The sequence below is a fragment of the Brassica rapa genome, chromosome A10 (genome assembly GCF_000309985.2).
Source record: "Brassica rapa cultivar Chiifu-401-42 chromosome A10, CAAS_Brap_v3.01, whole genome shotgun sequence".
Lineage (NCBI taxonomy): Eukaryota > Viridiplantae > Streptophyta > Magnoliopsida > Brassicales > Brassicaceae > Brassica > Brassica rapa.
The window spans coordinates 4,064,030-4,136,118 of record NC_024804.2 but is presented as its reverse complement, the minus strand read 5'-3'; the positions used below and the strand labels follow the sequence as shown (position 1 = coordinate 4,136,118).

General features: G+C 38.3%; 4 protein-coding genes and 1 long non-coding RNA gene across 9 annotated transcripts in view; 1 reads left to right on the top strand and 4 right to left on the bottom strand.

Moving 5' to 3' along the window:
- Window positions 1-17,730: 17,730 nt before the first annotated feature.
- LOC103848375 (protein FAR-RED ELONGATED HYPOCOTYL 3-like) lies at window positions 17,731-18,831 on the bottom strand. Its single transcript, XM_009125297.1, has one exon. It carries the CDS (start codon window positions 18,829-18,831, stop codon window positions 17,731-17,733), a length of 1,101 nt encoding a protein of 366 aa, XP_009123545.1.
- Window positions 18,832-36,386: 17,555 nt separating this feature from the next.
- On the bottom strand, window positions 36,387-39,447 carry LOC103848369 (trimethylguanosine synthase). 2 transcript variants are annotated; one of them, XM_009125287.3, is made up of 11 exons: window positions 39,189-39,447; window positions 39,040-39,089; window positions 38,900-38,979; window positions 38,368-38,814; window positions 38,138-38,268; window positions 37,799-37,962; window positions 37,504-37,720; window positions 37,296-37,431; window positions 37,116-37,210; window positions 36,912-37,035; window positions 36,387-36,722 (listed from the first exon to the last, which is right to left on the bottom strand). In XM_009125287.3, the coding sequence occupies exons 1-11, from the start codon at window positions 39,272-39,274 to the stop codon at window positions 36,651-36,653; spliced, it is 1,602 nt and encodes a 533-aa protein (XP_009123535.1). In that variant the 5' UTR covers window positions 39,275-39,447; the 3' UTR covers window positions 36,387-36,650. The 2 variants fall into 2 exon arrangements, with proteins under 2 accessions (XP_009123535.1, XP_009123536.1); XM_009125288.3 differs by having other exon boundaries at window positions 38,900-38,976.
- A 4,140-nt stretch (window positions 39,448-43,587) lies between these two features.
- On the top strand, window positions 43,588-45,392 carry LOC103848368 (THO complex subunit 5A). The gene is made up of 5 exons (XM_009125286.3): window positions 43,588-43,848; window positions 43,913-44,203; window positions 44,270-44,606; window positions 44,676-44,947; window positions 45,027-45,392. The coding sequence occupies exons 1-5, from the start codon at window positions 43,630-43,632 to the stop codon at window positions 45,246-45,248; spliced, it is 1,341 nt and encodes a 446-aa protein (XP_009123534.2). The 5' UTR covers window positions 43,588-43,629; the 3' UTR covers window positions 45,249-45,392.
- Window positions 45,393-46,097: 705 nt separating this feature from the next.
- Window positions 46,098-48,688, bottom strand: LOC103848367 (ABSCISIC ACID-INSENSITIVE 5-like protein 5). 4 transcript variants are annotated; one of them, XM_009125281.2, is made up of 5 exons: window positions 48,473-48,688; window positions 47,245-48,205; window positions 46,687-46,758; window positions 46,561-46,590; window positions 46,098-46,435 (listed from the first exon to the last, which is right to left on the bottom strand). In XM_009125281.2, exons 2-5 carry the CDS (start codon window positions 48,187-48,189, stop codon window positions 46,364-46,366), a joined length of 1,119 nt encoding a protein of 372 aa, XP_009123529.1. In that variant the 5' UTR covers window positions 48,190-48,205; window positions 48,473-48,688; the 3' UTR covers window positions 46,098-46,363. The 4 variants fall into 4 exon arrangements, with proteins under 4 accessions (XP_009123529.1, XP_009123531.1, XP_009123530.1 ...); XM_009125283.2 differs by having other exon boundaries at window positions 48,481-48,685; XM_009125282.2 differs by having other exon boundaries at window positions 47,245-48,208; window positions 48,473-48,661.
- A 19,597-nt stretch (window positions 48,689-68,285) lies between these two features.
- Window positions 68,286-72,089, bottom strand: part of LOC117128919 — a 3,938-nt gene continuing 134 nt past the window's right edge. Inside the window, exons 1-3 of the long non-coding RNA XR_004452355.1 lie at window positions 71,098-72,089; window positions 68,922-70,553; window positions 68,286-68,558 (exon numbers count right to left, since the gene is read on the bottom strand). The exon at window positions 71,098-72,089 is cut by the window's right edge and continues 134 nt beyond it. This is a non-coding gene — a long non-coding RNA (uncharacterized LOC117128919). The remainder of the gene's footprint in view (window positions 68,559-68,921; window positions 70,554-71,097) is intronic.

The following is a 72,089-nucleotide window of genomic DNA, read 5'->3' as shown; positions in this document are numbered from 1 at the left end:
TCTGTTTTAAGAGATTTTTACAAGATCTTCATTTTCGAAATTATATTTAAATATTTTCACTAATTTCAAAATTAGTTTGAAATATTATTATACATTAATAAATTCATTAATCATCTATAAAATAAAAAATAAAAAATATGTAATATTTTATATATTATATAGTTATAGTCAATCATATTAAAAGAAAATTATTATATTGAACTAATTATACATGTATTTCTTTAAAGCTTATAATATAGAATCTTTGTAACTACTATAATCATAATATATTTTCATTTTCAATATAATATATATTTATATATTATATTTTTAAAATTCTAATAAATCAGTGTAAAAATATTTTAACAATAATTTAATGTATTTTAAGTTATCGTTTATAAAATGAAAATTAAATAAATTATATCTTATTTTATCTACTTTATAGTCATGATCATGTTACAATACAATTATTATACTTAAATAAATATGATAAAAGTATATTCAATTGATAAATTTATAAAAAAAATTTTCATAAATATAAATTATTTATTTTAAAAATATAATATGATGATAGAACGGCTTAAACTTAGCAAACCATATAATACATGTCTAAAATTAACATATCTTAGACTTTTGTATATACAATAATGTATTATCTAAAACGAATAAGCATAAAAAATATTAGTAAAAAAAAAATACAACTTTGAAACACGGGTCAGAATTTAGCATAAATTAAAAATAATTTTCAAATATGTTTTCTCATGAATATATTAATTTGCTTAATAACTAAATGCAAATACAATAAGATAAATATATAATAAGAAGTGAAAATACATACGATTTTAAACAATTGATTAATTATAACATGTAAATTATAAAATTATTGTATTGATATCTGCTAATACCACACGGCAAGCAATCATAACACGAGATAACAACGATAAAGTATAAGGAATCGTAAAAGAGAGAAAAGAGAAGTATTATTCCGAATTTGCGTATGAACGTTTACAACAAGGTATTAGCCTGGGCTCGAGAGCTGTCGGCGAGATTTCTAGTTCTAAAAACCCTAAGTAGGCTAAACCTAATTGAGTCACAACTCGAAATAACAAAAACGAAAAGTTGCCTAATTGCTCTAAGTGCTAAGTTTATTCTGAGAAAATCCTCCCTCTGCCTCTCGCCTAGAAAATCCTCCCATCATAGCTCAAAAATACTGATATTCCATTTTTCTCGATCTTCTTGATTATCTTTGAAAACTTCTTAATTATCCACGAAAACTTGACATTTATCTTTCCTTGTGAACCAAACATAAACCGTCATACGGCTCATGGGCTTTTGGTTAAGAAATCGTAAGTGGGCTTCTTGTCACGTCTTAGGTCTCTTTGGACCGTCTTTTGACTCGAAATGTTTATTACGGTTTCTTCGATAAAAATAAACTTTCCGCGATTTTTATCGTAAAGTTTAATTGATGACTTCGAATAACGAGAAACATGAAATGGTTCAGCTACGGTCTTCAGGAGATAGCATTAAAGAGTACACGATAATGCATGGATTCGCGTCGTATCGACGTTTTGGGAAAGCTCGATCGCTTCGTAACGATCGAAATGTGCATGTGCTCGGTCACTACGTAGTGACCAAGCTTGGTTCCAAACTCGGTCGCTACGTAGCGACCGAGCTTGGCTCGAGCTTGGATTCTACGTAGTGACCGAGAAGTACGCGTGCTCGGTCGCTACGTAGCGACCAAGACGGGTGCATGCTTGGTCTCCGCGTATTGATCGAGGTTGGCTTGTCCGCGGTCCGATTATCATGCTCGAGCTCGTCGATGGCCAGTCGGATACGTGTCCGTTGTCTTGGGACAATCTGTATTTGGTTCGACCGAGATTCGAATAATATTTTACCGCAAGGTTCTTCGTAAAGATTTATTTACGAAGATTACTTTTCTTAAAAACGTTCATGTTGATTTTTACGGACTTTCAGACATCGATTTCGTCGTGACCGATTTTGACCCCAACAAGCAACATCTAACTATAAAATAGGAATAATAATATAAGGGATTAGCATGCAATATAGGTTGATATGTTTGACGACTCCAGAGATATTTTGAGATAAAGTTTGAATTTTTGCGTTGTTATGAAAATAAAACAAAGTTAGTTTTTTGTTAATAAGGAAACCCTACGTTTGTTTTTCTATTTTTATAAAAATAAAAATAACATACACTTAATGGGCTTTTGTTCTTAAATCATACTCCCTCTATTTCATAATACTTAATGTTTTGTAGTAGTGCACAAAGATTAAGAAAATTACATTTCTCTAAAAAAGTATTTTAAAAACATAATTTTAAAATCAGTTAACCAATTATAAAAGAGACAATAAAATCAAATTGGTTGAACTGTTTCCAATAAAGTTAAAAGTAACCTTAAAATCTCAAAACTTCATGTAAATTGAAATAAATTAGTCTTTCTAAAACATCATCTATATTAAAACGGAGGGAGTATACTCTATTATGGTCAAACATAATTATCCTGTAATATTTGTTATTGGTGGTTTTTATTAATTTTAACAAAAAAAATTATGAATCTATATTACATGCTTAAAAGCTATTTCTATATAATTTTAGTAACTTCATAAAATTCACTTACATTATATATACTTCATAAAAAAAATTTTATAAAATATTTGTGTATAAGAACTTATTTTCTATATAATTTCAGCAGCTTTATAAAATTCACTTACATTATATAGTTCGTGATAACAATATTTAAACAATTTTGTGTATAATAGTATTTATGAAATAAATATTATACTGTAATAATAATTAAGTATGTATTGCTAATATTTTATTTTTTAATTATAGACTAGATTTTGATTCGAGTTTGGAAAGCGCAGATTTGTTTTCAAAATTAAATAAATTATTTTTAAATTAAGTTCTATCTAAGATATTGTATAGATTTGGGTACAAATGCGAACCGAACCATACCAAACTAAAAACCAAAACTAAAATTAAACTGAATTTCATATATAATCAGGAAAATCATATATCTCTAAAGACGAAAAATTGAACCCATAACCAAATTGATTAAAATTTTCCATATACTTTATAATAATACAAAAGCGGAACAAACTATTTGATTTTTCATATAAAGTAAATGCATTAATGTTGTGCATTTTAATTTATAGGTTAATACTATTAAACTTTATTGTAGATAATTTATTTCCTTTATTTAGAAGAATACAATGGGTTTAGATGTATTAATAAATTTAAATTTATAGTTGATAGAATGAGCTTTTGAATCATAAATAAAAATAATTAAATTAGTGGGTATGTAGAGTTTTAAGCCCAAAAAAATTTCTTTTAATGAGATTAAAAATTCCTTTGTAAATTTAGGGGTTATTTTTTTAAGAAATTGAGATTTTTATTAGAACGGAAAAAGAAACGCAAATACTTTTGTTTTAATAATATTGATGTTAGTACCAAAACCTATTTAGCTAGGATAGCATTATTTATTGGTTAACATGGAATACAATTATTATATTATAAAAAAAATAACATCCACAAACTCTAGTACTCTTTTAAATTTATGGTAAAATGGCAGTTTTAATAAAACACCGCGATACGATAAATTCGCGTTTAGAAACGTGCATTTTTGGAATTGCGTTTATTCTTCTTCTTCACTTGTCCTCCGGTGACTGACGCATCTGCTCGGGTCTTCTTCACTGCACCAGCTCGTCCGTCGCGTCTCTCTCTCTCTGCTCACTGCGCTGCAGTGTCTCTCCATTCGCCAGAGCCATCCCGCCGTGCCTCCTCTCTGCTTACGTCGTGAAGGCTCGAGAATTATTAGGGAAAATCTCATCCATTGGTCGCTTTGCTTCCGTCGAGTGATGGTCTGAGCCGAGAGTGATGAGTTGAGCACCTCCCTCTTTGGTTCATCGGTCGTTGCAAGCTTTGCGGACTGAGAGCTTCAAGCTTGGGCCGAGGAAGATGAAGCGAGCGAGCTACAGCTTCACACATCGCTCGATTGGTGCTCTCGATTGTTCAATTTTATGCTTGGGTCGAGCCAGAAGGATCGAGCAAAACGGATCGAGGATTCTTCGTCTCCACATTGAACGCTTCAAAACGAATCAATTGCTCCAGTACTGGTATGAAAAAAAATTCTCGCGTACCCAATACCGACCCAACAAAATCGGATACCCACTTCGAGAAATTGAATTCTTGAATACCTTTCCACTTTCTTCCCCTTATTGGTTAAAAATTGAGGTTGAAAAGTAAAGTAATGAATGAACTTGTAAAAATAAAAATAAGGGAAAGGTTTCACTGTCTCTAACTCATTTCTCCCTGTGTTGATTGTTCGCCTTTTTCTTAAAATTCTGAAAACTCTACTCCATCGCGAATCCTCAATCGAGAATCAAAACCCAAATCATGTTGAATCGAGACGATCCGAAGGAGAAAGAAGAAAGCTCGAGTAATGTAGGAGGAGAAGAAACGACTATGGTTCCAGAATCCAGAGAAGCAAGTAGGGATGAAGAAAACCCAAGCACCATCGACAAATCTGTCGCCCCGGGAACCGAGCAAAGTCCCGAGATGCAGATGAAAGCGAAGAAAATGCAAGTGAGAAAGAGGAAGAGAAGGAATCAAGTGAGAAAGTGGAAGATGAGGAATAAAGAGAAGTAGAAGAAGACAATGAAGGAGAAGAAGAGAAGGAAGCCGGACACGAAGAAAAGGAAGTCAGAGGAGAAGAGAAGGAACCCGAAGAAGAAGAGAAGGAACCCAAAGAAGGAGATGAAATGGAGCCTCGAAGAAATGACAAAGAAGCTGAAAAAAGGACGACCCAATCAGAACGAGAACATGAAACTGAGTCGCATGGAGAAGATGTAAGTATTCAAATACGAGAACATGAAACTGAGTCGAGTTAGTGTAATATTGAGAAACAAAGTAATAGCTGTAATTTGTTGATGACTTTGTAAATCTAAGTTGAACTTCAACAATATAGATGTACAAACTTTGTGAAACCAAGAAAACTTCAACTTTATGCTTGCTTAACTAAGTCCAAGTTTGTGAAACTTTAAGTTGATGGTTGTAAGATGTCGTTCATGATCCGGTTTTCACTTGAGTGCAGCTTGTAGATGACGGAGAAGAAGGCATGCAACCACTGAAGTTGCACTTTCCTTCAGCCAGTATCAAAAGTCTTTAAAGCTTTCAGGAAAATGTTACATAGACACAGTGATAAGAAATATACAAACAATCCTGAGAAAGGAGGAGGTGGAATGATTCATAGAGCACCCACGGTTCCAACATTTCTTCCATATTAAAAACCGAAAGCAGAAGTGGATGGGAATGTGGCTTCTCATTTTACGATCAGCTTGTGTAGCGAAGAAGTACGAGTTATGGTTTATCGTTAATGGCGTCCCAATCTGATACTCTCTCAGAGAATTCAGACTCATTTCTGGACTATACTGCCATGAGTATCCTCCCAACCATGAGAGGTTGGGTGGTACAACATTCATGAACAAGTATTTTGAAGGGAAAATGGTTACATACGCTGACCTGGAGAAGCGGATGTTGTCAATGAAATCAAAGCCATCTCGGGATCGTCTAAAGATGGCCGCTATGTACTTCTTAGCCAGCATCCTCGTCGGAAGCCGAAAGAGTGGAGAGGGAGCATCACCTGTGGACAGTTTCATCCAGACTATTGTTGATGACCTAGATCCGTGTATAAAGTTCCCTTGGGGGCGGTATGCATTCAAACATAACTTGAAGGATGTCTCTAGCTTCGTGGAGAAATGCGACGGGTTGTGCCGACGAGTTAGGTTTTTAATTACAAGCTTTCCTATTCCTTTGGAGGTATTCTTAAGCTCTCTTGTACTTAGTTTTCTTATTGTTAAGTTGATGTTAATGTCTTTTTGTTGTGTGTTCGTAGTTGTTGGCCTTTGAGGCAATTCCAAGCTTGAGGAACCATTTCCGAGAAAGTGTGAATGGTGCACGTCCTGGTTGCCCGCGGATGTGCAAGATGCAGTACAAACGCAAAGGTGGAACCAAGGAATTCAATCTGAATGCAGTAAACGTGAATCTTGGTGATAGTAAGGTGATGTTTTATGTGTAGTCGAATTAAGGAGAAGGGACTTATGAAATCTTGGTGAAACTAAGGTAATTAATGCTTTATGTGTAATTGGCACATGATATTGTGAGTATCTTTGTAGCAACAGCGGTTGAGAAGGAATTTCTGGAAAGCATAGAGATGGGCAAGGTAAGTTGTTGGGCCGATGACAACGATGATGCAGCAGTTGATCATTGGACCAAGATAATACTGAAAGGGAAGAAACAAGTTTTCTTTGAAGAATAGTTCGGCATCGATTTTGCGGCTCGTAAAGCTCAGGTTGAAGGTCCCATCATTCCTGCTATTGAAGATTCGGTGGAGGCTCATGCAGATTCGGTGGAGGCTCCTGGAGTTGAGGCTTTAAAAGCGATGGAAGGTCGGCTTATGAATGCAATCTCGGATGGTATGAAGGAAGTGAACAAAAAAGTCAAGTCATTGTCTAACCGGCTAACTCTTGTAGAAAACGAAGTGAAAAGTCTTAGGGTGAGTGTTCCCGGAATGAGTGAACTGCCATCAGAAGGGCAAAGTGATAATCCGTCCGACCAAGATGGTAGTGATAATCCGTCTGAGGAAGATGGTAGTGATAATCCGTCAGAGGAAGATGGTGGTGATAATCCGTCGGAGGAAGAGGGTGGTGATACTCCGTCTGAGGAAGAGGATGGTGGTTCTAAGGATGATAGTGTTTTCGCTATTGCAAACCAAGTGCAGAGTGAACATGGTAATGGTGATGATGACATGGATGATACTGCAAATATGGCTGCAGAGGCTGAGCAGCTCGAGATTCAGATGTCTGAGAAGACAAACACTGAGAAGAAGAAAAAGAAGAGGGCGAGAAAAGATAATGGAAATGAATTACTTCCTTCGAAAAAGCCAAAGGGTTGCGATAAGGCGAGGAGTCCCATTTGGACAAGAGGCCAGAAGATGGAGGAGGCAGCTCAGAAGGAGGCAGCCTAGAAGAAGGCAATTAAAGAGAAGACAGGTGAAAAGAAGCAGAAGAAGGAGGCAGCCCAGAAGAAGGTATCGAAGAAGAAGAAGACAGATGGAAAGAAGCAGAAGACAAAGAAGGGAGGTAAGAAGACGGTGTGAAATCCGTGTGTGGTTGTTTTAATAATGTCACAAGTAATCAATTGAACTATACTCGGTTTGTATGACTTCCTTGGATTCCCGTATGACTTTCTTGTTTGTTGTCTAAGACTTATGTTGTTTGAGACTTTCTGGTTTGTTGTTGAAGACGCGTGTTATTTCTAGAATTGTTTAGAGTAGGTGAAACTTTTCAAAGTAGGGGAATGAGCAAGTAAGGGATGTTGGGGTCAAAATCGGTCACGACGGAATCAATGCCTGAAAGTCCGTAAAAATCAGCATAAACGTTTTTACGAAAAGTAATCTTCGTAAAGATATCTTTACGAAGAGCCTTGCAGTAAAATCTCGTCCAAATCTCAATCGAACCACTAAATACAGATTGTCCGAAGGCAACGGACATGTATCCAAATCGGCCGCGGACAAGCTCGAGTATGGAAATCAGAACGCGGACAAGCCAAGCTCGATCGGTATGCGGCGACCAAGCATGCACATAGCTCGGTCGCTACGTAGCGACCGAACATCCGTCTCGCTCGGTCGCTACGTAGCGACCGAGCCCGAGCCAAGCTCGGTCGCTACGTAGCGACCGAGCGTCCGTCTCGCTCGGTCGCTGCGTAGCGACCGAGCCCGAGCCAAGCTCGGTCGCTACGTAGCGACCGAGCGTCCGTCTCGCTTGGTCGCTACGTAGCGACCGAGCCCAAGCCAAGCTCGGTCGCTACGTAGCGACCGAGCGTCAGTCTCGCTCGGTCGCTACGTAGCGACCGGGCTCGAGCCAAAGTTCGGTCGCTGCGTAGCGACCGAGCTCTTCCGAACATCGGTATGACACCAGTCCATGCATTCTCGTCAAACCTTCAAATGCTATCTCCCGAAGACCGTAGCGAGCTCAGTCTACGTTTTCCGCTATTCTAAATCATCAACCAAACTTCGCAGATTAGAAACCGCGGAAAGTTCTTTCTTTGTCGAAAGAAATCGTAGTAAACTCTTCGAGTCGGAAGACGGCCCAAAGGGACCTAAAACACGACTCGAGGCCCATCCTGCGATTTCTTAACCAAAAGCCCGTAAACCACAGCCCGGTTTACGTTTGGTCCACAAGGAAGGATAAATGTCAAGTTTCCGCGGATAAATACGGAAGTTTCGAAGATAATTGTGAAAATCGGGAAAAATGGAATATCTCCATTTTTATGCTATGAAGGCTTAAGGGCAGAAGAGTAAAAGCGTAAACCGACCTTGGAGCTAGTATATAAGGAGTCCTAGGCGAGGAGCATGAGGGAAAACTTTTTAGATTCGGAATTCTCTGCAGTTAGAAACTTTCGACTTATTCTCGACAAGTTCGGTTTCTATGACTGGTACTCAATTACTAGACGAACTCGCCCAGGCAGTTCGATCTCTTGTCCAGCTCTATCAATTGAACTACGTTCGGCTAGATCCTCGAAAGGGGTACGTAGGCAGCCTTTAACAAGGTTCAGTCCGAAATCAATCAAAGACCTTTTCTTTATCTATTTCGTCTTTCGTTATCGAGCTGCGACTCAACTAGGTTTGAGCTATTAGGCCGCTAGAACTAAGTAACTCGCTGACAGCCTTTGCGGCCAAAGCTTTCATGATCTCTTGTAATGATCGCAACGCTCTTACGCGGAATCGAAATAAGATCAATTGTTTTCTCTAAACTCGTTTGTTATCTTTTCATAATTTCCGCATATGTTTGGTCACTTGTCGTTGGCTCTCGCAGAGATCCGGGACCTCTGGGAAATTAGGGTTTTCCTAGTTTCTTTATTTAAACGGAAACCGACAGTGCGAATTTCGGTTCCCACAGTTTGGCGCTAGAAGGAGGGGGGGTTACGGATTACTCTTACTCATGGCCACAAAACGCTTGATCGGAACAATGTCTGGATATATGAAAGACAAACTCGCAGCACAGACTGCTCCTATGGTTAACGCTTACGCAAACGCCGCATTGTTCAATAAAATCGAAAACTTAGTCGCGACCTTCCGCCACAGGAAGAGAACTAAAACATGCCCGCGATTTCTCTTTCTAAACATAAAGGGAAACGATAAATCTTATCAAACCCCGTAAGTTTGGCTCATTACCGAACAAAAGAAATCTCGATGCGTAAGGGTTTTACCAAAACGCGTTTTCCGAAAACATTTCGGAAGGATAAAACTTGTTCTCCCAAAAAAACCGCTGAAAAACACCTACGTTAATCGCGGAACAGGGAAACACAACAAAACGATTACACGGCTCGGTCGCTACGTAGCGACCGAGCACGCACACTGCTCGGTTGCTACGTAGCGACCGAGCACGCACACTGCTCGGTCGCTACGTAGCGACCGAGCACACACGCTGCTCGGTCGCTACGTAGCGACCGAGCACACACGCTGCTCGGTCGCTACGTAGCGACCGAGCCCGCACACGCTGCTCGGTCGCTACGTAGCGACCGAGCAGCGAGCGACCGAGCCCGCACACGCTGCTCGGTCGCTACGTAGCGACCGAGCAGCGAGCGACCGAGCCCGCACACGCTGCTCGGTCGCTACGTAGCGACCGAGCACACACGCTGCTCGGTTGTTACGTAGCGACCGAGCCCGCACACGCTGTAGCGACCGAGCACGCACACTACTCGGTCGCTACGTAGCGACCGAGCACCCACGGCTCGGTCGCTACGTAGCGACCAAGCCCGCACACGCTGCTCCGTCGCTACGTAGCGACCGAACACGCACACTGCTCGGTCGCTACGTAGCGACCGAGCACGCACACCGCTCGGTTGCTACGTAGCGACCGAGCACGCACACCGCTCGGTCGCTACGTAGCGACCGAGCTCAAGCCAACTCCTCCCTCGCTACGTAGCGACCGGTAAGGCCTCATAAAGGTCCTCCTTTGGGTTCTATTGAGAATCCTCATCACCACGTTTTTCGTTTCGTTTCAATCGGAGTTTCCGTTGAGATTTTACGACGAAAACAAGTAGGACTCTTCTTGGCTTGCTTCCACTCGCTACGTAGCGACCTGTCAGACCGTCAGTCGCTACGTAACGACCTGTCAGGCCTCAAATGTGTCCTCCTTTGCGTTCTCCTTTGAATCCTCATCGTAACGCTTTTCGTTTCGTCTCAATTGGAGTTTCCGTTGAGATTTTACGACGAAAACAAGTAGGACTCTTCTTGGCTTGCTTCCACTCGCTACGTAGCGACCTGTCAGACCGTCAGTCGCTACGTAGCGACCTGTCAGGCCTCAAAGGGGTCCTCCTTTGCGTTCTCCTTTGAATCCTCATCGAAACGCTTTTCGTTTCATCTCAATCGGAGTTTCCGTTGAGATTTTACGGTGAAAACAAGTAGGACTCTTCTTGGCTTGCTTCCACTCGCTACGTAGCGACCTGTCAGACCGTCAGTCGCTACGTAGCGACCTGTCAGGCCTCAAAGGGGTCCTCCTTTGCGTTCTACTTTGAATCCTCATCGAAACGCTTTTCGTTTCGTCTCAATCGGGGTTTCCGTTGAGATTTTACGACGAAAACAAGTAGGACTCTTCTTGGTTTGCTTCCACTCGCTACGTAGCGACCTGTCAGACCGTCAGTCGCTACGTAGCGACCTGTCAGGCCTCAAAGGGGTCCTCCTTTGCGTTCTCCTTTGAATCCTCATCGAAACGCTTTTCGTTTCGTCTCAATCGGAGTTTCCGTTAAGATTTTATGACGAAAACAAGTAGGACTCTTCTTGGCTTGTTTCCACTCGCTACGTAGCGACCTGTCAGACCGTCAGTCGCTACGTAGCGACCTGTCAGGCCTCAAAGGGGTCCTCCTTTGCGTTCTCCTTTGAATTCTCATCGAAACGCTTTTCGTTTCGTCTCAATCGGAGTTTCCGTTGAGATTTTACGACAAAAACAAGTAAAACACATCTTAAACTTCTTGGCTTGTTTCTGCTCACCCTACCTCCATCTTTGCGTTCACTTTCGAATCTCGATCGAAACGTCTCTTATTTCGCCTCGATTGAAGATGACGTCCTCACTCGCTATAGCGACCGAGATGACGTCCTCACTCGCTATAGCGACTTGTCAGGCCTTTGAAGTTACCATTGAGACTTTATGATATAAAAAAAAACCGTAAAGACCTATTTTTTCGCATGGATTCAGATTAATCGTATAAAACGGCAACGGTTAACTTAACACCTTTGCCGCCTTAACTATACGATTACGTTGAACCTTTTTACAAAAATCGACGTCTTATCTAAGGAGAAGATAACAGTCAAGTTCGGGAGATAAATGTCAAGTTTCAAAGGATAAACACCAATATCGGAAATGGCGAACATAACGAGAATAGGAAACGGAAATGAGCACGCAAAACTAAGAAGGGACAAAACTGCATCTTCGAGAGAACTAAGGTATTTCCGACTTGAAATTTTTGAAATCAGACTTGGAATTTTCGTAGGAAATTACTTTAAGGCTGCCACAGAACTTTAGGGAACGTAAAACCTAGGCGGATAGTCTAGCGAACTAAGTTTTAAGCGATTTTTCCTTTCTCGATATATTGTTCCATAATTGTTCATCCAGATCTTGCAAACCGATCTAAACTCTCCGAAAGTCGAGAAACGATCGCCACGCATATCAAGCTCGCTTCCTAAAAAGAGAAAAAGTTAGAGACATGAACGTCGTCTTAAAACTGATTCGTTTCTGGCAATTTTCTCGGAACCGACATATCCCAAGTCGTCAACGTGGAAACAACCAAATCACAGTCCAAGCGTCGTCTATAAATCGTCCCAAATTATCGATCATTCCAAACATCAGAAGAGGAAACGTACACAACCCTTCAAAGTATCGGTTCAACCGTTTTCTTTCGTAAAAAAAAAAGGGGGGGAGTAGGTACGTATACTATACTCGTATACTCCCAAACTTCAAAAAACTTCTGCAAATCGTCAAGAATAGGCAAACGACAATCTTAATATTCGTCTAAACGCTAGCAACATATCCAGACGATCATGAACATAATCTCAAAAACTATACATCATTTCTTGTCGCAATCATGCGTACAGAAAACTTGTACCAATATCAAACTGAAACTCGACGATTACCCAAAGTATTGAAGCCTTTTCCGGCTTCAGAAAGCCAGTTTCGTTTTAAATATTTCTACGAGAAATCTTCAATCACCAAAGCATTTCTTTCAGTTTCCGTTGTACCAAATAAGTCACGGAAAAGCATCGAAAACATTTGCGACGAAGAAAACTCGAGAATATATGTAGCATCGTGCACATTAAAAGGAGCATTTTTCTCCTGATGGTTAGCTAGATCCACCTCTGGTTGACCAATTCGTTCAAGAAACGAATGTGTCATGAGAATCCTCTCGAAAAACCTATGAAAAACGTTCTGCGACTAGATCATATTGAAATAAACTTCGGTAACACTCCATGAGTAACTCCAAGCAACTTTTACCTAAGATCTAAATCACGGCGGGAACGTTTCTCGTAAAAAATCGCAGAAACAATGCTACTTTGACATATGTATACATATCACTGATTTACGACCCTCGTAAAATCGGTTATATGATATGATAAATTATCGTATAGCCCATAGTCGGAAATCATATGATAAATTCTTCATAACGAAACTAAGTCCTTACAACCAAACGGTTAACGGAAAATCTAATCTTTTCGAAAATTGACCAAGTTCAATACGCTCCACAATTCACTTTAAGCCCGCAACGTTTTAACCATAATACGCGGCATGTAAGGAAAAATTCGTAACAAAGCTTCTAGAGCTATATGAAACATCCTAAAAAATGCACGAAATACATCTCGGAAGGCCAACTCTTCACAAAGCACCATGAAGGAAAACGCTTGTTCCCATGGACAAATTTACACGACACCTCAGTCATAATTCCTTGATCGCAAATAAAACTATTAGCATCCGAGCAGGAACAAAAAATTTTGGCTGCAAACATTCATAGTCAAACCAGAATGTTTCTCAAACACAGGGCTAATACTAAACCCTCGCAACATCGCGAAATATCTTCAAAGCCCGCGAACATTTCAAGCACGAAACGTGGCATACGAAAGAATAACAAATCTTCAGCATCGCAAGACGTCGCGGACGCCTGAAGATTAGTTCTTCGATGAAATTTCCTTCCTCGATAAAAACAACTTCATGGAAGACCAGACAGTCATACGCACTAACATCTTCTCAAAACATATTCTTCGCGAAGACTCAAAATAGTAATTTTTACCATTAAGTTTGTTGCTGATCACAACAAACTCTTAACATCCTAAACAGACTTAGCCATCTCGTAGAAGATGACTCTCTTACATCCGACACAAGGATAATAGCGCTATAAAAGAAATCCGAAATTTTGGTCCAGCACTTCCGGTCTCCGGAGAGATGCTCAATTCCAACCATACAAGTCGTATAAGCTGAGAACCTATCGCGGACTTTAAATCGGTATGGAATCAGGATGAAACTGAAACGGGATACGTAAGTCGAATTAGTCATCGCACCCTCTAAAACCAGGAGTAAACCTAGGTCTTGCCCTAAACCCAGTGCACTGGTCTCTAACATCTCTAGGCATAGTATCAAACACCCTGATACGAGATCCCAAAATTTGTCTCTTTGCCAATATTCGAACGTCTTCAGAAAATCCCGCAAGATTACACACTGCGGAAAACTCTCGAAACAGATCACGGATATGGCAATTCACACAGAGTTAGATTACGAAACGACAACTCGTAGTCTTCCCTCTACACCTTTACAAAATGCCATCGGCAGCAACACGCCTTATAACCGCTACATAAAAACTAGACCATAAAGGTCCTACTGGAAAACTAGTCATAAGAACCTTAACTCCAAGACGAACTACGAAAGGCTTGATCCCTTCAACAAGGGTACGTAGGCAGCCGTCATAAGGCGCAGCCCCAATCTTATCGCGTTTTCTACTTTTAGGAGAGCGAGAAGATCACTTACCACAGACTTTTTCAACCATTAATTCCGCCTAACTCACCTAACTTGCCTAACTTGCCAAGCCACTCGCTAGAACCTCACGCTAGAAGCTCATGGTTCTAACGAGCTGGGGGGCTAACTGTTGGGGTCAAAATCGGTCACGACGGAATCAATGCCTGAAAGTCCGTAAAAATCAGCATAAACGTTTTTACGAAAAGTAATCTTCGTAAAGATATCTTTACGAAGAGCCTTGCAGTAAAATCTCGTCCAAATCTCAATCGAACCACTAAATACCGATTGTCCGAAGGCAACGGACATGTATCCAAATCGGCCGCGGACAAGCTCGAGTATGGAAATCAGACCGCGGACAAGCCAAGCTCGATCGGTACGCGGCGACCAAGCATGCACACAGCTCGGTCGCTACGTAGCGACCGAGCTCGAGCCAAGCTCGGTCGCTACGTAGCGACCGAACATCCGTCTCGCTCGATCGCTACGTAGCGACCGAGCCCGAGCCAAGCTCGGTCGCTACGTAGCGACCGAGCGTCCGTCTCGCTCGGTCGCTACGTAGCGACCGAGCCCAAGCCAAGCTCGGTCGCTACGTAGCGACCGAGCTTCCGTCTCGCTCGGTCGCTACGTAGCGACCGGGCTCGAGCCAAAGTTCGGTCGCTGCATAGCGACCAAGCTCTTCCGAACATCGGTATGACACCAGTCCATGCATTCTCGTCAAACCTTCAAATGCTATCTCCCGAAGACCGTAGCGAGCTCAGTCTATGTTTTCCGCTATTCTAAATCATCGACCAAACTTCGCAGATTAGAAACCGCGGAAAGTTCTTTCTTTGTCGAAAGAAATCGTAGTAAACTCTTCGAGTCGGAAGACGGCCCAAAGGGACCTAAAACACGACTCGAGGCCCATCCTGCGATTTCTTAACCAAAAGCCCGTAAACCACAGCCCGGTTTACGCTTGGTCCACAAGGAAGGATAAATGTCAAGTTTCCGCAGATAAATACGGAAGTTTTGAAGATAATTGTGAAAATCGGGAAAAATGGAATATCTCCATTTTTATGCTATGACGGCTTAAGGGCAGAAGAGTAAAAGCGTAAACCGACCTTGGAGCTAGTATATAAGGAGTCCTAGGCGAGGAGCATGAGGGAGAACTTTTCAGATTCAGAATTCTCTGCACTTAGAAACTTTAGGCTTATTCTCGACAAGTTCGGTTTCTATGACTGGCACTCAATTACTAGACGAACTCGCCCAGGCAGTTCGATCTCTTGTCTAGCTCTATCAGATGAACTACGTTCGGCTTGATCCTCGAAAGGGGTATGTAGGCAGCCTTTAACAAGGTTCAGTCCGAAATCAATCAAAGACCTTTTCTTTATCTATTTCGTCTTTTGTTATCGAGCTGCGACTCAACTAGGTTTGAGCTATTAGGCCGCTAGAACTAAGTAACTCGCTGACAGCCTTTGCGGCCAAAGCTTTCATGATCTCTTGTAATGATCGCAACGCTCTTACGCGGAATCAAAATAAGATCAATTGTTTTCTCTAAACTCGTTTGTTATCTTTTGATAATTTCCGCATATGTTTGGTCACTTGTCGTTGGCTCTCGCAGAGATCCGGGACCTCTGGGAAATTAGGGTTTTCATAGTTTCCTTATTTAAACGGAAATCGACAGTGCGAATTTCGGTTCCCACAAGGGAAACTGTGTAAAGTTAAACTTTCATCTTATCTAACTTCGTGAAACTAAAGTAAATCGTAAAGTAGGTGAAACTTTTCAAAGTAGGGGAACGAGCAAGTAGCGGAATGAGCAAGTAAGGAAAACTGTGTAAAGTTAAACTTTCATCTTAGTCTAACTTCGTGAAACTAAAGTAATTCGTGAAAGAGAAAGTAAGGGAAACTGTGTAAAGTTAAACTTTCATCTTAGTCTAACTTCGTGACACTAAAGTAATTCGTGAAAGAACAAGTAAGGGAAACTGTGTAAAGTTAAACTTTCATCTTAGTCTAACTTCGTGAAAGAGCAAGTAAGGGAAACTGTGTAAAGTTAAACTTTCATCTTAGTCTAACTTCGTGAATGAGCAAGTAGGTGAAACTTTGAAATAGATAGTATTCGATAACATTCCATAACATAGTTATTCCACAACTACAACAACAAAATAAAGACTTGCTAAGGGCCGATGCATGTCGTGGACTTTACGCATGTCATGGACTGGTAGGATTCAGACGGGTGAGCTTATACTTGAGTTCAGCAATCTCTGCAGCCATCACATCCACACGCTTCCTTAACATTTGAACCTCTTCCTGGACACCGAAGACCCATGGTTGACGGAAATGGAAGCCATCATTCTACGCATAAAACCATAAAGTATCAAAATTTGTACAGAAAACCCGAAAGTATCCATAAATTACCTCGAAATTTTTAGCAAGTGAAGTATTTTCTCCCTGGTAAAGTGTCAAAATCGGTTGGATACTTCGGATCCCGAGACACCTCGTTGATGATTCTCCCCCCCCCACAAGGGCATTTGGTCGGAATCTCACATTCAGCATCCGCAACGAAGCCAAGCATGTCGATGTCATCCTTCAAAGCCTTCATCTCCCTGTCCTCCTCGTATGGATGAGTCATGCTTCTGTGTATTCGATTTAGGAAGAAAGAAGAAAGATCGCGAAGAGAGGGTTCGAAGAGAAATCTGAAATCTCTCTCGAGAGAGATCTCGAGATAGAAATCTAGAGAGAGACTGAATAGTACATAAATGGGGGAAACATAAAAAAAATGGGTTTAATACACGTCTACGTCGATTCCGAATCGATTTTGGGGAGAGTCAAAATTTAAAAAATGGGTGGATAAATTCTAAAAGCTGGGCGGGAAAAAGTAAATGTGCTTCTAGTTTCACATAGTTTGTAGTTATACAAAAACCTTTAAAGTTTTACTTTTTTGTTTTTTGCGATTGTTTTAGTTTTGCTGTACTTAGATGATTAGTGTTATGGGTATACCAACTATATTATGTTTTCAATATGCATTTCTGATGTGGACATGTAGAAATAAATTTGATTTCATGATATATATAACTTTTCTAATCCCACAATGTAATGTCTACGAAAAAAATATATCATAACAATGTATTTCCTCGCTAATTATTAGAAAATGTGATCCAGATATTAAAAATTTCAAGTTAACGTGATCCGGATCTCCGAACTATGAATAAGTAACGTGATCGAATAAGTAATGTGATCTAAAGTGCAAGTAACGTGATTGAAAATGAAATATAAATCATCAATAATATGACGGAAGTTTCACCAAGTTGTACAATCATACAACGCAATCACATAACGCAGGTTTCACAAAGTTTTGCAATCATATAGCGCAGGTTTCACCAAGTTTTACAATCATATAACACATGTTTTCACCAAGTTTTTAAAGATTTCCCTTACAACCAACTCCTCTTCCCTATCAGTTTTCCTTGAGTTCCCTGTGTTCCTTAAGATCCATGTGTTCCTTGAGTCTTTTGTGTTCCTTGCGATCCTTGAGTTCCTTGTGATTCATGTGTTCCTTGAGTCCCTGGAGTCCCTTGAGTCCCTTGTGATCCATTTGTTCCTTCTGTTACTTGTGATCTATGTGTTTCTTGTGTTCCTTGTGATCCTTCTGTTCCCTGCGAGCAGTTGAACCAGCGACCCAAATTCCTATTTGGCACATACTTATTAGGACGGGGCCGACTTTCTCCTGCGGAAGGAAACCTTTTTCCTGAGTTCTTCCTTTTTTCCGTACTCTGGAGGTAAGGGACACTTTTCCTTGACTTCTTTTGGAATGATCCAATCAGACATATGAGAGTCTGGATATATAGTCCTTCGGTACGCCAAAGCCCTCACACTAATCAAGTAATAAGGCGAGATTACATCATACATGTCACTCAACTTTATTGGTCTATCATGCTTTAAACACTTAATGGCAGTGCCTATTGCATGGACACATGGGTATTTATCTATATCAAACTTCCTGCAACTGCACGTTTTATTCTGCAAATCCACCAAATAAGTTTTCCCGTCTTTTCCAATAACATTGTATTCAAGCTTAAAATTATTCAGCAGAGTCACTTGTAGTTTTTCACCTTTCGGTACTCTCTTATGCAATTTGTTCTCCACTAAAGGAACCAATTTTCGAGATGACGGTCCGGCTACTGCATCCGTCCTATGTCTGTTGAACCACTCAGCCATTTTGTCAAAAACTGTATCAAGCATAGGCAGTAAAGACATCTTTCGTGCCTTTTCAAATAGCGCATTCCAAGACTCCGCACAATTAGAAGTGTCTATGTTGCACCTTGCACCGGGGAAATGACACTTCGCCCAATTTTTGACATCGACACTTTTATCAAGATACGTAGCACACCATAGATACCTCTCCCTAAACTCTTGATACTGCTGTTCAAACTCAGCCTCTGAATAAACTTGTGGAACTTTCCTGAATTGTTCTGCAACCTCGTCTCTGTCGTATTTGACATGACCTTTCACATTGTGCGAAAGATGCCAGATACAATACCCATGTTTAGACATCGGATACACTTCAGCAACGGCTTTAATGAGACTTGTATTTCTGTCTGAAACGAACACCAATTCCGTCGAATCCGGTATAACAGTTTTCAGCGTTGTGAAAAACCAATTCCAGCTTGCATTTTTCTCCCCATCAACGACACTAAAAGCTATAGGATAATGGTGACGGTTTGGATCCTGAGCCGTGGCAATAATTAAAACACCACCTTTAACAATTTCCAGAAAAGTTGCATCCACAGTGATGACTTTCCTCATGTATTCAAACCCTTCAATAGAAGCTCCAAACGCAACAAATGGGTATTTGAACCCCTTTTTTTTCATCCAATAACAAACTTGTTTTTGTATTTGGGTTCACCTTCTCTAACATTTACAAATAAGAAGGCAATCTTTTGTATCCTTCCTCGGGACTACCACGCAAATCCGCAACAGCTTTTTGTTTCCCTCTCCAACATGTCGCATACGACACTTCCACACCTAATGTCCTTTGCACAAGACCGACAAGGGTTTTCGCAGTTGGTGTCTCATATAGTCTCAGATAATCCTTATGTACTATAGCTGCAACACATCTTGGTGTAGATTTCCTTTTCGTTCCAGTACTTGATGTTGCGCGAGAGCGTGAATGCATCCTTATGTATGTTCTAATCGAGAACGCTTCAGAATTCTTTATCTTTGTAGCTCTCACAACCCATTTACAACCCTCAGCTGCTCGCCGACATTTCACCAAATATCGACGCTTATCCGAGTTGGCGATACTGATTCCGAAAGAGTTATGCTCTGATGCTCTATCAATAATATCTTTGACAACTTCTTTACTCGGAAATTCTTGAAACAACTCAATACCCAAACCATCTTCCCACTCAGTAACCACTGGAATTTCTTTTGCAGCACGTGGCAGCTCAATATAGTCGCAAATTGGACGAACACCCATAGAGTTATCCACGTCGCCCTCATTATCCACAATGTCCATGTTATCCAAACCAATGCCCCCTTCGTCGCCTTCTCCATTAATAATATTCTTCACCCGTGCAGCACCCGCTAGATATCATTCTGCTTCTTCAATGGGAGTAAATAGAGTGACTGCACCCGGATTAACTTCAACTTCGGGTAATCCACTCGCAAGGTCACTATAGTTCCCACCATATGAATTTTTTTTCTCAAATCTTGATTGTTGCTCCGTTACTGGAACTATTTCCATTTCTTTGATGACCTCTACATGCAAAATACTTCTTCTTCCCTCTTTATCCACTGATATCATATATGATTGCCTCTTAGGTTCTACTACCAGTGGAATGTAACTCAGATTCAGCCTCTCTGTACACGGATCTATGGTCTTCTTCTTGCATATCCTCTCCTTCAAAAACGAATAAGTGATCTCATCCAATGATGATGTCTTAAAGGATATAGCATACAAACGACCATCACTTCGAATCCATTCAAAATCATCTCCAGATTTCTCATAATGTCCATCATAGTCAAAGTGTATGTTTGTAGAAGAATAACCAATTATCTGTTGTACAAAAAAAAATTACACTCTTAAAGTTAATCCTAGTTATACAGTTTTGCTATTGAAGTTATACTAAGTTATATCTTGTTATACATTTTTGTCAGGGAGTAAAGTTTCACCTACTTACACTTTTCTAGCGTACCAGTTTCACAATATTCATTCGGGAAATTCAGCTTTGATCCCCGACTTTTTTTGTTGATTATCCAATTCGACACACCACCCAACTCCCACACTTTTCCATTTGCCCCTAATTGACAACCCAAATATGAAATCTACTGCCTAATAAACCGAACGAGCATTTCATTCCACTTTGATGGGGCTATAAGATACAGACCAAGATAATGCTTTACCTGAAGTTGATTTCACCTGGGTTGGGGATCCATTGCTCAATGATTCAGCATCCAAGCGAGCAGCCGCAATCCCGTTTAGAATCAAAGAATCGCTGATTTTGGTTTTAGGGCAGGAGAGCTCCTCTCGCGAAGCGCCAAACCCGTAGTCGTATTGGAGGAGAGAGAAAAAATAAATCTGAATAATAAATCCACCTGGACAGGAGAGAGAGAGAGAAAGAAAGCGCGCTTGCTTCTGATTGATCATATAGAGAGGGGCACTTTCGACTTTGCCCATCGATATGAAGAGTATCAGAATAGACAAGAGTACACCAGAATTCGTAATAGTATGTCAGAATACTTTTTGTCTCATTAAGAGCATCCGAGATTATAACTACTTCAAAACTCACGACACAGACATGGCCAACTTCTAATATATTGCACAGTTGGTCCTTGAACTTTAGGCAATTTACAGTTTGACCCCAAAACTTCTGTTTGGTGAATATTAACCCTTAAATTTGTTCCAAAACTATAGATTGTGCATTTGCAATATGAACGAATCCAACACCTAATGACACCTAAATGCAACTCCTAAACATTAAAATGACCAAATTCAATAGCTAAAAACATGCAAAACACTATAAATCAGATTTCTTGCCAACTTCTACACCAAGGTTGAAAGCACTTGTCCACAGGTTCTTAGTGTTTGGCCGTCGCTCATGTTTCTTTGATGAGGAGAGAGTGAGTGTTTCTCTTGTTGTGATAGGAGAGATGCCAAGATACGACTTTTATAGCTCCTCCACCCAGGGTAACCCTAAAAACATTTATAAGACCCAAAACTCTTCCACACGAGCGAAAAAGAAAAAAAACTAGGTTAGTAATCCAATTAGCCCAATGCAGCCAAATTGTGATTTATTGCCTTACACATAAAGGAGAAAGAACTTCAACAAAACGAACCAAATATATTTTATCAGTACTCGGGGAGAGAATTTTATGTGAGACAAAAACATGCTCAGAGAAAGACAATTCCTAATGAAATCTTTCGAATATTTACATACTTGTGCTGTGTTGGCCAGAAGAGAGTGTAACACCCATGTAACATATCAAGAGATAGAGATCCATTTGAGACGATTTGAAGGTTAAAAAAGATCAATCCATTGACTCGCCGCAATGGCTGTTGAAACAGCTTTCATCACTTTGATTAAAATGCACTAGTCTTCACATTATCATACACACGAAGATATTACTTCTAACTGTGATAAAGTGAGTAGATTTATTGAGCAGCTCCCAGTCCAGACAGTGATCTTCCTTAGGCTTAAGTGACTTAATATCCAAGACCAAGGAGAGTGTCCATCCCACTAGGTGACTTCCCAGCAAGTTCTTTTGTTTATTTCACTCATTTCTCCTCTCTTTTTTTTCTGGGAAACTGACCTTCTGCTCATAACTCTGTTTCTACTTCACAAATCCAGACATTGATCAGACTCAGATGTAAACGCTGTAGCGTCCAGATCCGAGCTGAGTGTCTTTCATTTTTGAACAGTTGTAGACATTAGGCTTAGATATAAATGTTGTTGCACCCATATCCAAGCTGAGTATCAACTCTGTCTCACAGTTTAAACTCTCAAAATAATCTATACTTTCTAGTGCATGATGAGTAGCCCTCTTTACACATGATTTGCCCACATGAGGTTTTATAGAAAAAGTCTTTGCTCATACGAATATTTCTCCTCAATATGTACACATGTGTCACCTCTCATGGCCAGAGCCGATCAGGCTTCACAGATTCTAATTGCCTTTTTAAAGTTCAAGAATGTATTCAGGCCAAGAGTCTTGGTGAATATATCAGCTAATTATCTTAATGTTGGAACATATTCTATGACCACTATCTTCGCCTCAACCAAGTCCCTAACCAAATTATATCTAATGGCAATATATTTTGTTTTCGAATATATTACTGAATTTTTCAATATATTTATTGCACTCTGGTTATCACAATGGACCAAAAGAGGATTAGAGTCCATACAATAATCGGCTAGCATGTGTTTCATCCACAACATTTGTGTGCAACAACTTCCAAGAGCGATGTACTCGACGTCTGCCATTGATAACAACACACAGTTTTGCTTCTTGCTATGCCAAGATACCATGTTGTTCCCAAGGAAGAAACATCCCCTGATGTGCTTCTCCTGTCATCTAAGCTTCCTGCCCAATCTACATCACAAAAACCAGCCAGACTTGTGTTAGTATCTTTGGTGTAGAAAAATCCTAGATTTACCGTTCCTTTAACATATTTGATGATTCGCTTGAGGGCATTCATATGTGACACACGAGGACTGGCTTGACACCGAGCACATACACCAACACTGTAACATATATCTGGTAGACTAGCAGTCAAGTACAGTAAGCTTCCTATCATTGCACGATAGAGCTTCTGATCTACTTTCACACCATTTTCATCCTTGAACAATTAACACATAGTGCTCATAGGAGTCTTTGATTCCTTGGACAGGTACATGTCAAACCTTGTCACCAGATTTTTTGCATATGTGCTTTGCGAAACAAAAATATCTTCATCCATTTGTTTGATCTGAAGATCCAAAAAGTAGGTTAGTTCCCCAACCATACTCATCTCAAATTCGCGAGTCATGGTTTGAACAAAATATTTTACCCATTTCTCCTTGATTCCTTCAAAGAATATGTCATCAACATAGATTTGCATCACAAGAATTTCCTTCTCTTTCTGAAGGATGAACAAGGTTCGGTCCACACTTCTATGCTTAAACCTAGACTCAAGTAGAAAGTGTGTCAGACACTCATATCAAGCTCTAGGGGCTTGTTTCAACCATACAAGGTTCTCTTCAGCTTGTAAACGTGATTTGGATACTTTGGGTCTTCAAAACCTTTTGGTTGAGAAATGTACACCTCTTCATGGAGTAAACCATTCAGAAAAGCACTTTTGACATCCATCTGTTACAGTCTGATGTTAAGTTTGCAAGCAATTCCAAAAAGAAGGCGTATGGATTCAAAGCGTGCCACTAGTGCAAAAGTTTCATCAAAGTCAACTCCTTCTATCTGATAGTAACCCTTGTGCAACCAATCTGGATTTGTTCCTCACAACATTTCCATCTTCATCTATTTTATTCTTGAAGATCCACTTAGTACCAATTACATTTACTTCAGGTGGACTTGGCACTAACTCCCATACATCATGTCTGGCAAACTGATCAAGCTCTTCGTGACATGAATATGTCCAGAATTCATCCTCCAATGCTTCAAACACATCTTTAGGCTCAGTGAATGAAATGAAGCATGCGAGCTTGACCATCTCTTTGAAATTGATTGGTAGCTTTCTTGTGACTCTGTCAGCATCCAAATCGCCTATCACATCCTCTGTCGAATGATTGTTAGGAACTTGTAATTTTTATGGTTCAACACTACTTGTCTGAGGTTCATCATCTGTGTTGAGCACTTTCTCATTCTGATCATGAGTCAAGTTCTCATCTTGATTAACCTCTTGCAGACTACAACTTCTTTCATCAAAGACAACATTAACTGCATCAGAAACCATCTTGGTAGTTTTTTTGTAGACTCTAAAAGTCATGCTATAAGTAGAGTATCCCATGAATATTCCTTCGTCACTCCTCGAGTCAAACTTGTACAGGTTTTCTCTGTCGTTGAGTATGTAACAGATGAAACCGAAAATGTGCAGATGGCTTAGGTTCGGTGTCTTCCCTCTCCAGATTTCATAGGGAGTAGTTTTTGTCAGGTTTAACATAGATTATGTTGATTATATTGCAGGTTGTACTGATAGCTTCTGTCCAAAATCTGGTAGGAACTTGATTGTAATGCATCATTGCTCTAGCCATTTCTTACAGGGTTTGATTCTTCCTCTCAGCAATACCATTTTGTTGAGGAGATCTAGGAGCTGAGAACTGGCGCATGATTCCTTGTTCCTGGCAGAACCTTTCAAAAGCATCATTTTTAAATTCTCCTTCATGATCGCTTCGAATCTGTGCAATTCTGCCTTTTTCATTGGAAAATTGCAGTGCTAACATCTTGAAGCTTTGCAGCGTTTCTTATTTTTTCCTCAGAAACCTGACCCATGTGAAGCGATAGAAATCATCCACTAACACAAAGATGTATCTTCTATCAGCAATGTTCTCAGTCTGAATCGTACTTATAAGATCCATGTGTATCAATTCTAACACACATTTGCATGTAATTTCCTTGACTTGTTTATGTATTGCTTTGACAACATGCTTTGCAGACTGTCCCTGTGGATTCTTGTAATTTAGGCAGTTTCTTACTACATTGGCTTTAATAATTCTCTGAAAATCATTCACATTCATATGCCCCATGTGCTTATGCCACAGATCCAGTTGAGATTCTGAGGCAGACATACACACATTTGATGGTTTCCACATGTAACAATTGTTCCCAAATCGAACACCTTCAAGCACAACATTTCTCTTGGTGTCTATCGCTTGGCATTCAGTCTTGGTGAAGATAACTTTAAACCCTTCGTCACTTAGCTGACTGATACTTATAAGGTTAGCTTTTAAACCTTCAACATAGTAGACATTTACCAATGATGGCTGTTCTAGAATGTCTATGTTTCCAACCCCCCCCCCCTCGGATTTTACCTTTTCCACCATCTCCAAAACTCACATTACCTCCACTTCTCTTACTGTAAGATGTTAAGACTTGTTGAACACCCACTTTGAAAATACCAGGAAACTTGTTTGGACACTTCAGATGACATGTAGGCTACCAAACTATTTGCATAGTTAGTAGAGTTGTCCTCCGGTTCTATCTTTGACAGATTACACACCATTTGAAGTACGTCATCAATGCATGTTTCAGCTTTCTCTTTATGCATGTTTATTTATATACCTTCCATTTGAGCTATGTTGCAAATGACATCAAACTCATCATCAAACTCATCTTCCATTTGTCTTGAATACAAAATCGACTTAGGAATCCAAACATTGCCATATGATCTTGGTTCAGGATTCACCACACCGTTTTTCCAAGCATTTTTAATATTGTTGATCGGATCATAGCAATATCTAGCAATATGGCCTTGGTGTCCACACGAGTTGCAACTTCTTTTAAATGTCAAGAAGTTTTTCACTGGAGACATTCTCTTTACTATCTGAATGTTTGAACTGCTTTATGGTTGCTCTTTCACACGAACTTCAGCTGATTTTGATTTTGGACGAACAAAGATTGTAGTCCCGGATGTTGTTGAAGTGGACACCTGAGTCTTCCTCATCTACTCACCACAATAACCAAGTCCCGTGCTCACATTAGGTGGTTGTCTTATGATAGACCATGGATTTTACCAACTTTAAGTCATGGTTTATAAGTGTTTCAATATATATTTACTATTATATAGAGTCTGTCTAGAGTATTTACAGGTTCATGGACAATTTAGAGGAAAATGGTGATTTTGGTGTCTTTTGGAACCTTTTTGAGTGTAGAGCTGCACAGACAAATCAGATATTTAGCTATGGATGGAGAACTTCCCACCGTTAAATTGAGTCTATCTTTTGACACAAGATATAACTTTGAGTTAGCTTTCCAATGCCAACTGTTTGAGGTTAATCAGCATGCTATAGCATAAGCTATGCTCGTTTTACTGAAGAGTGGTCAGTCTGCCTTGCGAGAGGAAGTTGTCGAGGAGATGAAGGACTGTCGATCGACGGTGCACCCTTGCCATCGATCGACGGTGATGCCAGAACGTGGGCCAAGCATTATTTCAAGACCGAATGAATCCCAGAAGCCACACAAAGTTACCAAAATACCCATGGACGACCAGAAATCCTATTTATGTTATTTATAAGCCATTGTTGACGGCTACGCTATCTAAGCTTTCTTTAATTCATAGTTCTAGGCTAGGAGAGAAATGATAAACTCCTTCAGAGTCCTCCTCGAATTCCTTTGGTTTTTATATTTTATTCTATTGCAATTTCATCTATTCATCTATGATTCGTGCGACAAACTTCATGATTGAATAGATCTACATGTTAGGTTTAGGGTTCAAATAGGTTATGAGGGATTAGCCTCAACTATAGATTTCTAAGTTGTGATATTCATCTTTAGGATTGTCATTAATGCCTATTTCTAGATTAGCTACCTAGAACTTGCCCTAGGAGTTGTAGACATAAGCGTAGCTTGCATCTCACCCTGAATCCATCCTAACTGAGCTAAGATTGCTAGAGTAAGGCGAGAGTTGATCTAGGAATCTTAGTGAGGACATTCAACCTGTGCATTAACGCTTGACCAAAAGCGTCGATCGATATCCTAATCGAATAATCGGTTGACGTTTCAACAAGTGTATCGATCGATATTCCTATATAATCATCGATCGACACTGGTCAATAGACAAACCTAGAAAGCAAGAGCCTAATGGTTTGTTTATAAGTGTTGAGCTCTATAATATCATGCATACAACAGGTTAGGCATCTGTAGCATTATAATCCAGATTTCCTGAATAAAAACCCTAGATCTAGCAACCATCCTTCCATCAAACCTCAATCAATCAGCCGAGCAACTGCCTTGCTCAACTACTTGCTATATTTACTGCTTTATAAACTATTAGCCTAGCTTTATCATATAACTATTAGATCTAGTGTGTGCCCTAGCTCTCTGTGCATTCGATACATAAGTACTACAACTCAACCTCTTATTTGAGAGAGTATAAAACACTCTTTAGGGTAATTTGAGTGATATCATCCCATGTTAAGGATTTTATCGAGCTCTTTCGTTCCAGTATTCAGCATTCTTATCCTCTTGCCATTGTCACTCAAAGTGACTTCCAGACTGATGTTCTTCTCTTCTTCCTAATTCAATAAATCAGCCAGTCTAGTCACCTTTAACTCAAGTTCATTGATCCTCTTTTGTTCTGCAGTGTCCTCGATCAGTATAGCTTTACTAGTTGAACATGTTTTAGTAGGGATTGCAGCAGGTTTCTCCATCTCAAGTATATTAATCTGGCCTTCTAACAATGCTTTGTCTTTTAGCAGCTTTAGATTATCGTTGCTTGAAGACACCCAGTTGTCATACAGCTTTTGATACTTAACTGTTGGATCAATTTCTCCGTCATCATCTGATACAGAGTCCACAGCTGACTTACTATCTTCTTGCTCACTCACCAGTGCAACTAGGTTCATCAAATGTTCATCACCTTCTTCATCCTCAGATTCAGTATCACGGAAACTTAGAGAGGATTTTTCTCCTCTTTTGAGCAAATTTGGACAGTCAGCTTTGGTGTGACTAAATCCTTTACACTCCCCGCACTTGAGTTCTTTCCACTTGGTAAGAGGACATTTTGATTTGTGATACCACTAAAATTACCCTAAGGAGAGATTTATACTCTCTCAAATAAGAGGTCGAGTTGTAGTATTTAGGCATCGAATTCATAGGGAGCTAGGAAACCTAAGAAATCCAATATGATTTGTTAAGCTAGATGGTTTCAGAGATTTTAAATGTAAATTACAGTTTTATATTAAACAAGTATTTGTTCAATAGGTTGATTGATGTTTTGGTGCTCAAAAAGGAAATAGTTAGACTTAGGGTTTTTATTCAGGAAACTTGGGATTATAATCCTATAGATGCCTAATGAGTTGCATGCATGATAATGTAAAGCTCAACTACTTAGTCAACAAGTCCATCAGCGTTCGCAATGTTTGGACTTGTCTATTAACTAGATCTAATTATCTCAACTATCGTATGTCGACCAATAGAAAGTGTTGATCAATTATCCTATAGGGATATCTATCGATACACCTTTCGCTCCGTCGATCGATTATTCAACAATGATATCGATCGACGCGCTTCTAGTTAAGCTTTATGTGCGGATTGAATGAATCCTTACTAAGCTCACTAGATCAGCTCTTGCCTTACTCATAGCAAAAAAACTTAGTTCAGTTAAAATATTTTCAGGATGAGAATGAAGTTCTCACTTTTATCTATCAATCCTAGGGCAGGTTCTAGGTAGCTAAATCAAGAGACATGCATTAATGAACAATCCTAATGACAATTACCACAACTCAGCAATCTATAGTTGGGGCTAATCCTTCCTAACCTATTAAAACCTTAAAATCTAACAATGGAACTATTCAAACATGGCTAAGCAATTCATAACAACAATTAGGTAAGAAAACTTCATTAGAATAGTAAATAGATATCAATGGAGTTTCAATCACAAATTATAACTTTGGATCTTCTCTCCAATCTATCAAAATCCTAGAAACCTTGCTGTGAAAATAATAAAACTAGAAAAGCATACTTTACCTCTAACATGGTGGCAAAGCTTATAATTAGGTTAAAACTCGTCAGGGACAATCTTGTAAATTGGTGAAGACCAAACGGGCTTTCTGCGCGCTTCGTTGTCGATCGATGTCATGATATGAACATCGATCGATTATTTCTCTCCAATATCGACTGATGGCCGAGCTCGATGGTCATCTCGGGTGCTTGCTCCAAATATCTCTAAAATGCTCCAAAATCATCATTTATCTCCAAATCACTCCATCTTATAAATATAGTAAATAGACTCTATAATATAATAATTATTAGTAAAAACACCTATAAACCATGGATGAAAATGAGTCAAATTCATGGTCTATCAACTCCCTCAGACTTACATTTTTGCTTGTCCTCAAGCAAAACAAACAGGCAGTCTCTCTGGAAGAGGTTTTAAAATAGCAGGGACTCACATGATTTAAAACTTAAAATCATAACCTCTACAATATTGCAATCCACATCTAAAAAGTCCTAATCACAAAAGCACATTATACCATATCCTAGCTTAGCAACCAAATTCATCTAGCCAACAACTTAGCAAATCTTGTCTGACATTCCCCTCAACCAACATCATTTCTTAGCATAAATAAAAGTGTAGGCTTTACCTTGGGGGTATCGATCACATGATGCAAGGACTTTCAAATAAGTATCTGGACCTTCAGGTAAACATTAGTTTATATCCTCTCTCTCTACTAACTTTCTCTCCAAGTCAAAGTCTGCTTATATTAGCAAGATCATTGACCAAGATTGGACATGCTTCCATGAATCAAGCCTTAATGGTGGTTGCCACTAACTCCTGTTCACTTCTTTTTGACCTATATCCTATGATTATTTGTGAAGTAAGCCTTAATGGTTGTAGCCACCAAGTCATGTTCTAATCCTTTACCTATAGAATTCTTATGAAGCAAGCCTTAATGGTTGTAACCACCAAGTTATGTTCGAATTCCTTCCTAATAAATCTATAATAGATATATATAATAGTAAATAAAAATATTTTTTGATCTATCTATAATTTCGAAAATAGAGAGAGAAATGGTGATTAGCCTATCTATACAAGGCTTTACCTTCCAGACTTGTTTGAAGAATTCGATCCCATGCATGCCAAGCCCCAAGACAAGCAGTTGTGTCAAGTTTAGTGTTGGAGATCAGCTTTGGTTCCTTCAAACAATCTCAGCAAGTGTGAATAGTTGACAAGTTGATCCACTTTAATATCTTTAGTACTATCTGCAATCAGTAAATCTAGAATGATGCTAAAGAGTGGTTAGATAACAAGCGAAATCTATAAGTTCATTATCCCCTTCTTGACTCAATAAAACTTTTTGAAAAAACTTTTTAATAAAATTCATAAATAAATTACTATCAGTAAACCTCCCCCAGACTTAAACTACACTGTCCCCAGTGTAAATTCAGTTGGAGTTATAGTGATAACTAAATCATAAGGACTCAATGTAACAAGTAAGAAAGATATACCAGACCGGAATGGATGTCGACCGATGTAGGGATGTTGATATCGGTCGCGGCAGGTTAGGCAAAGTCGATCGATGTTGACAGCTTCTCGTCGGTCGATACTCACGGCAATAGTCTATTTGGATCTTTTTTTTTTCTTTTTATGACCTGCAATAATTAAAAACCAATTTAAATAGTATATCAATAAAAACTAAATAAATATTACCTAATAGTAGGTTGCCTCCCACTCAATGCTTTGTTATAGTCACTTAGCTTGACTTTGGAGGTGATTGGGCTAGTAATGTTGAAAGCTGGAACTTGTTGGAAGACAAGTATCCATATCTTCTTTGCGCTTGTTGAACCATGTACCAGTGAAGTCTCTCATAGCTTCATCCCCTCTACGCCATTTTTCTTTCATTGTTGCATTTGTGTTTTCCATCCTCTGTAATCTTTCTTCAAGACTCTCCAGGTTGAACTGATGACTCCTAAGTGTGGCATAAGTGTCAGCTGAGATCTCCTCTCCATGGTAATGTGTCAGACATGTCTGATATCATCTTTGGTACTAGCTGGCCTTGGTTTGTAGCGTCGTCGACCGATGTTCGATGATGAAAGTCGGTTGATTTGTTGTGTCTGTCGATCGATGATGATGCTTCTGGTCGACGGGAAATGTAACTTTGAATCTCCACCAATTCCCCTTGCATAGCTTCAATCTTAGAAGTCAAAGCACTGATGCTAAGATCCATTGGGAAATAGATGTCATCACATCTCCCATCAAGCCTCTCTTCTGTAGTTTCCAGAGCTCTATAGATCTCTTCTACCAACTGATCTATCTCTTTCCTGGTGTGAAAGTTTTGTTGAGACTTCATCTTATGTGGGCGTGGTGGATCATTGTCGACCGATGTTGGCATCTGATTGTCGATCGATGTTCGTTGACGAATGTTGATCGATGTATGTTGATCTCTGTCGATCGATGACGATCGAGCAACTTCAGTAGCATTCTGAATTCTGGCTATGTCTTGCTTCATCTCCTCCACGAAAGTAGTTAGCCAACTGATACTATCATTCAATGGATAGTAGACACCATCAAAATTTATCTGGAAAGCGTCTTTGTTATTCTCTTGTTCTCCACAGACTCCATAGAACATCTCATTGATCTCGTCCTTGTGTAGATCTCTGGTACCAGCTTTGTATGTGTGAATAGGTTAGCATGTTCAGGAAGACATATGTAGTTTGGCTCATCTCTTGAAGCTCTTTCTAGAACTCTTCTGATATCCATGTTGTGAAGACGAATGGTGTTTCCATCTAGATCTCTGGCGTATCCATGTTCATCTTTGTAGACGCCATATTGATCCTTTTCTTCCCAGTAGAATCTCCTGGTACCGTGGGAATCAAAAGCTCTTCTGCAGAATTCTGGCTGTCTGTCGATCGATGTTGGGATGGCAATGTCGATTGATGGTCGAGTAGGATTTCGAGACCTTATTTTGAAGCTTTTTTCTATGTCACCAGCTGTGCCATAAAACTCCTTTGTATCCTTCTGTTGGTATTTTGGACTGTTGCGTTGATGAATGAACAAATTTTCTGCTCCATTGGCTGTCTGAAGGATGTCTACAATATCTTTTCGAGATACATTAAGTATATGTCCGTCTATTGCTCTTGCGTGTCCATCTGGGTCCTTGAAAATACCAAATTTGTCTGGAGTAAGATACTCATTATTAAATTTATCTCTTTCGCTTACAGTGGTTATTGGTTTAGAGCGGATGTCGATCGATGTTGAAGGATTTATGTCGATCGATGGAAGGTATGCTATGTCGATCGGATGCGTGTATCGTGTTCTTCCCCAAGCAGTTTATGATTGATGTTGAGCTATTTTATCTCGTCTTTGTATGTTGACAAGTTTCTCATAAGTGAAACCTTCATGTAGTTCCTCTGCTCTTGGCTCATAAATTGATGTTTCTACTGTATAGCTTTCATGATGGTGATCATCTGCCCGTCAATCGAGTAGTCTCCCTCTCTTACTCGGTTAACTTCCGTGTCGATCGATGAGTAGTTGGCGATGTTGGTTGATGCGCGTTTTCGGTTTCTCTGAGGAGGTTGAGTATCGATCGATGGTGAGCCAGGTATGTCGATCGATGGTGCATTCCTTTTCCAAGAAGAATGATGTAGAAGTGTATCCTCCTCATCAAAGATAGCTTTGTACTCGGTAGCTCGTTCATCCTCATAGTCTTCATCATACTATTCTGTATGCATGTGTTGTCTGGTGTATGCGGCAATAGTGGGATTGTAATAGTCGTTCTCCCGATCATATGGACGACTATCGACCGATTCTTCATGTGGTATGTCGGTCGACTTCTGATGGATACTATTGATCGATGTTGCTGTGTGAGTATCGATCGATGCTGAGTATTCCGTCTCGTACTCGGCTCCACAATGGCAAGCTGCAATGATTCCTGGATCATTGATTCTTTTGGAGGACATCTGTGGCTTCTTGACTGGAATGAGGTCATAGTGGGCATTAGGATCTATCAGTATTAGACACAACTGGTTGGTTTGCAAGTTGCACATTGCTCTCACTGTTGACAAGAAGGGTCTCCCAAGTAGTAGAGAGGAGTTCCAGTTTAGCTTGATGTCCAAGACAAGGAAATCAACTAGAACAATCCTGCATTACCAATCTGCACCTCTAGGTCTCTTACAATTCCTCATGAGTTCCTCTAGGAACAATCCACAAAAGTGAACAGTTCCTGCGAAGGCTCCACCTGCAGACCCAGATGGTCTGCCATAACCCTAGGTAGGATGATGACTGATGCTTCTGTGTCGCACAAGGTATGTGGAAATTCAATACCCTTCACCGTGCATGGTATTACAAATTGTCTAAGATCACTCTTCTTCTTCAATGTAATCCTCATCCTCATCTTTTCTCTAGCTTCACAGAACATTCTCTTGATGTCTTCTTCTTTCTCTCTAGTTTCTCTGAAGAACATCCATAATCTGTGAGTATAATAAGCATCCTCGAATAGCTTATCTATAGGAATCCTAAAGACCCTCTTTCGGAAATTTTCTTTTTCCTTTTCATTAGCCCCCATCTTCATATGTTTCGCCACTTTTTCCTTTCTCTCCTTAGGGTTCTTCCAGTAGGAACTCTATCCTCTTCCATAGGATCTTCTCCATCATCTGAAGGTGTCATGATGTTGAAGTTTCCATTGCTGGAAACATCAACAGCCATCTGGTACTGCACTATGATGCCTCTGTAGAAAGTATTGAGTAGTTGTACTTCATTGAATCCATGGTGTGGACAGTCTCTCTAATAAGACTTGAATCTGATCCAAGAGCCTCTGAATGATTATGCAGGCCCCTGAGAGAAAGTAGCGATCTTGCTCCTCAAGTCTTCAGCGCATGCTTCATCAAAGAAATTGCATAAGAATGCATTCTTGATGTCGCTCCAGGATGTGAGAGATCCTGGTGGTAGCTGCTTAAGCCAATGCGAAGCTTCTCCGTCAAGAGAGAACTTGAAGAGCTTGCATAGGAGATAATCCTCTGGGACTCCTTTGACTTTAATAGCATATATCAGATCCTCGAACCTCTCCAAATGGTCCATAGGATGCTCGTGAGACAATCCATGGTAGGGTATCTGGCCCACGAGTGTGTAGTACTGCGCCTTTAACTCAAAATCCCTCTGAATAGTGGGAGGACGAATGGCTGATCTGTTGGTTTAGAAATGATATGGACGGTTGTAGTCAGCCAACGTCTTTGGTCGCGCAGCCTCATCTACAGGTAAAGTAGCACATGTAGCATTAGCATCAGACTCAGGGATTGCAGCCCCCTGAGCATCTATCCTCTGTCCTGCTGCATTACGCAGATGACCCTCCTGGTCATGCATGTCACCATTATCATCTTGTACCAGTATCAAAGTCGCAAACATGTCTCGCGGTTCAGTATCGATCGATGTCTGTGATGGAGTATCGATCGGTCCGAGGAACGGAGTGGTCTCTCCGAATGTTGAGCAAGTGCAAAAGAAGACTCTTAGGTCGTTGATTCAAATTGTCCACGGAGCTGCATCCTTACTCACCTGGTCCATGTACATTGTTCTTTCCAGGCTACTCTCCCCATACATAGGAAGAGGGGGAAGTCCCCAGCGAGCAGGTCAAGGTACTCTATGTTGCTGCTTGAGATGGAGGATGTCGGTCGATGGAAGATGAGTGTCTTTGGTCGACGGTGGTGAGCGAGTATCGGTCGACGGGACTAGTGTCTGGGTCGACGGTGGTTGAACAAAATCGAGCGACGAACGGGTGTTGTTGTCAGTCGATGAGGAGCGCGCTTCTTTGCGGATTGAACGCTCCAAATTTGCAGTATCTGGTGAGAATAGTAGTTGGGTTTCCATGTTGCTTCTAGTACTGCTGGTGCATGTACCTGAAAATCCAAGAAAATAAATTTTGTGTCAGAAACTTAACAAAAATTAGATCGATCAGGCGATCAAATCTCCCCGGCAACGGTGCCAAATTTGATACCACTCAAATTACCCTAAGGAGTGATTTATACTCTCTCAAATAAGAGGTAGAGTTGTAGTACTTAGGAATCGAATTCACAGGGAGCTAGGGATCGTAAGAAATCTAATATGATTTGTTAAACTAGATGGTTTCAGAGATTTTATATGTAAATTGTTGTTTTATATTGAACAAGTATTTGTTAAATAGGTTGATTGAAGTTTTGGTGCTTAAAAAGAAAATAGTTAAGACTTAGGGTTTTTATTCAGGAAACTTGAGATTATAATCTTATAAATGCCTAACTAGATGCATGCATAGTGGTAAAATTGAATAGTGATACTAAAAAAAATGTAAAAGTAAAATTTCCCCATGTATTAATTAGCAAAAAAAGTCTGATAATAAGCAACATTTCTGAAAGAAAATCATGAGAAAGATGAAGCTAGAATGGTTGACATAAGAGATGCCAAAAATATAAAACACGAGTTTCAGTTTCTGATTATCTTTAATCTTATTCCAACCATTTCTCGACGACCATTAAGATTCACTCACAATAAACATATGTCACAGTAACATCTAAGCACATCTTAGTGAACTCACCAACTCAGCACTGAGATATCCATGGATATACAAAGTACAGTATAATCTTCTTCTCCCTAATCGTCGTCCACCCCCACAAAGTCTCTGGGTCTGTAAACACGTTCGAGACAACTTACACTCAATGGTATCGTTAAACTTTGAGAGCATAGCTTATTGCTTTAATAACTTCTGTTTATTGGAAGATAGTGTGACCGTACCCTGAATTTTGGTCTGGTTGATAGTTTGGTTGTTTATTTGTTCCAGCAGTGTTATATAAGCCGCTCCTTTCAGAAACCTGCTAAAACAAACATCGTATGCAATAACTCTCAGATGCGTAACATTCGTGTAGTGTCAGCTAATTGAGCACAAACTTGACTATATGTAAATTTTATGACCATGACATGGAAATGTGACTGGGTTTTTACCTTCTTCACCAAAAGAAAATACCACAATGTGCAACAAAAGAAAATACCACAATGTGTAAGGTCATCAAATTGATGACAGTCACAAGAAACAAAGGAATAGAAGCTAGATGAATTTCAAAATATTTTAGATGGGACTTACTTCTCTCTCGGGCTTGGGAAGACAATATTTGAATAAGCATCATTTGTCTACGTTCACCAGCTTCCCTAGACATATTTTCCAATCAGAGAATAGGTTAGCTCAGCGTAGACTTTCTTTTCAGCTAATAAACAACAAACGATACACACCTTTACTCTCTCTTGATCTGGATTCTCCTGATTGCCATGCTTCCCCTGCAATTAAGTTTGGTTCACAATAATGTACAAAGTGTATTTTTCTCAATTGAAAAAAAAAACAGGCATAAGTGAAGATTATTCGAAATTACAGTGCCATGTTGAACCATTAGCTCTTGATTTCTCCCCTGCTTGATAGCTTATAGTTCAGTATCTGCTTGCAGAGAAGGAAGTTAAACAGCCAGACACATAAACACAAATTTGCAAAAATTTCAAGAAGGTTTAAGCGCGGATCATCCCAATTCCCAAGTGGATTTGAGAATTCGCCATGACTGAAAGCTTATGTTTCGAGAGTGAAAGGTCTCGAAGGAGATGTAAGTGTTGAAAATCTACGTGATATCAAACAAATCCAATTACATCACTGTGAGATAACGAAGGTCGACTCGAGATACAATAACGCAAACAAGCCGAGTTATGGACAGTAACAATAAATGTTTCTGCACAAGTTCATTCACGAGTTTACACTTTGAAGAAATGTGTGACAAGAGGCTGAGTAATCTTAATAACACAAAGTTTACAAAAAAAAAAAAAAACACACATTTTATATATACAAACGCATAAAACTATGATTCCAAATCCATTGTCATTTTTACTTGAATTCCACAAGCTGACACAAATGCAGATACATGTGGCATTCGTTCATTGATGGGTGAGAAGAATCTCTGTCTTATTCTTAGTTTTAACAACCATCTTGTCTGAAGTAGTATGCTGTTATTGCCTTCAGCTTCCCATTTAAGTAGTTCTTTTCTACCTGAAAACATTGGAGCTTCCCTGTTAGACATATGTTATTAAGAGCTGAAATATTCTGCCCATATATATACCAAATAACATATATTATTCTTCAATGTAACAAGAATCATGGTCAGAATCAATATTGGAATGCCTTTCTTAAAAAAAACAAAAAAATATGCTGAAAAAGCTAAAAGAAAAAAAGACTTGCCTCAAGTGACCATGGAGGAGATGTTGATAAGGCTAGTTCTGCCAATTGGTTAATATCAACATTTCTAGGAAGAAACATTATAACAGTCGATGCGATGTTCATGGCCGCAGTAAATAGAGCGTCTCTGCATCATTGAAGGTACAGTGAGGAAATATTACTTATCATGGAAAGAGATTAAGATCTCAAAAACAACATAGTATATACCCATCACGAGGTCTCAACATTGTCTTCATGTCATACGTACTCGCTTTAAGATAATCAGGACCTCCCCATGGAGGCGATAGGAACACAGTGCCTGCCTGCACAATGTAACTAGTTATGAGCCAAGTCAAAGAAAAACCTTTTAAAACCAAAAGAAAAATGAGACGAGTTGAAGAAACAAACCTTCAAGTTATGAGCCAAGTCAAAGAAGTCTCCCTTCACAAAGTCGATTTTATCAGCAACGCCATATACGGCAGCATTATGCTTCGCTAAATCAAGTTTCTTTGGATCCAAATCAATTGCAATCACATAATGACTCCTAAAATGGCACAACACATCAGAGAGAAATCTTTGTGAAAAAAAAAAAAAAAAAGAGTGTATATCATGTTACCTTGAAGCGAACTGAATAGCATTTCCACCAACTCCTGTAAAACAGTCAATGACTACACCTCCGCTACACCGAGAGGCATGATGGTTAGCTATAGCTTCAGGAGTGACAGAAAACCATCCTTCCTCGTCCATTTTGATGCCTTCATCAAATCTGGAGAAGAGGAGATATCGTTGGCACCAGTACTTGCCAAGGACATCAGAATATTCATCAGGAACACCTGCTCATAGAAGATTCTAAGATTTTCACAACCGACACAGATGGAGCTATAAAGATTCAGAGCTGTATGAATACAGACCTGTGTTCGAACAAGAGAATATCTTCTTGGCTCGAGTTCTTCTTGTCTTCTTTTTAGCCTTCTTAATTGATTTTACAACAGATGTACCGTTTCCCTCTTCTTCCAGAGTAGTAATATCCAGAAGTTGATTCCCAATGGAAGTTTCTTGGTATGTATCAATCAAACTGGAAACAAGTCAAATGTCAGAAGGATGCTGTTAAAGAGACACAAAAACACTCTCTTAAACTAAAGTTGTACCAAACATTTCTTCTTGTAGTCATGCTTCTGTAAGAGTGAGACATACCAATTGGTGATCAATGTCTAAGACTAAATAAACCACATTATGTTGAATTGTAATACCTGCTAACTTCCTCTAGGGATTTTGTTTCACATTGACTTTGACAAACCCCACCAAGATCATCAGATTGCTCGGCGGGAACATCAACCACCGGTGACTCTCCGAGCAAGTCATCAGGCTGCTTCTCTGTTGCCTTTTATCCAAAAAAAAAAAAATAAGAAAACAGTAAATAAACAAAATCTCCTGAAATTTCACAAGAAGGATAAAACAGGTAGGCCTCCATCTCATTCACCTCTATAGGCAATTCATTCAAGTTATGGGTTTCATGGCTATAAGCAAGATGCTCCATCTCAAGAGGTGGCTGCCATGTAGACTCTTGTGTTATAACGTTGTAAAAATAATTGCGTCCATAGAAAGAATCCCAGTAAACTTTCCATTCACTAGAGCCATGCTCATCACCGAGTTCGTAGCTCTGAGAATCTGTTGCATCTGATGTCAACAAAGAATCTCTATCTCCATCTCCCAAGCAAGCAACTTCATCATATTGTTCTACTGCACTTATTTGAACACAGTCGTTTTCCACACAGGGTGCACCAACCTCTTCATCTCCACCAATAGCATGATGTGGAGAGCAATCAGATACAAACAAACTCAGAGGGGATGCAACATCAACATTAACCTCGTCTGATCGATCCTTGATTCTTTTCTTTTGGTGGATAGACTTGGTTCTGTTCTTCCACTGAATGACATTGTTGAAATCTTCAGCATCTAAAACGAACTTTAAAAAAAAGCAAGAACTTTTGATAAATAGAGACAAAAGCTACCTCCTTATTTGTCTGAAAAGCAACAGGAAGACCCAGAGCCTTCATCTCTTGTATCAATCCCATATCTTCAAACCTGTCTTCTTTACCCGAAAAAAACATCAATCACTTAGACTAAAAGTGAGGTTAGAGTGAAGACTTACTGTGCTCATGGAAGAGAGGAACCAAACGAGTATCTGTCGACCCATCTTCCCTGAGTATTCAAACAGACGAGCGAGCAAGAATCAGAAGATAGAGAAAAAGATCGAACTTCTCTAGTAACAGTGATTATTAAGTGTGAAGAGATATATACCATAGATGGATTTGGGTAAGCTTGAAGAGAGAGCCCAGAGCTTTGATTGATGCACCTTCTTTTTCTTCGCTTCCGACCATGCCCATTCTTTCAGGAACCCTCTTGTCCGAGGCTGGGTGAGGTCGAAGGGAGAGAATTAATGCAATCAAACCGCCGCTTTAGCTAGTCTAAGAGCCTCTATCGAGGGGAATTGGTGTAATTGCTTCTACCCAAGCGGCACCGTTTAGAATTGTGTTTTTCATTATATATTATTCATCCTTTTATTATTTCCCAACTGAATATATATAGTAGTTTTATTAATAGTAAGCATCTTTTTGCACGGATTGTATACCATATTTGTGTTTTGCGCATATAGTTTAAATATAAAAGATATGGTACATTGATAAATTTATGATTTATATATGATCACAATCTATATATATATATATATATAAAAAAGTTTCATTCACTCTTAGGCCATCTACATCATATTCCATGTCATTAATTCAGAGTTTATAGTGACGACACCTGTCATGGTCAATCAAAAGTCATTGTTTTATTATTTTTTGAATTTAATGGGTTTTATGTGTTTAATACGGTCCAAATACATCTTCTCTAAAAACGGTATACAAAACTGAGGGAAAGTGGCAATCGAGCAACAATTCCCGCTCAGTCAACAATTTGAACTGATCAGTGAAGATTTTGGTTATGAGAAGATGGATTGTGTGTACAAGGAACTGGTTGATTACAAGGGAGAAGATACAAGAGATGAACAAAAAATTTACTTGAAAGAGCCAGTTGAAAATCCGCAGATCATGCTTAGTATTGAGTTCGATATTCTTTCTTGGTGGAAGGTTCACAAGATGAAGTACCATATTCTTGCAGAAATGGCTGTAGATCTCCTCGACATACAAGTTTCGTCAATGGTATCAGAAAGTGTTTTTAGCATAAGTGGTATGATCTTGGAACCATCTCGGAATTGTTTAACTCATTATATAATAGAAGTGCTCATATGTACTATGCAGTGGATACATGCTGACATCAAGCTAAGTCAACAAGTCACAACAAATGAACAATTGTTTGCTGATGTTGAATTGTTAGATCAGCTCGAAAAAGGTTTGCACCCCTCAAAATATACATAAAATTCTTATAAATTTAAAAAATATATCGACGGAAGAAATATTTTATTTATCAACTTACTTTTATTGCAAGAAAGCAAATAGAACTAAATTTCTTTAACTCTAATATGTTGTACTCTTACTATTTATGATAAATAAAATAACTTTTTGATTTTGATTTTTTTATTTCTTATCTGCATACTATCACAAAAGGTTTTATTTTAATATGTAAGTTATAAAATTGAATACAATACAATTTGAGGTAAAATGGTTGTATTATTTAAAATATTATAATTTAGCTTAGAAGCTTCAAATTTGACCAAGACTTTTTTTAAATATGTTAAATTCTTTTTTTTTACCCTTCTGGAATCTTCGTTTTTCCTATTTAATTTATCGAATTTTCTTTTTTTAAGACTACTAAAATTTCGTTTTTCGAGATCACGAGACAACTCTATAAAAGTCTGGTAATCACTCTTGTCTTTGGCTACAATTTTCTTTTCTACTTCTCTCTGCCGCGTAATTTCTTTCCCGATCGATTCAATTTAGAAACTCTAGAAGTTTATTTCGTTCCTTCTTCTTTTTTTTGGAGGCGAACAATTAGGGATTTTTATGGTTTAGAATTCGATGGTTTAATATATGTGAACTAATTTAATTTTAAAAGTTAGAATTAGTTTGGTTTAATATATATGAACTAAAACCAATCAAGTTTTTTTTCTAAAACAATGTTTTATGTTCGGTATTACCTTCGTTATTTCGTATTTTTTAATCGAACATCCAAAAAATATTAAGAACCGAAGAAAACATTATAGTTTTACACCATTGAGTTAAATTACCTAATTGGTAAACCAAATTAGTCATGACTTATGAAAAACAAAAAAGACTCACTCAGTTTGTGAAACTCTTTTTGTTTGCCAAAGGATTTATCATGAGTAATATTTCTATAAAACGTTAAATTACAAGAGGTCCATATGCAATGATACACAAATGTCCTACTTATTTTTTCAGATTACTTTTTTTCAACCATAATTTTTAAGAACTTGGCAAATCAGTTTATATTGTGTTCCTCCTCCGTGTGTTCTACACCACCAGGGTCCCTAAGAGTTGCAATCGAATTCTTCATCTTGCGAGTTCTGGCCCAACCATGGAAGACTTTTGTGTTCTTGTCTCCCAGACTTAGCCAGTTGTTCTTACTCTTAAGCTTCCAAAACGTTGCTTTGTCATGATATAGAGTGGCTAGATGAACCTGTAACTCCATTATCCTCTGAATGGTAGGACTATGCTTCGCTTCTTCTAGATCAAGCTCCCCTTTGAGCTTCAATATTTGTACTTTCGAATTACCAGCATTGCTTCGCTTCTATTTCGACAAGTCTTTGTGGCAAGACACTATCCTGTCCGAGACTCTTTGGTTAGAAGATGACACGCCCATCGTCCAATGGTTCTTGATGATCGTATCTACCTCCTCATTTGAAGACCATCTTTTATCAAACACGAACCTTCCAATGCGTTTATGGTTGTGCACTCTCATATTAGAAAAGATTGGCCGGTGATCAGAGCCAAACCTTCTAGGTAATGAGTATTTGAACCTGGGAACAATCGGAACCATTCATTGAATCTAAACCTTCTCCTTAATACCACTCATGCGCACCTCTCTAACTCCCGCCCATGAGAAATGATTGCCAGAGCTCGGGAATTCCCTGATTCTGCACTCTCTTACGAAGGATCTGAATTGGTAACAAGAACTTTCCGCTCGGAGCGTCCCACCAAGTTTTTCAGTGTTATTCATGATCTCATTAAAGTCGCCAAAGAGGTCCCAACCTTCACTTCTGTTCAGATTAATCTTCTTAAGTTCTGACCCAACTTCCTCTCTCTTCTGTCTAACAGGATCGCCATAAATGAAAGTCATATAGTAACACTTCTTGCCAGACTTGATCTTCGTATCAATGAATCTATTTGACAACCGCAGCACCTCCACCTCAAAAGAATTCTTTCAAAACAACGCCAGCCGACCTCCAAGACCCACTGGGTTCACCAAAAAAGAGTGGTCATAACCCAACGATCTTCCTACACTTACCACGTGATCACTAGAGTTTTTAGTCTCTAGGAGAAACAAGAAATCCGGGAGATGCTCACGAGACATCTCCTCCAGGCGTCGAACTGCCAGGTTGCTCTTCAAACCCCGACAGTTCCAACTGAGCGACGTCATTGAGGATTGGCTGGTTTCTGGTGAACCATCAAACCCTCTGCTGATTTGGACAATTTTGACGTAACTTCAATGTCTTCCTCCGCCTTTCTCTTCAACTGACTCTCCTCACCGTCCTTTGGGACAGCACTATTGTTACGTTGGCTAACCCTAGTACTGCATCTAGACCAAGAAGACGCTGTCTTTGAACTACCACGACGTCCTCCATTCTTGAGTGTTGGAATAGGAAAGTTTCAACCAATCTCAAATTCACCACGGTTGGAACCACCATAGAGTCCAAACGTATCACCTTCATCTTCTTCGGCTCCACCCGACTTGGGATCAATAGAGTTCCCCTCATTAGTAGGTACCAAAGCCTGAAACCTGTTATATCGTGATTCTGACATGGACCTCTGGCCTTGTTCATAACAGACACCATTCTGTTTCTGCATGCTCTCTCTTCTGTGAAGACCCTCCGATTGGAAGGATGATTCTCCTACTTTAGGAGGTACAGTCTCATTCACTCTCCTATAATCAAAGACTAATCCCTTTTCTTTGTTAAAGATCTTAGATATCACTGGCGCATCTTCCATTCTTAAGACAGCATGTTGAGCAATTGAATCTTTTGACAACTCATCTAACGCCTTCTTCGTTCTAAATTCCATGATTCTCCTCTCTTCCGGATCCAGGCAGTTCATATACAATTTCATCTGATCAAAGACTTGTGGAGCAATCAGACCAGCAGGAGGTTCAAAACCTGGAGGTATCGAAGGAGCCAACAGCGGCATTATATCTTTAGCTAGCGTGGTATTATGCTGTTTCTGAAACAATCTCTGCAGGTTCGGCATACTCTGCTTTTTCTTGCTTTAAATGTGCTTTTTTGTATTGATTTAGATTTAAACTATTAAATAATTTCATCATTTTTATTACATTTTCAATTTGGTATTTCAAAGTTTTTAAACATAATGGTTATTGAAAATTTGTATTTGCATTTTATTTATAAAATATTATTAGATTCAATTTAATTTAATCAAACTGGATCAAACCGGTGGCGAGAAAAGTTTAAGGTTCTTTACCCGGTCCGGTTTTTAAAAACATTGGTCTAAACTCTAAATGAATGGAGAAAATAGAAAATCTTGAAGGGCTAGACTAATAAATAAATCTGATGGAGAAAGAGGAACCGCTGCTTAAAACCATGTCGGACGGAAGTATGGAAAGGGAGATGGCTCCGGAGAAGTCGCCGCTAGAGCTACTCCGAGAAAGAAAATCCTCCATCGAAGAAATCATCTCGAGGATGCTCTCCATCAAGAATCAGGGACTCCCCAAATCCGAGAACCGCGAACTCCTCACTCAGATGTTTCTCAACTTCATCAACCTCCGCCAGGTTCGTAACCTTATTATTAGGGTTTTGCTTCATCAGATGTTCTCATTATTTTTGCAATTGGTAGGCGAATCGTGCGATTCTGATGGAAGAAGAGAGAGTGAGAAGAGAGACAGAGTCATCAAAGTCTCCAATGGATCTCACTTCATTGCAGCTTCACAATCTCACGTACGAGAAGAGCCATTACCTCAAAGCCACCAGATCTTCCAGAGAGTTCAAATCCAAGTACCCCAACATCGATCTCATATCCGAACAAGACTTCTTCAGAGACGCTCCCGAAGCTATCAAATCTCAGACGCTCTCAAACGATGCTTCCCATGATTTGATGCTTAAAAGACTCAACTTTGAGCTCCATCAGGTAACATAATCCAATCCATCTCAAGGGTTCTCCTCATCTTCTTGATTTAAGCTTTTTGTGTTTCAGAGGAAAGAGGTATGCAAGCTTCGAGCTGAGTTGGAACAACGTAAGAACTGTTTGCTGGAAGCTAACTCCGAGCGTGCCAAGTTTCTCTCAAGTCTCCCACTGCATCTCAAGTCTCTGAAGAAAGCGTCTTTGCCTGTACAGAACCAGTTGAGTTTGCCGAATCCGAAGAAGCTCAAGTATCATGATCTAGCTGAGCTTCTTCCTCCGCCGCTTTACGTCGTGTATTCGAAGTTCATGGCCCAGAAGGAAGCTTTTGAAGAGAACATAGACATCGAGGTATCTGGGAGTCTTAAGGATGCTCAGAGTTATGCTCGCCAGCAAGCGGAACAGAACCAAGGTTAGGAAGTGTGAGACTTTTGTTTATGTAGGAAGTGAATGGAGTGTTTATTTTTTATTATTATTATAGAGAGCTCTGATGATGATGGGAAAAGGCAAAGGAAGCGACTTAAGAAAGAGAGTTCTGATGAGGCAGGACTGTATCGAGTCCATCCTCTTAAACTTGTCCTTCACATTTATGATGATGAGACTCCAGATCCGAAATCACATAAGCTTGAGTTTGAGTATTTGTTGAAGTTGAATGTTGTATGTGTCGGCATTGAAGAATCTCAGGATGGACCAGAGAAAAATATCCTGTGCAACTTGTTTCCAGACGATGCTGGACTTGAGCCTCCTCACCAGGTACATTTATATGCGCTCAGATCTATTTTCTTGAAACCATCCATACCCACTTTCTTTTGTTGGCTTGCTTGTTACTCAGTCAACCAAGCTCATTCTTGGTGATGATCATGCATTTGATGAGAGCCGAACATCGAGGCCATATAAGTGGGCACAACATTTGGCGGGGATCGAGGTTTTACCTGAAATGTCACTGTTTGTAACTGGCAAGAATAATACTCAAAACAGTGATACAGCTTCTGTATCTGATCACTACAGTGTGCAGACTGTTCTGAGAAGAATACGGGCCCAGAAAAAAGGCTAAGCTAACTCTCACATGATTCTGTATGTTTTATTCAAATGTTTTGATTATCTGTATTTGAATACTTTCATGGTATTTGTAGCTCTGCACACATTGTTAGACTGTAATGCCCCAACAAGAACAGAATGAATGTAGCATATTAGCAGAGATGTAGGTGTTTGGTCTGTGATCAAGATTCCGACAACATAAAGGCGATAACTAGTAATCCTTATCTCCTAAACTCTAGTCAAAGAAGTGGATCAAATCCTCTTCACCTCGTTACTCTCTCCTGATATAATCGGGTACAACTAGATCATTGCACAATAGAATCACTTTTTGAGACCACTAACATTAATGAATTTTGCTACTAGAACATGAAACTATAGATTATGATGATCGTAAGAGAAACTGCTATACAATCAACATTCGGGAATAAAGGTTGGTTTGATGATTGGTTGATCGCAAGAGAACACTATGTAAAATCGTTTATGATTGGTTATGGACACTTACATGGTTAAGTTTGGTTCAAAGTCAAACCATGGCTGCACATGATCAATCCCTCGTATGCCTCCTCCTCCTTCGACAGACCAAGTGATGAAGCTTGCGGTTGGACGGAAATGCGATGGTCGTAACATATTAAGGGTATGGCCTAGATGGGGTGCGCCTCGGTTAAGAACCAAGTCATGATCGAAAGGATGAAGAACGGTCTGAGGGACAAGATGCTTATGAACGGTGAAGACCTCTGCTTATAAGGCCGTATTTGTAAATCTGCTATGCATACGTGTCTTTGTATATGAAGAGTTGCCTCCTCACATAATAACACAAGAAAACGTTCTATAACTTCTAAGGCTTCCGACAAGAAACTGACAAAGCTTAAGTTTTGTAAAACTAAATTAATAAGAACTACATTTTGAAGTTGTAATGCAGAGAGAGACTGAGAAAACGAAACAAACAAGATAATACAAGCTTTTTATCAGAGAGCGTCTTGGTCTAATTAAAGTAAAGAGATTAGGATAACTTTGTGTATGTATAAGAGAACACAAATGGAAAGAGCTTACAAAATAAACCATGAAACTCTCTCTTTGGTCTTCAAACGAAACACATGTGGGGATTATTTATCTACAGAAACTAAGTATGATTCACCAAGGTCCTGACTCTGTCCTCCTCAGCTTTTTCTTTGCACCTCCTTGAATATTCATCATCTCCATCTCCTGTTGTGAATATACACAGCATGGGAAGCAACCGAGTTTGTAAGTTCAGTTACGAAATGCGATTTAGAGACTAATAAGTGCGGGTCTTGGTGTCAACCAAAAACTATGAGTTTAAGAATAATTACCTGATTCTTTTGCATCTCCATAATCTTTGCCTGTAGAACACACAAGGGTTAAGTTAATATGAGACACTAGAAGAAATGAATGTAGCATATGAAGAGATGTGATGGTAAGATATGGTCTGTGGTTACCTGCTTTCTTTGTAACTCTTGATTCTCTTCCTTTAACTTTGCAACTTCAGCTTCAAGCTCCACTGTATAAGCCTACAAAGCAAACAAGCACTACTGAGTGCGCCATTCACAACATTTCGACTCCCTGATGTAGAACTCAACAGTACGGTCACAGTAGATGTCACATGTAACCGTTTCTTTAAGTTTGAATGCTTTGGTAAGACCAATCACGCTTTACCTTCCCAAAAAGAAAACAAAAGAAAAAACAAAAAAAAATGGAGTCACTACAACGTCTTGAATCTAGATGAACTTGAACTCTCAAATACAACCTCCGAGTCACCTCGAGACGTTAGCATAGCAAATTACATTCCAGAACATTGTCTGGTCTGCCGAGAACATCTGCGGATTACAACATGTATATACACCAAAACCACCAGAAGGTTCATATTTGTGTCTCCAAGACTCATTCAACCTCAAGAAACACAAGTACTTATTAACGGGTTTCTTTCAAGTCCCAATGATTCTGTGTATTAGACAAGACACTTAACTAAAAGATGTAGAGATCAAATGGATTTTTACCTGTTTCCTGGCCCGTGACCTTGCGGCTGATTCTCGGTTCTTTATCATTCTTCTTTGCCTCCTCTCAACAACTTTCTCTACAGTACCACTCTTTCTACCCCTCACACCATTAAACATGTAGGGAGACGGAGAGAGCGATGAAGAATCACCATTATTCTTCCCTATCCCATCTGCTGACACTGGCGTAACAGGAGACACAGCACCAACAACGCCTTGGACTAATCCCATATTGTTGGTCAGAGACTGATCTCCAAGTCCCATAAGACCACCTCTTATCCCAGGACCAACGTGTGTTCCATACCCAAAACCAGGCTGCTTAGGCATGATTGGCTGATGTTGCTGGTATGTAGATCTAGCTCCATTTACATTCAGAGGCAAACTAGAACCTTGAACCTGCATATGATTCACAGTCTCGGCACCAAGGTTCCCCATCAAACCGGGAACAACTTGAGGAGAAGCCTGAACAGAGAAACCCGTGTTAGCATCTTTGGCAGCAATCTGAGCTTCCTCTCTCACAACGCCAGCACGTACCAAGAACTCCTCCAGAGTTACTTCACCTAATGTCTGCTGCCTCTGACTCTGAGACTGAGTCAAGTTTGTTCCACCTCCTCCATCTTTAGCCAGATCTTTCCACACCTGATCAACCGTTTTCGTGCTAAGGGTTCGGGGCAGAGTCAACGAGCCTTGCCTCTGCAACGGCAGCCCCTCTCCAGCAAGTGGAATAACACCGCTAGTTGAGGCAGCAACAGCCATGGCTTGTGTCTCTTCAGCAGTCCATATGTTCTTTAACAGCTCGTCCATGTTCATTGACCCAAAATCTTTACCTAAACTGCTCTGAAACTCGTCGAATGTCAACGAGTATATCGAACCTTGTCTGGTCAACGCTCCTCCTCCTCCATCTCCTGGTGGCTCATTCCCCATGTTGTTGTTGTTCTTGAAATTCATGTTACTTCTGCTTCCACTACTTGTCATCAAAATCATGCATTTCATAGAATCAGATCACAAACACAGAGAAGATCTAGAAAATTTGCAAAAATCCTAATAAATACACTAACAGAGATTCCAGGAGATTTTTTATAAAAGCTGATAGCATCAGATTCAAAACTATAGGCTAAATTAGTAATTTATCCAGAATTTAATGTGGACATAAATGGAAATAATTAAGAGAAGATGAGCAAGCCTCAAGCTTTGGTGGTACTTATCCACAAGTAGAGAGAGTATATATTACCTGTATACCTTTTTGGATTAATCCTTGTCCTTCGTTGTCGTTGCTCAAAAATCTAATGGAAAAACAAAACTGTTTGATGCGTTGTTCGTGTGAATAGGTTCTTTGTCTGCTCGGCCAAGTGTCTCTCTGTTTTCTAACCATACGAATATATACTAAACATTTGTAAATTAAATAGTACCACAATCACTTTTTAGGTTTTTACGGATTGTTTATTATGTTCTGACTTTATTATGTATTTAATTTATTCTAATGTATTTCTTTTGCTTTGCATATACGGTCACGGATCCAGTATCTCCGAGGTATGGGGTTTTCACATTTTTATTCGACAATTTGAGTAGACTTTTTAATATTTTCCATATTTTCGATTAAAGTTTTCTATATATATGCCAAATAAAACTAGAATATATAGTGTTGTTAAGAAAAACTAAAATATATAGGTTCTGTTTACTTTTAATTGTTGTGGTCGGGAACTTTAAAAATGTTTTTTTTTTAAAGGGCATCTATATATATATATATAAATATGTTTGCCTCACTACCAAGCTATTCAGCTGGAAATTTGTTTTCTGAAGGACTGACATGTGTCCCCTTGTGCTGAACGCTACGATTCATTTAATTGGAAATCATATTGGATTTTCGTTTGTTATGTATTTGTCCAATAATTATGGGCTTAATGTTTTTCTTTTTGGTTACGGCCATGAGTAAACATTATGGATACGACACTTACTCTCAATCTTTAATTAGATTTCATATTAGCAGAATAAAATATTTTTAAAAATAGTAAAATGCATAAAATTTATATAGTTATAACATACAAAGTAATAGCTAGATTCTAAATTTGATTTGTTGTCGATCCAATTATTTCTTTTAAATATTAGTTATAAGTAAGTTATTCTAATAAATGTGAAATTACTGAACCAATAAATAAAAAATTAACTATTTATATATTATTAGCAAAAAGATGTAGATTGGTTTATTTTTAATTTTAAAATAAATAATCATGTTAATATGTTAATACATAAATATACAAATGTTTTAATAAGAATAAAAAATACAAAACCCACATACAATGTTTAAAAACTATATAAAATAATCAATATTTTGAGTATTGAACCTAACCACAACAATAAAAACTGAAATCTACTTACTATATATAAAAAAAGTTGAGAAAACATTTAAGAAAACGTATAATACCATTTCAATCATAAATATCATGTCATGCTAATACAAACTTATAATCTCTAATAACACTAATAAAAAACAAAAGAGTTTAGTTAGACATATGATATAAAAATGTGTGTTCATTATAAAAAAAAACATAACAAAAAAATAAAATAAAATAGTACAATGTCAGAAAATGTATTTGAAAACAAATAAAAAAACATAAACAAATTAGAAAAATAAACAACATCCAACTTTAACTAAAATAAATGTAATATCTCTCATCACTTAAAATTTTCTAATATAAAAATATCATTATTATACGCATCACTTACAAATGCAAATGCAAATCTAAAACACAAACTACAAAATCATACAAAGGAATAAAAATCGAAATCACAAATAAAGTATATCCCGCCCGTAGGGCGGACCGACCCTAGTAGCTATAAAAATGTTGTTGTTAAACTTTTGAGTCTTTCACTTTACAATATTAATTGTTGCTTTAGAAAAACAAAACTAAAGCCATAATTTTTTTTGTAACATTAACTAAAGCCTCAAATTGGTAACCATAGAAAGAACTAAAGTCATAATTTTGGATAAAATTTTAATGTAGCGAGCAAAAAGATTTATAAAGTCGTAAAGTTTTTTTTTTTTTTGACAAAATATAAAGTCGTAAAGTTAATAAAATTTTGCTGGCTATTGACTGTAAAAGCTTTAAAATGGGTAATATTTTCACCAAAACTATATGCTGGCCAAGGGAATAATGACAATAGTGAATTCCTTGTTACTTTTTACAATTTACAACCATTAACAATAAATATTTGTTACCAACAATTCGTTAACTTTTCTTTACATTTAAAAAATGATAGATCAAATTTATTATTTATCAAATTTGGGGAGGAATATAAATAACATTTTATGAATTAGAATCTTAAGCTTAATATAACATCATAGTCTTCGATGAGGACCATATTTCTTATGTCTCAGCCATAAATTACTTTTACAATACTATTTTCGTACTTGATGTTTTAGGTTTAGGTACATGATTTTTTTTAAAAATATTTGACTTAAACATTTTTAAAAAAGAAACATAATTAATTATCTATAATAAACAAAATTAAACCAATAAAATGATTTCATAATACAGAAACCTATATATATATATATATATATATATATATTAAGAGTTAATAAATTTTACATGAAAAACTAAAAATATCAGCTAATTTGAGATAAAAATTTTCTTTAAACATCAGTTTTTAAAAACAAAACTGTATTTAATATCTTGGAGGTTCTTAATTTGTATGGGAAAATTTAAATCTTATCACAATTTTTATGCCATTTTTTCAAAATTTCTCTTAAAGGATAATCATTTTCATAAATACCTTAAACTTATGATAAAAATTAAATTAACTCTGCTAAATCATTTATAAATATGTAAGAATAGTTTATAATACATTTAGAGAAGTTTATAAACCTAACCTCACCCCTTAAATATTAAAGCCTAAATAATAATCAGTAAATCCAAATCCAAGTATTAGGATATTTTTGATTTAATGTATTTTAAAAATGGTAACCAACTAAGAATAGTTTTAGAAATTTATCACTTTATTGGTCTATACATTCACTTAAGTGATTTATAAACAATATAATTTAACTCTCATTTGATAACATACTCAATGCTCAATACTATTTTGTTAATTATGTCTATGATTACATATCCAACTCATTACTATATTACCTTTTGTAATACTCCATTCGTTTCATAAAAAATCATATCTTAGAAAAAAAATGTTTCAAAAAATTTATTTTTATATTTTCAATAAATTTTTTATTAAATAATAATTATAAATTGTAAATTTCAGAAAAATAATTGATTAAATTTCTATTGATTAAAATTTATTGGTAATAATTAATCAATAAAAACAATACATTTCTAATCAAAATTTAATATTTTTCTAAATATATATATAAGAACTCTAAAACATTGATGATTTTTTGAAGCGGAATGAATAATATTTAGAAGTAAAACTACTCCAAACCACCTTTATATCTTCCTTCAAAATTAAAAAAAAAACGTTATTTTTTTCTATTTATAGATGATAAAATTTGATTCTTCTATTTGTACTCTAAATTTAGAGTTTCTATTTTTACTCTATTTAAATATTTCTATTTTACAGAAATACGTTATCGTAGATCTCATCTCTATTGATAAAAAAAAAATCTCATCTCTATTATATATTTATTTAATCGGATATCCCTGAAGGAACATAAAACAATTCTGTTTCAGAAAAAAATACATTGGAGGTGATAGAATACTATTACTAATGTAAAACCTATTTTTTTCATTGACTCTTGTATACGTTAGTAAGATTGGCAATCATGTGTTTTTCTAGTGTGGTTTTGCAAGAGGCATATGTATGAGAAAGCTTCTCTCTAGCTGTTGTGGTATACACATCCTCTGAAATATCTTTATAATTGGAAACTGCTTACGAAGAAGTGCAGAACGGTTCTAAGCTTTACTCGTGGTTGTTAACTTGTTATGACAATACATTTCCTTTCTTCTAGGCGGTATGTTGCAGTGGAGAAGATAGTGGCTGATAAGAAAATGGGATAAAACTAATGGTTTACTGTGAATGTGGCAAAAGGGTTATCTCCTCCTCCCTTTGAGCAACTTCCAGCTCGTAACACCTTTGATTAATGTATAGTGTAGATCGGTAATGGAAAGCAGATTCAACAGTACGTATGGGGAATTGGATGGATCTTTTTTTCTTTTTTTTTGAACTGATTTATGCAGAATTGGATGGATCTTAAGACAAAATAAAAGAATAGTGAGCATCATTTTATAAATATTTAGACTGTCAAAATAACAATTTAGGTATTAAGCATTAGACATTTATATATTGTCCGTTTAGAGATAGATGGTAAGAAGCCATGACTCAAGCTCGGGCAAAACCTTGTGCGCATGCAGCAGCTAGATAATTTGTATTTTCATGTTATGAATTATGATATCATGCATTCCTTGAGAAATGTATAATTCTAATAAATTAACGGATGATTTAAATGTATAACTAAAACAAATGTCTTTTATTACAACTCCAACTCATCTATATATTTACTTTTTGTAATATTCCTTTTGTTTCATAAAAAAATCATATCTCAGAAATAAATGTTTCAAAAAAATTATTTTTATATTTTCAATAAATTTTCTATTAAATAATAATTATAAATTGTTTGTCTGAAACATCATGATCAAAATAGGCTTCTTCAAGTTGCGAGTTCGAATGTTGCTGGAATGAATTATTTTATGATGTCTCTAGACACCACACATATATGGACTCATTTGCATATACAGAAAGAGAGTATCTCTGGGAATCCACGGTGGGATGTACCTTTCTATGGAGATTAGTTTGGGTCTTTTTATAAATCCGGGATATTTCCGGGTTAAAAAAAAACATATGTCTAGCATGTTGTGTGTTCAGTTAAAATGATAAACAATAGTAATAGGTAAAAAAGAGTTGCGTTATTTTTTTAAATGCCATTGTTTTTTTTTAAACAAAAACAAAGATCACCGAGACTACTAGAGTCAATGATGAACTTGAAGAAACAATACTATAATTAGTGAATTGAGAGCATTATTGTCCTTGTATTTAATTTTTAAAGACAAAATATATAATCGGGTAGGTGGTTTGATAATGGTAAGTGGGCCTCTCTGGAAACTTGAGACGTGGACCAATGAAAAGAGGTAAGGAGACTCTTTGGTTTCTGACATCTTCCAACAAACAAAGCCTGATTTGAAGGGAAATAACACCCGTCCACGTTACTGCGACCTTCAACGGCTGAGATTTGGCTTCATATGTGTCTAGTCGATGTTGGTTGTTTATTGTTATCGTTTGTTATGGACAGTGATAATTCGACACGTACTTTCCTTACAACTACCTTTTCCTTTTCTCCGTGTATACATTCTTTTTAATCAGAGTACTAAAGAAGTAAGTGGACCCATCACAAATAAGAAAATCAAGTGATTTTTTTTTGGGATTTTGTTAAATGTAAATTTCAATTCAGTTCACTAGTGAATAAACTTTTTACTATGTCCTCCGGTAACCTGCTTTTTGCTCGCATTTGCAACCGGTTTTGTTTTATTTCAGTCGTATTTAATGATTGGCTCATGGCACTTTCACACCTCATCTACTAAGAGAAGTTTTGAGATAGTTGAGAGTGTGATTTTTTTTTTTTTGCAAAAATGTAAATATTCATTAATGAAAATGAAACACAAACAGGTTGTTTAAATCCCAAAAAAATGTGGAAAAAAACTTAAAGAACAATATAATAAGACTAAATTTGAAACATCAATTTTAGTGCTTATACAATATGATCTACGACTACAAAGTGGCTAGGAAAACCGACGACGCCAAGTAACACGAACTCTAGTCTCCTGACGACGTCTCCCGACGACGCTTTGAGTACAAATACTCTCGGCAGGAACCCATCAGAGACTGACGACACCAATCCTTAGCACGAATCCAACCAAAACCGACGACGCTACTCAAAACGAACCCAGCGAGTTCCTAAGACAAATAAACCGAGATCCTAAAGCGAAGAGAACCCTAACTCATCGCAACCAAAAGTACAAGAGAAAACAGGTTGAAATGTAGCAGCAAACACCTCAAAGCAACGCCTAAACCTAAACACACTCGATTTGAACACATCCACTAAAGACCAATAAAATGAATTTCCAGTGCTGGGATGATGCGTTTAACTCATGCTGCCACCGAGACCCAAGAAATCCCAACGACAATAGGATGAACAGGGCAAACCCACATGTTCAGCCTTTAAGAACCAGAGGACTGACCGAGCGTACTCCGCACCAAGCTCACAACCGGAAGAGAGCTTAACACCAAGTCAGAGGCAGAAGACGAGACTCGAACTCGCATCGTCGCGAACGAGTTGAGAAGAGCCGCAAGAGAGAATGCCGTGACCGGAGAAGATCAAAGAGGAAGCAGCTGCGACACGAGATTGCCGGAGACATAGACGACCCTACGCAAAACCACCGAGAATCAGACCCACACGTGCCGTCACCAAGGTTCTGGAACTGACACACGACAGCTCAAAAAACGCTGAACACGCCAAACCGGAGAGATCCAGGTTGAAACCTCCTGAGAGAAGAAGTCTTGAGGCTCCTCCGGCAAGACACCAAGCGGAAGAGACACTCACGCGCCGTCGCTCCACTCTGCGGGAACTTCGCCGCCGAACTTATCTGAAAGTGAACAAAAGATCCCGAGCAGAGGAGCCTACCCACACAGCCACGCGCCACCAAATCGTCAAGAACTGGCACAGATCTACAAAATGGAAAACGAGATCTGGACAGTTCACGAACCCTAAAAGCCGGCGACTCGAACTGAGCCTCACTCGCTGTCCTCGCCAGGGCTCTAGAGGCAGACGACCACCGCAGGCGGTAGACCCTCATGAGCAGGCCACCGTAGCTGAAGGGGCGCCGCAAAACCAGAGACCACCGAGCATATCGAACAGGAGCGGAGGAGCAGAGACCAAGCGCAAAGAGAAGACAGAGATTAGGGGTAGAGAGAGCGTCTCCGACGCCGGAGGACCGGATGCCGGAGCAGAGTACCATAGACGATAAGGGGTTTTTTTCTTCTTTTTTTTCCTTCTAGAGAGAGCGTGATTTTTTTTAAATAACATTTTTGAGAGTGTAATTGTGACTCCAACTAGTATAACTGGACTAAGAATTTAGAGGATTTAAATATTTTTAAGAACTTTATAAATTTCTTTAACATAATTTGGGAGATCTATACTTATATAAAAACCTTCAAAAATTTAGGGGACAAAATCAATATTTCATTAGGTTTACCCTACATCGGAACCTTAGCAATTAGATGAAGATTATTTTCCCAATTGTTTGAGACGAACAGAATCATTTTCATGTCTTTGAAATAAGAAATAAACTTGCTATGTTAGTGATACAAAAATAGTCTTACTACATTATCATATCCATTCTTAATCTTAACGTTTGAAAACGCATTTAGCTATCAACTTTGGTATATTGGATCCATACTTCATTTTAGGTACACTAATAGAAATTTCGGTTATAAGTTTGAAAGATCCAAGAATTTTTTTTGGCAAATTTAAAAAGCTAAAAATACCACAAAATGAAAACGTGAATCATGGCAAAATAACCAAGAATTAGTGACGAAATAAAACATGGCTAGAAGTTGCCGCAAAGAGATAGTCTCGAATCAAGGGAACAAAGGAAAGATGGCCGACCTTTGAACTATATATAAGGAGGGCCAAAGCGAGGAACTTAATGACGATTTTCAGACTCTTAGAACTCTCTTCACTTAAGAATTTTAAGCATTATTTTTGACATGCTTAGTTTCTATGTCCTGCACTTAATTACTTGACAAACTCGCAAAGACAATTCGATCTCTTGTTCAAACTCTATAAACTGAACTACGTTCGGCTTGATCCTCGAAAGGGATACGTAGGTAGCGTTTCATAAGGTCCAGTCCGAAATCAATCAAAACCTTTTTGTAAATTTTTACGTCTTATTTCTAAAACGAGCTGCGGCTTGCATAGGTCTTCTTGACATAGGCGGCTTTGCTAGCGAACTTAGTTAGGTTTTACTGTCTATGTTAATTGATTTCATTTGTAGTTTCGTTTCCAGACGAACTTTATGTATGTTCGAAATAAAGATCTACTTCTTTAGATTCGTTTTATTGTCTTTATGTATTTTCCGTATTTATTCGATCTCTTGTCGTTAGCCCTCGCAGAGAATCTGGGTCCTCAAGGAACGTCGAGAATCTTGACATTCCACCATTAACTAAAATTGATAGTCCGAATTTTGGTTTCCACAATTTGGCTAGAAGGAGGGGGCGGATTACTCTAATCACGGCCGCAAAACGCTTGATCGAAACGATGTCTGGAAATATGAAAGACAAACTCGCAGCTAACAACAACGCTTGTAAAACAACTCCAGCAGTGACTGCTCTTATGGCCAACGCTTACGCAAACGCCACAGTGCTCAAGAAAATCGAAAATCTAGTCGTGACTTTTTGCCACAAGAAGAGCACCGAAACGAGCTCACGATTTTTCTTTCTAAACAGAAAGGGCTACAATAAAATCTATCAAACCCCATAAAATTCTTCTCATTACCAAGTTGGAGAAATGTCAATGCATAGGGGGTCGACCAAAAGACTTTTTCGGAAAAATAAAACTTGCTCTCCTCGAAACCGCAGAGAAACCCTATATTACTCACGGAAAAGGAAGCACAATAAATCGGGTACACAACTCACCGTTGTACTTCTTCCAAATAACTACTAAATGCTTGTCACCTAAGCTTACTTCGGAAAAACTACTAAAAACTCCCTCAGACCAATCCTACGTAAATCAGAAAATTTCTGATTAAATTTGAGCTCGATAATTAAGCTCATCACAGCCGGAGTTTCTGATACTAAAATCCAGGAACGAAATTTGTGGAACAGCCGCAAAATGTGAGTTTTCCACAAAAATAAAAACGGCTCTCACACAGCCAAAATTCAAAAATATCTTTATGGAACAGCTTTCGTAAAATTATGCTCGACAATATTTCACGAAGCAACTTTTGTAAAATTAAACTCGGCGATATTTTACCAAACAAGTTTCGTAAAATTTTACTCGATAACATTTTACGGAATAACTTTCATAAAATTAAGCTCTACTACATTTTACAAAACATCATTCGTAAAGTTAAACAAGAAACTATTTTACGATACAGCCTTCGTAGAATAAAATTGACAGCATTTCCAAAATGACTCTCGTAAATAAAACTCAAAATTTTTTTGGCAATGTTAGGGAAGTCAAACATGACCATAAGAAACAATCAACGGAAAAACGAAGACAATAAGGGCTAGGATAGGACCAATTCTCTCACAGCTTGACGAACTGAGCACCTCACCTGAATGACATCGTGTCCACTGCTTCTTTTTCCTCATCGCACACTTCACTCCTCCTTAAGTCGTCATCTGCTTCTCCTCACTTTGTTTCAATGATTTCGTAAAGTTCCTTTGATACGAAAGACGCAATCTAGTTGTACGAAATTCTGCCACGTTGTGTCAAAAACATCTACATAGAATTTTCAACAATATACGAAGCGCATTTGGTCATTCTAGTAACCAGCGATCAGAAGGCACAAGGAGAAGAAGAGAGACAATGAAGAAGAGGCAAACCCGAATCTCCGATATTACTAAGATATGTCCGACAATCTTCTGTAAAACAACTTTCGGAAAACATTTACGGAAAAGATCTTGCAAAACAAACGAAATGGTTCCAAAATTACACAAAGCAATCAACAGAGGGAACGACGCACCGACCGTCCCCTCATGGCGAGACCACTCCCTCCCTCGTCCGTCTCGTCTAATGGCGAGACCATGCTCCTCCGCTCATCTCGCCTGATGGTGACACTGTGCTCCCTCGCTCGTCTTGCCTAGTGGCGACACCACTCTCCTCCAACCATGTCGCCTATTTGTGACACTACTCTTCCTCACTCAAACTCACCTAGTGGTGTGACCACGCTCCTCCGACCATCTTGCCCAATGGTGATACCATTCTCCTCCGCTCGTCTCGCCCTCATAGCTTATTCATAGTTCTCTCCTTCGAGTCTCGATCAAACTGTCTTTTGTTTTCTAGTAAAATTTCGAATTGATCGTATCAACCTACAATGGTTAAATTGACACCATTGTTATCTCGATTATACAATTGGTTTTCATCATCCCATAGAACTAATAATAGGGGAACCAACATCATACAAAAGATTATTTCTCCGAAAGAAATCATAAAAAGTTTAAGTCGAAAAATGGTCTGAGAAGGTCTAATACGTGACAAAAACCCACTTACAACTCAAGAATAGAAAAGGCCCAGACTACAATGGCGGTTTATTTGATTTCCATAGAAAAAATAAATTGAAAGGAAGATAAATGTAAAAATTCCAGGACAAACATGAAAAACGAGAGGATAAATAAGATTTTCCACAAAGCGATATCCTCGAATCAGAGAAAAAAAAGGAAAGACGGCCGACCTTAGAGACATATATATAAGGGCAGCCAAAGCGAGGAGCGCAATGAAGATTTTCAGACTCTTAGAACTCTATGCACTTAGGAATGTTAGGCATTATTCTTGACATGCTTAGTTTCTATGTCATGCACTAAATTATTAGACGAACTTGAAATTTGATCTCTTGTTCAAACTCTATAACTGAACTACGTTTGGCTTTTGATCCTCGAAAGGGGTACATAGGCAGCCGTTCATAAAGTTCAGTCCAAAATCAATCAAAACCTTTTCCGTATTTTTTTACTTCTTTCACTAAAACAAGCTGCGGCTTGCATAGGTCTTCTTGACATAGGCGGCTATGCTAGAAAACGTATTTCTTTGTAATTTCATTTTCAGACGAACCTTATGTATGTTATCGTCTTCGGTCTGCTTATACGCAAATTCGAAATAAAGATCTACCTTTTTTTAGATTCGTTTTATTTTCCTTATGTATTTTTCGTATTTATTCTAACCCACGGAAAATCAAGATCCTCATGGAAAGTCGAGAATCTTGACTTTCCTCCATTAACTAAAATTGAATGTGCAAATTTCGGTCCCCACATAGATTTTGCGACTATTTGTAAATCTAATTGATCATATTCATGAGAAAAGTACAATCTCATGTGTTTCTCAAAATTCCTTGAGTTGTGCTTTACTCCCAATGTTTTTGTTGAAAAGAAATTCTCATTGAAGAAAAACACCACTGCATGTAACAAACACTTTGGTCTTAGTGGATTTCAAAAACTAATAACCTTTGGTTTTTTTGGGATAACCAAAAAGTAGCATTTAGCAGATTTAGACCCAAGTTATCATTAAACATACGTTTGACATAATCCTTGGAATCCCAATTTTTTTGAAAGGCAAACTTTGAATATTTCCAATCTGTATCTCACATGGTGTCTTTTCATCCGAACTCGTATTAGCTTAATTAAACTTCTAGGTGACACTACACTAAGTTATGTTTCCATATCAAGTCGTTTTACAACATGAAAAATTGGTTTATCCTAGTTTGATTGGAAACTTCAATAAATGTCATATGTCTAAACTGGTTAAGCTGGAAATCGCCTGATTTGAAAGTGAGATAATTTATTCATCAGAACTCGTCTTAGCTTAATCTAACTTCAAGGTGACGCTTCATTAAGTTATATTTTCCAAATCGCTACGTAGCGCCTTGTCCGCGCTGGATCGGTCGTTACGTAGCGACCGACTCGTGCGACCGACTGAATGGCTTGGTCGGTTGCTATGTAGCGACCGACCGAGTGGCTTGGTTGGTCGCTACGTAGCTACCGGCTCGTTTGCGGACCGGTTGCTATGTGGCGACCTTGTTTGGATCCTTTTCTGACGTTTTATGAATGTGTTCTTGGACTATGGGTGTTTAGTTTCGATGAATCAACCGAGATTAGTGAAAGATTTTACCGCAAAGTTCTTCGTAAAGATTTCTTTACTAAGATTACTTTTCGTAAAAGCGTTCATGCTGATTTTTACGGATATTTGGATGTTAACTTTGTCGTGTCCGTTTTTGACCCAACATAAGGCGATATGTAAGAAAGCATTCGATAAAATCACGTTGGAAATACCATTGAGTGATGCCATAAAAGTTTCGTCTTCAATAAAGAAATATGTAAAAGATATGGTATCCAACAGCTTCCCTGCTACTGAACACAACGTCATGATGGTTTCAGAGGAAGTAAGTGCAATAATCCAAGGCGAAACCCCGGTTAAGAGACCTGATCTGGGCAGTTTTGTTCTAGATTGCAATATACGACACAAGAGCTTTCCTCGATCCCTCTGTGATTTAGGTTACAGCGTGAATCTTATGCTGCATTCTATCGTGATATACCTGGGATACGATGATATCACTCAAATTACCCTAAAGAGTGTTACTCTCATCAAAAGAGGTCGAGTTATAGTACTTAGAGATCGAATCCACAAGGAGCTAGGGAACCGATTAGATCTAATAGATATATGATTAAGCTAGGCTAATAGGTTTTAAAGCAGTAAATAAAGCAAGTAATAAATAAAGCAATAAACAAGATGAACAAGTCAACTGTTCAGCTTGGCAAGGGTTGTTCGATGGAAGGATGGTTGCTAGATCTAGGGTTTCTATTCAGGTGTTGGAGATTATAATTCCTATAGGTACCTATTTGTTGCATGCATGATATGTTAGAGCTCAACCGCTTAACTCAGTGATCAGCTGTCGCATGTTTCACTGTCTCAACGGTTAGTATGTTGACAACGAAAGAGTGTCGATCGATGGTCCTATAGGGACATCGACCGATACACCTTTGCCTACGTCGACCGATAGTCAGTTGAGGACATCGATCGACGGGTTTTAGCCAGGCCTATGCGCGAGATGATTTGCTTTATTAGAATGCTAAATTGGCAGTTAGCCCTCTCTAACAATCCTAATATGATAGATAGATGTCAGGATGGGATAACAAGGATGCTTGAGTATGCAATCCTATGATCAAGTTCTAGTTAATTACTCTAAAACAAGCAATGAATACAAATCTATCATGAATATCACAACAAGGCAGATCTATAGTTTGGGTCTAATCCCACAAACCTATCTGAACCCTGGATCTAACAGGTGGATCTACTCAGACATGAAAACAAAAATCATAGATGAATAGATATAAAACTGAAATGAAATAGATAAGAAAACCAATGGAGTTCCAGGAGGACTCTGATAGGAGTTCCTCCCTTCTCTCCTCTCAGAGAAACAACGGAAATGAAAGCGTGTAGAAAGCGTAGCCGTCAATGGCTTAGAAATAACATAAATAGGGTTTCTGGTCGTCCAAGGGCATTCTGGTCGTCCAAAGGCATTCTGGTAATTTGTGGTTACTTCTGGTCATAAAATATACAAGGGCCACGATCTGGAATCTCCATCGATCGACGTGCAGAGTGCTGCATCGATCGACGCGGTTTCCTCTTCTCGGCAGCTTCCTCTCGCGCGGCAGACTGACCACTCTTCAGTAAAACGGGCATAACTTCTGCTACAGGATGCTTATTGACCTGAGACCGGTGGAATTGGAAAGCTAACTCAAACCTCTATTTTGTGTCAAAATATGGGCGCAATCTAACAGTCGGAAGGTCTCCATCCATAGCTAAAAATCTGACACGTCTGTTCAACTCTGCACCTCAAAAGGCTCCAAAAGACTCCAAAATCACCATATTTCTCCTAAACGTCCCTGAACCTGTAAATACTCTAAATAGACTCCAAAACATAATAATTGTATCTTAAAACACTTTAAAACACTTATAGACCATGATTAAAAATGGATAAAATATATGGTCTATCAACTCCCCCAGACTTACCCTTTTGCTTGTTCTCAAGCAAAACAGACGGACAGTCTCTCTGAAAGAGGTTCTGAAAACAGCAGGGACTCACATGATTTAAAACTTAGAATCATCACCTCTACAATATTGCAATCCACATCTAAGAAGTCCTAATCACATAAGCACATTATACAATATCCTAGCTTATCAACCAAATTCACCTACATCTTAGCAAATCATGTCTGACATTCCCCTCTACCAACCTTATTTCTTAACATAAATAAATGTGTATGCTTTACTTTGGGAGTATCGATCACAAGACACATGGACTCTTACCCCAACAGGTATCTGAGTAAACAAGTAGTCTTGTTCTGGTTTCTTTTACTCTATATCTCCCTTCTCTGAATCCTTTTTTTTATCTCAATTCCAATGAACAAAGATACTGATGCAGTCCATCTTATTCACCTTCTTTTCGATTTTCTTTTTTTATTATTTTTTTTCTTTTCTTTTTATTTTCTTGACAAAGTGTAGGCGAATAGTGGGGTCATCGGTAATGTACCTACCCCTCGCTTCCAACAATGTGTGATCATTCTATTAGAGTAGAATAATGGGGTCATCGGTAACGTACCTACCCCTCTAAACTGCAATAAATCATCTCAATCTTTTATTTTATTTTATTAGGATGCCAAAGGGAGGAGAGAAGGAAACCAAAATCACTCAGACTTTTACCTTTCAGACCTGAAGGAGGAATCTGATCCAATGTATACCAAGCCCCAAGATAAGCAGTTAAGTCAAATTAGGTTGGAGGTCAGCTTCGGTTCCTTCAAACAATCTCAGCAAGTGTGAACATAGTTGACAGGTTGATCCACTTTAGTATCTTTAGTACTATCTGCAATCAGTAAATCTAGAATAGTGCTAAAGAGTGGTTAGATAACAAGCATGAATCTAATAAGTTCATTACCCCTTCTTGACTCAATAAAAACAGTTTTGAAAACATTTTATAAAACTCAATAGATAAGAAAATATCAGTAAACATCCCCCCAGACTTAAATTACACTGTCCCCAGTGTAACACAGTCAGTGGTAAGGTGAAAATCATAAAGCAGAAGTACAAAATTTAACAAGTAAGAACGATAACCTGCTCAGTATCGATCGATACAATGAAGTGACAATCGATCGTAGTTGATGAAGTGTTGTCGATCGATATCGAGATGGTCTCATCGGTCGATGATCTGAGCAATCGTCTACATGGATCTGTGTTTTTTTTTTCATAACTAAAACACAATATCAGTAGAACCTCCCCCAGACTTAGATAACACTGTGACCAGTGTATATCCAGTCGGAGTTATGGTGTAAATAAATCATAAGTACTCAATTTAACAAGTTAGAATGATATACCTGACCAGAATCGATGTCGATCGATGTAAACGTGTAGTCATCGGTCGTGGAAAATGTAGCAATGTCGATCGATATCGACTTGTTCTCATCGGTCGATATCATGGCAATCGTTTACTTGGGTCCCTATTCTAAACATCTAACTAAAACCTAATATTAATATAACCTCCCCCAGACTTAAATAACATTGTGACCAATGTTACTCAGCCTAAGATCGATTGGAGAATAAATCATAAGGACAATATTTAACAAGGAAGAACAATATACCTAATTTTGATGTGAGTGTCGAGCAACACAGTTAAGTGGCGATCGATACTCTTGATGCTCTGTCGATCGATGTTAGTTAGCCATCGTCGATTTCTATGGAAACTCGTCTTCCTCGGATCTTTTCCTAGTACCTAGCATAAATAAAACACTAAAAGTCTAAAAGTTAGTAATATATAACTAATAAAACCAATTAACTAATAATATATATTTTTTTCGATAAACAGTAACTCCCGATTTTCTGCTACAGTGTCGGTCGATGTTGCTGCTATAGTGTATTTGCTACAGTACCGTCGTTACTGTTCACACACCTTTTTTTTTTTTTTTTTTTTGAAATCATTAGAAAATAAGAAAAATCAGTAATAAATGAAAATTAAACCATATTTAAAACAAACCTAATAGTGGGTTGCCTCCCACTCAGCGCTTATTTTTAGTCATTAGCTTGACTTCTGGAGATCTGATTAAGTCCGCATAAGAATGAGAACTTGCTCCAAATCAAGTCTCAATGTCTACTCTTTGAAGCTTTATCATTCTTGTGTGAAAGCCTCCTCCATAGACCCTTCTCCTTTGTCTATCATTTCAGCAATAAGGAGTGCTTTAAGTTTTGCATATGGATGTGAGAAGCATTTGTTGCGCACTCTGGGTTTTCTGACACTATCTGAGAAGTAAGGAGTCAATGGTAATTGAGAACCTCCTTTGGTTCGTTTCCGCTTCTTCCAATTTCTCCCCTTCTTTCCCACAGACTTGTGTAATCTCACGTTGGACTTCCTGGCATCATCTGAGAAGTGAGGAATCAATGATATCTGAGAACCTTCATTGATTCTCTTTTTTTTCTTCCAGTTCCTCCACTTCTTTCCCCCAGACTTGTCTGAATGCGTGGTGGTATCTCCATAAAAAATATTTCTACACAATTCATACTCATTCTGCTCTGATTCGCATCTGGTGTCGATCGATGGTATCTGACCGGTATCGATCGATGATGAAGTGTTAGTGTCGATCAATTTTGTTCTGTTGATGTTGCTCGATGGTACTTCTGCTGGGCAGTTATCTACTTCATCTCTAAATCGCAGCCCTCTCTGATAAGCTTCTACATGATGTTGATCATTCAATACCTCAATGTAAGAACTCAGATACACACCTTTATCTGGTTGGATAGGAGATTCAACTTCAAGCACTGCACATGGAACCATAATCTTCACAGGATCATATATCCTCTTCACTCTTTTGCAAATCCCAACAGCTTCTTCTGCGCATACATGTGGTCTTAGATGTTCGGAGACATCAATGTGTGATGTCTTAGACATGTGCATTATGTTCTCAATCGTTCCTGGTTCAATTGGGTATCCAGATAGTTCATCCAAACATGAATGTCGATCGATACAATTGGGCGGGCGTCGATCGATACAGTCAGGTGTATGTTGATCGATGTTAGACGGCGACTGTAGATCGATGTCGTAGGGTGGGTGTCGATCGATGTTGTAGGGTGGGTGTCGATCGATCTCATCAGGTTTATGTCGGTCGATGTCGTCAGCCTTTAAGGAATTTTCCAGACCTTTTCCCGAAGTGTGCTGATCATCAAACATCTGCTTCGAGTTCTGGTCTAAATCCCCAAGCCATTCCTCCAGCTCCAAGAAGTCTTCCATAGTTAGTTCTTCACTCGAATCCAAATCTCCAAGCTGTTGTCCATCCTCTAACTCCAAGAATTCTTCTAGTTCCAAGAAATCTTCCATGGTGATTTCTTTTTCTACTTTTTGGTCAGGATAACAACTTGATACATCGATGCTCTTCAGTGTCGAGTCTGCAATGTCCTGAGGACAACTCTATTTTTCAGGGATTTCGAGTGGTATCGATCGACAACAGGAGTTTGAGTCGATCGATGTTTGAAGGCTGGGGTCGATCGATGTTGAAAAGCTGGTATCGATCGATGTTACGGTTGGGATGTCGATCGATGTTGAGGTCGGAGTGTCGATCGGTTCTGAGCTCATGTCACTAATATCGACTTTTTCTATTCTGCTCAGCTCTCCAGACACATGTTGTTCATCATCTTCCACCATATATTCTTTCATAGATCTCATCTCAATCTCTAGACTTGCTGCAGCATCATAGAGAAACTTGTTGACGAAAGCGTTTGCAATGTCATTCCAAGAATTGAGAGATCCTGGTGGTAGCATCTTCAACCAATGAGCTGCATCCCTAGCAAGAGAGTATGGGAATAATTTGCATAAATAGTAGTCTTCAGAGACTCCATTGCATTTTGATGGTCGAGGCTAGATCTATAAATATCTCCAGGTGGCTAGTGGGATCTTCATGAGGAAAACCATGGAAAGAATGCTGACCCACAAGAGAGATATATGCAGGGTGCAGCTCAAGGACAATATTCTGAAGTGCTGAACGACGCGATGTAGACCTTTTAGCATATGCGTCCTCAGGACTGTTATAGTCACTAATTGCCTTCGATCGTCCAATCCTAACATACACAGTGGTAGCATCAAGGATTTTAGAAGGTATCGATCGATGACAAATATTTGTATCGATCGTTTCTGAAGTGCGGATATCGATCGATTCTGAGTTACTACTATCGATCGATGCTGAAGTCGAATCTTTTGTATCAGCTTCATCATCCTTAACTGTATCATGGTTGACCAGTTTTTCTCTGTTCAGTTCGTCCTTCTGCTTACTCTCATCTGCATGGTGAACCTGAATGTCTGGCTGCTTGACATGAGTTGTCGGTGTTCCAATATCTCCATTCTCTTTGCTGTAGACGAAGTCAAGAATCTGACTCATACTAATCATTATTCTTTTCTCCCGATTTTTAATCATCTTGTCAAGCCTTTTACTTCGAGTTGCTACAGCCTCGCTGAAAAATTTACCTATGAAGGCTTCTTTGATGTCTTCCGAGCAGGTTAGAGATCTTGGTTGCAGCTTACTGAACCAGCTAAAAGCATCTCTAGATAAACAATAGGGGAAAATCTTGCAGATAATGTGGTCTGCAGATATTTTATCGTGCTTGTTTGCTGAGGCTAACTTCTCAAGTCTCTTGATAAGATCTTTGGGATCCTCATAAGGAAGACCGTAAAATAGATCCTCACTTCCCCAATCATACCATTGACTTGTCAGGTTAAAGATATTCGTCTCAGCCACAGCAATTACATCAGGTATTACACTACCCTCTGCATTAATTAATTGTCATGTGAGGCTGCAAGGACGACCTTCTTCGTCTCGCCAAATACCTTTCTTGTCGATCTTAAGTATGAGCGCTTCGACCTTCTCTCTCTCTCCGTAAGTGGTGTTCGTCATTGGAGTAATAGTGCCGCGATGAATACTGTTTCGATGAACAGTGTCCGGATGCACAGTGTTCGGATGAACAGTGTCGCGATGAACAGTGTTCGGGTGAACAGTATCGAGCGACGGAATATGAACAGTATCGATCGACGGAAGATGAATAGTGTCGACCGACACGGGATGAACAAAGTCGATTGACACGAGATGAACAGTGTCGATCGACGGAAGATGAATAGTATCGACCGACACGGGATGAACAGTGTTGATCGACGGGACATGAATAGTGTCGACCGACACGGGATGAACAGTGTCGATCGACGGGATATGAATATTGTCGACCGACACGGGATGAACAGTGTCGATCGACGGGATATGAATAGTATCGACCGACACAGGATGAACAGTATCGATCGACGGGAGATAAATAGTGTCGCGATGAATAGTATCACGATGAACAGTACTAGGATGAATAGTATTATGATGAACAGTACCTGGATGAATAGTACTTCGGTGAATAGTATTGTGGTGAACAGTACCCCGGATGAACAGTAACATGAAGAACAGTACCCGGATGAATAGTACCACGATGAATAGTGTTTTTCGACACATGATGAATAATATCGTTCGATGCTTGGCTCACGCTATCGATCGATGCTGCTTGGAGGGTGTCGATCGATACATCCCTCGTAGATTTACGGATCGTGCATAAACCAGCAGGCTCATTCCTTGAAGGACCTAGAAATCCTCTCTTCATTGTTTTCTGGTACTAAGAGTTATGTACCTAAAATAGAAGAAAAAATTTTATGAGTTTTTCGAACTGTAACAAAACCTTGACTAAATCTAACTAAACAAGATCTAATGGCGATCAAAACTCCCCGACAACGGCGCCAAATTTGATATCACTCAAATTACCCTAAAGAGTATTACTCTCATCAAAAGAGGTCGAGTTATAGTACTTAGTGATCGAATCCACAAGAAGCTAAGGAACCGATTAGATCTAATAGTTATATGATTAAGCTAGACTAATAGGTTTTAAAGCAGTAAATAAAGCAAGTAATAAATAAAGCAAGTAATAAATAAAGCAATAAACAATATGAACAAGTCAACTGTTCAGCTTGGCAAGGGTTGTTTGATGGAAGGATGGTTGCTAGATCTAGGGTTTCTATTCAGGTGTTGGAGATTATAATTCCTATAGGTACCTATTTGTTGCATGCATGATATGTTAGAGCTCAACCGCTTAACTCAGTGATCAGCTGTCGCATGTTTCACTGGTTAACAAGCTAGATCTCATGTCTCAACGGTTAGTATGTTGACAACGAAAGAGTGTCGATCGATGGTCCTATAGGGACATCGACCGATACACCTTTGCCTACGTCGAGCGATAGTCAGTTGAGGACATCGATCGACAGGTTCTAGAATGTATATAATATGGTTTACTATACCCAAACACTTACTTAGTAAATCTAAACCCTATGCATGAACCTATAAACCCAAATGCAATCTATAAATTGTTTTCCAATATTAAACACTTGAAAGCACATTTACTTGAAATAAATAGATTAAGCTAAACCCTAATCAAGAAAATATAAACCCAAATAGAATATATATAATATGGTTTACTATACCCAAACCTTTACTTAGTAAATCTAAACCCTAAACTCTAATCACTAAACCCTAACTCAAATATAAACCCTAAACCCAAATATAAACACAAAACCCAAATAGAATGGAACAAAATAAATAACATAGTACATATTGGTGAAACTATAAAATATCTATGATTGCATGAATGAAGTTAATGCTCACCCCAACCATACCCCTCACCTTCTAAATACTAAACCTTACATTCTAGTCACTAAACTCTAATCCAAATATACCCTAAACCCTAAACCTAAATAAATAGATTAAGCTAAACCCTAATCAAGGAAGTATAAACCCAAATAGAATGTATATAATATGGTTTACTATACCCAAACTACCCAAACTATCCAAACTTTTACTTAGTAAATCTAAACTCTAGGCAAAAACCTATAAACCCAAATACAATCTATAAATTGTTTTCCAATATTTAACACTTGAAATCACATTTAATTGCTTAGCATATTACATATCTTATATTCCATATATTCTAAGTAGTATAGTAAACGAATGTTCCAAATAATCAAATTTGTCCAACACTCGAAAAATGAATTTCATATTACAATCAATCACACATATTGACAAAGAAGAGACCTATCAAATTTAAAAACATGACATATTATTACATTTTTAAGGAGTAGTATAGAAATATGTCTCAAATAGTATGGTAACTGTACATAAGTAGCTATACTTAAAAATATATACTATACTATTCATTTCACCAAATATAGTATAGACGGTGAATTCATCTTCTTCAATTCTTTTTTTTTAGATAGGCTGATACATATTCATTTCGTTCACCACCATATATAGAGATCATCTTTATCTCCTCTCTTTTTCCCGACACGATGATGCTTTAACCGATTCGCCGTCGTTGTTCTTCACCACAAGATCTGTAAAACAAAAACATAAAGGAAAACAGAGTATGTAAACAAAATCATGATTGTGAGAATCAATTGATTTAAGAAAAAAAAAGAGAAAAAAAAAGTTTTTGTGTGTGCTCACCGTCTACGTTTTCATCGCTGTATGTTCTTCACCACTGGATCTTTAAAACAAAAACAGAAACGAAAACAGAGTATAAAAACAAAAGCATAATTGTGAGAATTAATTGATTTAAAAAAAAGGAAAGAGTTGTTGTGTGTGCTCACCGTCTATGACTTCATCGTTGTCTCTTCTTTAGAATTGATTATTTTTTTGGTGAAGTATTGAAAGAGAAAAATTATGTGACAGAAGAAAATGTATGATTTTTTTGATAATCTGAAGAAGAAAGAAAGACACTAGAAAGAGATGGTGGAGTAGAGACTTGGAGGTGGTGGTGATGGATTAGAAGATGTGGCTAAAATTTTTTATATATTTTTAATTTTTTTTGTCAGCAGGTTTCACCGGTTGGTTGCAAGGGTAATATGGCAATAATCTATAACGTGTACAGTGTATATTGAAAAAACAGGGTTTTTAGTTAGTGGATGAATTATAATTTGTTTGATGGATGTAGGATGCAATTCCTCTAAGATATATGTCATGTTCAAAATAACGACATGCGTGAGTTCGGTGCTTGGGGTTTGCAAATCAGTTGAAATTTTAAGATTAGTTAGAGATTAACGGTGATTAGTTTTGAATTTTTTCATAATTTTCGGTTACATTTATATATATTAAATTGTTAACAAAGATCATTAACCAATATATTGGTTATTGTTATGAACATGTGTGGATTGCCATTAACCAAGATAAGAAGAGATGGCCTATCAGGCCACGACCAGGCCCAACCACAGCCGTGTCCAAGAGGAGAGAGAGAGAGCCGACTTCAGGAGAGAGAGAGGCGGCATAGAGAGAAAAGGAAACCACCTTTCCTTTTTCCTATTAGATGTTATCTTTCCTTTTATGTATTTAGTAGTTATCTTAAATCTAGTAGGATTAGGATATGTATACTTTCCATTTATCTCTATCTTGTAATCCTTATATAAGGAACCCCTTTTGATGATTAATAAGAACTAGGTGTTTTGCCCGCGATGCGGGCTTAAACATTTTAATAATTTTTAAAAAGTTCTTTGTACACTATATTCATTACTAAAATAAATTTTAAAATAACTCAATATTATATTTTAAATTATATAATTAAAAAAAATTATTTGACTAATATTTAATTAGATAATTTATGTTTTTAACTTTTTACTAAAATATTTTTCAGATAACAATATAATATTCTATTTTTAATTATATAATTAAGAATTCTATTTAATTAATATTTAGTTATATAATTTATGTTTTTAACTTTTTATTTAAAGACTTTTTCAGATAACAATACAATATATACAAAAGTTATCTCTTTTTTAAATTATATTTTCAGATTTTGGATAACTCTTACTATTCTTAATATTAATCAATTATCTAATCAAAATCAACTAAAATTCGTTTTTATTTTTTAATTTATTTATATATTTTATTCATTAAGGGTATAAACGATATTAACCACTCTAACTTTCAACGTGAGAGCTCCATTGCAAAAATTTACTTCGCAAATAATAGTATAGATACAGAACAATTACACATGAATTCTCTATTGTTCACAACACGTTATCAGCACGATAGTCTCCAGACCCTGAGACAAAACCAAAAAACCAAAATCCGTCACACATAAACCCTAAATCAGGCGGAACTTCAAATCGATCGATCTCTCCAACCCCGACGAACCAGACGACGAGCCACATATCAAATTGAAGCTCTTGACGAGACGAATCCATCAGCGCAAACCTTTCGTCGATCCGATCTCAGACGCGCCCACACTCGCAGAAACAATACACGGCGCTGACTTAGCTCTTGGAACCCTAATCCGAGCCAACAAGATTTTCTATCCAAATTCAAATCTTGTGAAAGATAAGTTTATCATACCTTAGTTGTTTGATGATATCTTGTTTAGATTATGATGTTCATGTAATCTAATACTCCTTGTTTATTGTTTCATGAGCTGAAGAGGAGTTAGTGCGAAGAACCCTAAATTGTTCTTGCTTGCTTTCCGGCTTGCATACATCCGATCAGCTAAAGCCCTTAAGGTGTTCCTGATCATAGACGAGCTCAGCTTCCTGTTTGCAACATAGCCAGCTCGTGTTCTCAATCAACCAGCTCGCAATCAGATCAGCCGCTCGCAAAGAAAGCAACTCGCGACCCGATAGGAGGCAGCGTCCGTCCAGCTCGCGTCCGAGGTTCATCCATCTTGGAGGTCCGGCTTCTACAATCTGCAAGACAAAGGTAACCCTAATTCTGAGAACAAGAATTGAATCTGGTTGTCTTGTAAAGATTGAAACCCTAAAAGATAATCTCTAAAACTGAAAGCCATAGGATAATAGATCAATACCCTATGAGTAAATCGAAAGCTCTATAAGTTCGATCTAAACCTAAGAAAGATATTGATCCATTGATCAATTAAAATCAGAGCCTTATAGGTTTTTGAATCTCAAATCAAATCCCCTTGATCAAAGATCAAAGTATTTGAAATCCCCTAAAACCCTAATTAGAAAATCGGTTTTAAT

Coding starts and splice junctions, on each gene's coding strand:
- LOC103848375 (XM_009125297.1), bottom strand. CDS start 18,831: ATGAGGAAAGTCATCACTGTGGATGCAACTTTTCTGGAAATTGTTAAA.
- LOC103848369 (XM_009125287.3), bottom strand. CDS start 39,274: ATGGGCATGGTCGGAAGCGAAGAAAAAGAAGGTGCATCAATCAAAGCT. Junction 38,269..38,367: donor TGAATGAATTGCCTATAGAG/GTGAATGAGATG, acceptor TTTGGATAAAAG/GCAACAGAGAAGCAGCCTGA. Junction 37,211..37,295: donor ACTTGGCTCATAACTTGAAG/GTTTGTTTCTTC, acceptor TACATTGTGCAG/GCAGGCACTGTGTTCCTATC.
- LOC103848368 (XM_009125286.3), top strand. CDS start 43,630: ATGGAGAAAGAGGAACCGCTGCTTAAAACCATGTCGGACGGAAGTATG. Junction 44,607..44,675: donor GCAAGCGGAACAGAACCAAG/GTTAGGAAGTGT, acceptor TTATTATTATAG/AGAGCTCTGATGATGATGGG. Junction 44,948..45,026: donor GACTTGAGCCTCCTCACCAG/GTACATTTATAT, acceptor CTTGTTACTCAG/TCAACCAAGCTCATTCTTGG.
- LOC103848367 (XM_018655888.2), bottom strand. CDS start 48,337: ATGCTATCAGCTTTTATAAAAAATCTCCTGGAATCTCT. Junction 48,206..48,299: donor AAAAATCTCCTGGAATCTCT/GTTAGTGTATTT, acceptor GATGACAAGTAG/TGGAAGCAGAAGTAACATGA. Junction 46,759..47,244: donor GGTCACGGGCCAGGAAACAG/GTAAAAATCCAT, acceptor TTTGCTTTGTAG/GCTTATACAGTGGAGCTTGA.